A 72,089-nucleotide genomic window follows, 5' to 3' on the forward strand; every position below is an offset into this window, starting at 1 on the left:
TAAACACAAAAATGGGTAAAATAATTCCACACCATTGGTCCTTTACAGCAATCCTGCTTCAGATGATGAAAAACTACCTTCAGATTCATTTGTGTGCTTCTAAGTTTCCAGGATTGTTAGTATGATCGTGTTTTACTGCAACAAGTAATTGGAATAAAAGCCAAAGGGAGATTAATCCGAGGCCACCTATTCCCCCATCACATTCCCCTGCTTCAAAATGATTTTATCTTCCACAGTTGATAATAGTTTTTTGTAATATTAAAAAAAATTCCGTCAGATCCTAGTTTACTATGGGGAGAGGGACCTAGAATTCTAGGATGGCAGACAGCATAGGTATTACAGGTGTATCAAAGAGAAATGAAGTCCTTTGCGCTTGCTTCGTTTTTTGGATGTCAGACATTCAGCAGCCATGCCTGGTTTCATGTACTTTCTAAGCTAGCATTGTGTTGTCATCAAGCTCTAGTTATGTTAGATGGTGTTCCTTCTAATATATGGCCTGTCATTCTAAATGATGTCCCTTCTTATGGGAATCACATAGTAGTCGTGTACCATCCTTTAGACCTACATATTCCTGCATAAATTATGCACAGCACCACTACGAAACCCTCACCTTATATCCATATAAGAGTAAGAGCAATAAAACTTACTGATATCAAAAATAAGACCCGGATCTAGTGCTGCCGTTGCATTTACAAAACCACTTCCCATGTCAAAAGGTGTCGCTGGGGACTGATTCAGTTCTGGATTTGCATAAGCACGCTGTGCCATTATGGGTGCCTGATTTTTGTCAAGTTGAGAAGCTGTTGTTGAAAGTGCAGATCCAAGGGCTGAAGGACTGAATGTAGGATACTTCTGTTTAATCAAGGCTGCAAGTCCAGCAATATGAGGAGCAGCCATGCTCGTTCCAGACATCATTGCAAAGTTCTCACCTGCGAGTTTTTCACAATCAGATACCCCTTTTCGTTTTGCTTAATTAATGAGACATCAGAAAAGACATTTATTCGATTGAAAGACAAGTATTGTGAACACGATCATGTGATAATGGAGGCTCATGATTGCAAAAGTATACCTTGAAATTCAATTGAGTCAGTGCCACGGGAACTCCAAGCTGCCCATATAAAATTTCCAGGAGCAACAAGGTTTGGTTTCAAAATGTCAGCATCATCAAGGAAAGTGTCCTCTGGATCTGGTCCTCTAGCAGAGTAAAACATAATCTTTGGGGCTAAGTAGCTGAAATTAGCTTTTATTCCACCTGAAATACATGCAACTGCCCCGAACTTAACAATCTTCTTTGTAGTTCCATCTCTCTCCGAAGAAGAATTGTAATACCGCAGTAAGACCTGTCAAATAAACCTTAAATCAGCCAGATTTTATGTACATAAGCACACAGCTGTATCGCTTCACACCAGAAGCAGTTGAAACATGCCTTGCTACCCATTTCACCCGTAAAGAACTGAATAACAAATAATGAGCACTTGTAAACCCACGAACTCACCTTAGAATCCTCTGGAGTTGGAATTATAATCCCAGGCATACTTAGTGGAATAGGGTTAAGTTGAAAACCAATGACAAAAGGATCCATGTAAAACACAACGCCAGCTGCACTAAGATTTTTAGCTGTTTCCATAGCCTGTTTGATTGTTGACAGGCCAAGCACAAACCGAATTGAATAGCTGCAAATTAATAGGTTTCCTTGAACAAGATCCTGATTAAAATTGGTTGAATCTTGGCATTCACCAACATACATATCATTCCCAGCACTTGAATCACTCAGAGCATCAAGTGCAGAAACAAGCGTATACATCGTATTATTTGTTCCAGCTGGTGAAAGGAAAGAAATATCATCAGCATTAATGTAAGATTATATAATTAGACAGACAAGCAGTACAAAATATTTGATGGCAGCAAGCACAGTTTGGCTTGGTTGGGGGGGTGGGGGGGAATACAGGATTCTGCAACTTAAGCCTCTATTTGCATAGGAACCATGAGATTAACAGGTTGACAAAGTATTGACTGCATCTAACAAATCCCATGACATTCAAGTTTGAACGTAAGACATGCATATTAAAAAATTAAAAGGCTAGGATGTGATTATTGCAAATTCAAATGGGATAAAACAAGAAAATCCCACACCAATGGACAAGCGCAGAGCCGATTTTAATGAATCAATGCATGCCTTCATAAATCAGTAGAAACACTCCTCCCAACCATATCTCATTTTCTTATCAGGTTGACAAGGTAGATCATGTCCCCCTATCTTCAAATTGTACTTGTCGAATCAACTTTGATTTCCTGTAAGAGCTGATTTTAATGAATCTATTCATGCCTTCATAAACCAGTAGAAACACTCCTCCCAACCATATCTCATATTCTTATCAGGTTGACAAGGCAGATCATGTGCCCCTATTGCCTTCAAACTGTACTTGTCCAATCAACTTTGACTTCCAAATTTGTACCCTCACCAATCAAATGTAATGCACATTACTGGAATTCTACCTTGTTTGTCCAATTCCAGATATAGTATGGGTTTATTGTATCTGTTTGCTCACCACCTTTGTGTTTTGACACAAGAATGATTAAATAAAAAAAAACCAGAAAAGTCAAACTCAATAGTAAATTGCATCAGACAATCTCAGGGTTCTAACAATAAGCAACAGCATAGTTAAGACTGCGAAAAGGTAGGGCAAGCATTGAGCTGACAAGTGAAGATTAGTCCCATCCATGGTAATCTACTATGCACCATAATATTTTGAGTGTACAGTATGCCTAGAGTACCTCGTGACACTTAGAGATCACTGCATCAGACTTTTATGTGGAGCAGAATCTATTATGCTTAAGAAAAATGTATAGAGGTTTCAATCCTAAAGTAAATAGATAAATCAATATAAACAGTAATACCATCTATTAAACCTGTCTCAGTAAAGCAAATTATTTTGTTCTTTTCTTTTCTTTTTTTTTCGAAAAACCAAAAAGAAAGAAAAGTAACTTAATGTTGATTATATGTTGCACCTTATGCAAATACAGAAGAACATACTGCTCCTAAAAGCCAACTTACATGCGAGCCCAACTCCAGATATTGTGACATTGTTACCTAGAAGTATAGAGTTAGAATATATCCTATCATGGGCAGCAGCACCAACAGTGAATATCCATGGACTGAAGGAAGATATGCTTTTAGGTGATGGCCCAGTATTGCCTGCTGCTTGTATAACAAAAATTCCAGCCTTAAATGCAGATAGTAAGGCCATGTCTATGGGATTGAAGAATGTTGCGATGCCAGGAGGACGCCTGTTTGGAGTGATGGACAAGCTTATTATATCCACCCCATCTTGTGCAGCCTGAAAATTTAATGATAGTTGTATGGTAAATTCACTGTTCAATTTGAGCAATCATACATGGTTATAACTGTATGCTAAATGAAATGTGCAGTGCAACTACTTGGAAGCAAAAGATCTTATTTAGCCATGCATATGCATGCATTTTAGAAAACCGGTTGGCCTAAAAGTACTATCGTGCTAGGACCCAAAACAAAAATGACCTGCATCATAGTACCCTGCAATCAAATGAGAAATATTTAGTTATTTCATGCTTGAAGTTAATTAAGTCATCTGTGAATGCATGCCCATCAGATATAAGATACTCCTGTAGTTCCTTAAGTTTGGTATTGTAAGCAACAGCAGGAATATATATTTCAAAATTAGTTATTTTATAATCATACCTGGTCAATTGCAGCTACCACATCAGCAGCAAAACCTCCAAAACTTTTGTACAATGCTTTGTAAACAGCAATGCTGGAAATATTGGCATGTCATTAAGAAGTGAGCAAGTAAGTGCAAATGTTATCAAGGTAATTGGAACAAATGTATTTAAAGTAAATTGAGGACAAAAGAGTCTCAGAGAGTGCACAAATTTTCTGATGTTCTTAAAGAATTTCAAGGTGGAAGAGAGAAGCAAAAAATGGATGACATCAGCACAGTTGTCTGAAGCCAAAATGCTTGCTCATGCCAGTAGTCAGATAGGTACTTCTATACACTTCTTCATTGGAACAAGTTACTCCTAATGAGATCGTAGTAGCTTTTCCAATCCCATTTAAAGTATGTGCTTCTATAGGTTCCGTAACTTGAGATACAGGAACTAGCTCAGATGTGCTGGTTCATTTTAAGTTCATCTCTTGGATTTATTCTAACTTGAAAATGAGAATTTCCAGCTGCCTCCCTAGTGACCATCCTATGAATGGTTAGATCATCTGAGCCTACACACTTTATGTTTCAGCAGAAGAAGCACTAGGAACCTAAGGATGTACTCCAACTGCATTACTGATCTCGTTATTATCCTCTACTGCAGATAATCATCATTAGACAGACCAGATAATGAAATTGTCGTCCAAAGAATGTTCAAAAGCACGGGATCTGAGTCTTGCTAATCAACACTCAATTGCCTCACCATCCATTACAAGGACACAAACTTATTAGTAACTCTCGCTTCTACTGCTCAGGATGACCAACATGACGTAATTCAAATGGAGTAACTCCCAATGCTGCCTAACATAAACACAGGATGATCATGTATATGTTTTCAGTTTAAACATATAGTGTCTTCCTCCTCAAGTACCTCCTAAATCCATCAAATTTTGCACTTCCCAGGAGTATTAGAGGAATATACGATAACTCCAGAAAAGAAAACCTATGGGTGCACATGCAGAATTCTTTTTTTTTTTTAGTAATTGTGTTTTTTCCTTCCAAGAAAACATATTGAAGTCGGCCTCTCTTCAAATTTGAGCTCAAAGCTCTTCAAGTATATGCCTTCTCGCAAACAGTCCTCTGGTATAGGTGCTTCTTGCTTTTACTATCAGATAGTATAGCCAACCAGTTATCAGTTCACTATAAAACAATGCAGACCCCTGTTATATTTAAGGAAGCAAAAATGTTCATTCACTACCACAACACCATCACTCAGAGTTCTTTTTCAGATCTAGTATCCTGAAGCTCAGTAGACTGCTTATAATCACCTTAACACATAAAACTCCAGATTTAAATGCTAACAGGCTCTAGTCTGAATGTACTACTAGCATCAAGAAACATAGCATGTAAGAAAGAGAAGTTGGCAAAGGATACATATATGAATGTAATACATTCAAGATAACAGCATTTAAGCTATTAACACCATCCTTCTGAACCTCCTGCTGCACTTATCCTTAAATTCTCCTAGGAAATATGAATGACCTAAATTGCATTCTTCCAGCAACCAAAAGGACAAAGAAAAACCAGAATAGAACTGCACATAAAAGTGGATGTACAGACATCAAACCTCCAGATTTATAAGGTCCCATTATCATAAAAGCACCTTCACATAAGATTGTGCCTTAATGAGAAGTTATCCACCATGACAAGCAAGCATTTTAATTGCCATATAAACACATACAAAAGGATAGTCAATAAATGTAAATTTGATGGCTTACTGTGCACGAGGGGCCATTCCACTGGCATTTCCGAAGTGATGACCAGCTACTACCACAGGAACCCCGTGGTTCCCTGCTGCAACAGAAGCTGTGTGCCTGTGTAATTGTGAAATTTGAATCATTAACTACCTCTACCTATATATGCTCATGTAATCATGCAAAAGAATACAAAAATTACCTACTTGTGCACGTTCTCGTTAAATTACGATTTTGTTGTTCTTGATGTGTATTGCGTTGACAAGTTGATGCAAATTTAATGCTTAAAAAGGGAAGAAGGATCTGTCAACCTAACTAATGAATAAAGATCATATGATGATTATACTAGTAGCTGCAAGCCCACTCTCATGTCATACTCAGTATAGACTACCACTACTGAAAGACAAGCTTTATTTATGTTTCTGTTTCCTATACTTTCATATAATAACAAGGTCAGTCCATTAACTAGATACTTCTAACAGCTGTTCTGGCCAAAGTAGGGTACAGTGGATACTGTGGAGTGTGGAGAGGCTTGGAAACCATGGTATCATCGACTATCACCCCCCTTGACATAAGTCTATATTTGTAATTCTGATAATGGACACAACACAAGCATAATAATCCCTGTAAAACATTAATTATTTAGCATGAACTTTAGGAAAATTTAACTGAAACAAAAGCTGACATGGTTCATTTTGCATGCAAATAGCGAATGTGAAGCGCATACAGTAAACAAAGGTATAAAAACTTCCCCCTGAGAAAATACAGTCAACTCCTACATATTCTGTGCCATAAAACATAATTGACTTAGATGCTATGCTCTGACAAAGAACCAACAGGACAAAAATCACATACTGCTTTTCCGGGAAACTATCTATTTGAAAGGAAACACTTACGTCCCATGACCATCACCATCAAAAGGTGAAGCATAATCCTGGGAAGCATTAAATATCCCTCGAGTAATGGCAGAAGCAGCAAAATGGCGTGCACCTACAAGTTTTCTGTTGCATGACCCAGATGGAAAATCTGGAGTTACTTCACAAATGCCAGTAAAGTGCTGCGGTACTGGATATGAATTTTCAGATGTAGTATCTGAAAAACTGGGATGGGTTGGATCAATTCCTGTGTCGATGAATCCAATAACAATCCCTTCACCAGCAGTTTCAGATCCACCTTCTTTTGCCCATGCCCCTTGGGGTAGTCCAAGAAATTGTGGTGTATGAGTTGTTGCAGTTCTCACCGAGAAATCTAAAACCACATTTGACACTTCTTGCCTCCCTGAGAGCATCCCAGCCTTTAAATTTGATCAATACAAAAAAGCATTACTACTCGGGAACAATCATAAAGAACCAAAGCATCTATTGGTACGACCAACTTATCAACAAGCTCAATTATTAGAAAGAAAAGTGCTAATTAATAACAAATACACGAATAATACCCATAATACAACGAGAAACTCACGTAACATTTAGGTGAAAGAATATCGATACGAAAACAGATACCTGCTGCGGAGTGACGAGCACAGCAAATCCATTGATCAAATAGTGGTAGCTGTATAGCTTTAGGTACTTTTCCCCATGCAGTGCCTTCCTCAGCAGAGTATCATGGACACGAGAGATATAAGAACCATAGCCTCTATCACTTCTTGAAACATTACTGCTTCAAAAAGAGAAGATTCAAGAATATCATCCCAAACATTTTTTTGATTATTTACTCAAGACATGATAAAAGCATGAATTGATTAACTAAAAAATTATTTGAAATTTAACAATTAACCAGAGATCACATATTGAATTAACGATTTTGGGAAAAGTATATTTCAGTCATTCCACACACAAGAAGGGGCGTGCGAAGGAGTATACCAAAAGTCAAACTCTCAGCTCTCGGCTGCAAGCTTTTCAAACATATTAATACCAGACAATCCACAATCTAAACTCAATAGGCAAAGAGAACAACTAAAGAAAGAAAGAACTCTTCTTTGTTACTCAATTACTCAAAAGAGAGAACTAAATGAACTTTAACAAACACAATAGACCTTAGTTATACATATCTATCCTCACATTCCCCTATTATTCTCCAAACGAAACTTCACCAGAGGAAAACATGAAGCAAATGAACAGAGGACAATACTAACAAAAACCATCAAAAACCATCAACACATATAATGAGCTTCTTGTCTTTCTTTTTCTTTTTAATTAAAAGAAAATTCCTAAGTTCCCTAACCATCACTGCAGAATTGAGGAAAAGGCTAATGTGCAAGATAAACATCACTGTAGAATTGGAAAAAACTTACCTTGTTCTGTTCAGTCTATTCATTCTGCTAGGACCGGCACTACCAAAATGCTGGTCTTTTACTTTGACTTCTGCATTGGAACGAGTAGCTGGGGCTTGTCTGAGAGTCACAATATACACCGCAGCCTCTGCATTTCCATTATCCTGACACCAACTGCACCCAATAAACATCCCCAAAAACACCATTACTACGATTAACACTTTATTAACTCCGCCAGCAGGTCCAGCAGCCCCCATTATAACTAGCTACCTTCAACCCAATACACCTAGAATAGTTCCAAGAAAAGAAACTATGGAACTCGAATCAAGAGGCACTCCTCCATTAATGCCTCCAATGTAAGCTCAAGCCACAATTGATGCTGCCTTTTTCCAGCCGGTGCACCAAAACAAGTTCTAGCAACAAAAAACGGAAATATGGAGGAGAACCCACAAAGCAAAAGAGACCCTTTTGCTTATTCCAACCAAAAATGGCTAGCTGTAAAGATAAACTAGCATATCACTAAAGCCCATTAAGGCATTAAGCCTCCATTGTTAGGAAAAGCAAAATGTGGGCAGCAGCATTAAGGCTTTTCCTTTCTTTGTTTTGTTTAGGCAATTTAATTGTAGTATATAATAAGGTTGGAGAAAGAAAGAATGAGTGGAATCTGTAACTTTCTTGGGTGGTGTGCAGATGAACGTTTTGTTTATACAAAGTAATAATAGTAGTGTATTAGTGAAAAATAAAGAAATGGAGTAGTAAATTACTCTAGCACTGGTAGGACTAGATCAAGAATTGAACGTTGTCTTTTGTTGTTATTCATTTCTGACTAATGTTCGGTTCGCTAGTTTTATGTGGTGTCTTTTTGCTTTTGTAATATGCACTCTGCAGTGGTCCGTGCTTTGCCCATGACGAATTGGAAAATGGATTTATGACTTCTGACCATTTTCGTAGTTTTACTTTCAGATAGAGATTAAGATTAACTCTTGAAAACACTTGTGTTTTGGGATAAGAAACATATAGATGATGATATTGTGACATTTTCCTAACCTTTGAGTTTCAATAAATTGTCATGTGAAGCATATGAAGTGCAAGGTCCCCATCAACTCTGAATATGGCTGTAATTGTAAAGTTGCTCATAAGCATCATTGGCCCTCTTCAATTAATAATGATTTTAATTTTTGAATTGGGCATAGTCTATGGTAATTAAGTATATTCTTTCAGTCATATAAATCACTCTACAAAACTCGTATACTAAATTAGTTTGTTGATAGTATGGGATTGCACACTGTCGAAATCCAGTGACAAGACTCGGAAATTTTCTTGTGGAAATAATAAGACTTGAATTATAGGGAACAATGATCACCCCTTTTTTTAAGTATCATACTCATGATTGTAATTCAATGAATTCTTACCACATCATTTAATAATTTAAATTTCTAAGTTCATTTAAGGGTTGATATACCTTTTTATACATCCAACGATAAATTGATACTCAACGGTATAATAACCAAAAGGTACTAGATACTGTGAAACTCTCCTAAATTATAAGGTGGTAATAGATACTATTAAGTTGTGAGTTGATGGATAAGAAATAAAAGAAAAATTCCATGCGTTAGTTTTGCGCCAAACCTAAGGTTTGCATTAAGAAATGCATGGGGCAATAAATATAGAAAAATGTGCGTTAGATGCAATTTAGGTGTATTATAATTGCCGCTGATCACTCTTTAGAAAAATCTTAGCAACGCACCAGACAAAATAACTTCTACATTGAATCCCATTAAAGTTTTGGATTAATCTTCTAAACATTGACAGTTTATACACTTTCACCATTGGATACATGACACGTAATTCGAATTTAAATTTGAAATTCAAATTTTACAAATGTATCGTGCATTCGATCGTGATAGTGTATACACTATCAGTATATATAATATTTACTCTAAAGTTTTTGGCTCAATTTTTAGTTCCATTTCTGAAGTACTTGATTCTTTATTCACCGTGACCCGAAAATAAGGTATCGACTGAATTGATGGGAGGATAGTGGTAGTACAATAATAGTTAATCTAGCAAATACGAGGCTAGAATTTGGAACTTTTAATAGGTTAGGCCTTAGGATTGATAGATTATATAAATCTATCGGCATGAGAGATTGATGCGGTTAAGGACCTTAGGATCAAAAATCTAGTAGTGGTACTTTTTTTTTTTTTTTTTTTTTTTTTGTCGACGGAGTGGGGTGTCCGGGTCAAGTCCGTAAAGGCGGCCCGACTAATCCTCACTCCGGCCCGGTCTAGCGCCCCAACCAGACCTAGCACGTTAGATGCACGGCGAACTGATGTTGCTGCGGAAGTTCGACCCCAGGACCTAACGATCCCGAGGAAGAGGCGCCAACCACCAGCCCATTCCTATTCCTGGTACTAAAGTTTGACAAATATGTCAATTTCTGACTCCTGGTCAAAAGCCATACGCTGCTATCAAGGTACGCCCAAGCCACATGGCACAACTTTTATACCTAATGAGGCCACCCTTGTCTTCAAGACTCTTGGATCTAAATACAGATTTTTTGGGTAAAAAGAGGGAAATGGTTGTGTTAAGTTGATCACCAGCCACAAAAAGTTTTATAAGGTTTAGTGCTTTCCATCCTTCCAAAATTTGAGCAGAAAAAGGGGAAAACAATGTGTTTTTAGTTTACGAGAAAATATTTTTTTTATATATAAGTGTTTATAAAATTTACTCTTATAATTAATCCAGAATTGTGACTGAAATAAATGCGAATTGACTTGAGCATTACAACTAATAACCCTTAATTAGTGGAATGAAAACTAAACTCTAGTTAAAACATATTTACATTTATTGAAACTTAACTTGAGACTGCTAATTTATAGGCGTCAACTTTGACTACTAGACCAACTAGTTAATTTATGTGAATTTTTCTTGATAATATAACTCAAGATTGAAACTTTAAGTCCCATAGGATTAAAATATAAGTAAATCTTATATATACATTGCCAGTGCATACATTATCACGATTGGATGCACGATACATATACAAAATTTGGATTTCATATTTAAATTTGGATTATGTGTCATGTATTCAATGGTAAACGTGTATACACTATCAGTGTACATGAGATTAATCCTTAAAATATATAGCAATTGAGAATAGGTTACATTAGTTGATCCAACAAATATACTACTCTGTGGCTGAAACTATCATGGCCAATCAAAACGGTAAAACTGTACTGTTGTTTTTAATAGTTTCATCTAATTGCGTGTATGTCAAAATCCATTCTTTTGTGCAAACCCCATTTTTTGCTGTACATGATTAATGTAGCTAGGATTAATTTGAAACGTATTTGTAGATATTTTGAATTACGTTATGATTGATCACAAAATTTAAAAGGGACTTCTTAGGATCACGAAAAATGTCACTGCCTATGTGATTAATTCTTTCCTGTTAAAACATACAAAAAAAAAACATGCATATTGTGATTAGGGACATAATACAATAAACATTGTTGAGAAGGTTTTGATTCAGTAACTAAAGTTGAAATTTCAGAAATTAGAATTACTGTATTCAAATCTTTCTAACCGCTCCTTGCTTCTTAATTCTCGCTCCTCCCCTACTTCAAAAAAATAATAATAATAAAAGGTTTGTCAAAATCACGTATTTTGGCACAAATTACCTGGTGAGAAATGACATTAATTGGTAGTTAAAATTTCTCACATTGTGTATATGAATCTATCACTATATAGATATTCATACCCCGATATAAATATTTCATAAATTTACCGTAGGCATGTCATATCAAATAATGATGTAAAATCATTTAGGCAAACACTTTCATTTTTACTTGCCGGTAACTTTTAGTTATACCTAAAGTAGCTTTAAGTAGATATGTTGAAAGTTCATTCTTCACTTGTCACTTCCACCGTTCCACGTATAAAATTGGGCACACAAAAAAAAAAAAAAAAAAAAACCAATCATCTTATTTAAAGGTGACAAAGTAAAGAAAATAATGCAGACAATAAAGACGTTGGGTTACAGTCAAAGCGGGCCATATCCAGAAAATGATGATATAGGCCTTTTTGTCTAGATTTATGGTAGGCCCATTTGTTTCCAACGTTCCACTTCTTTATCCCCGTGGCGACCCAGTCCGGACAAAGGCTTCTAGACCTTAATCATACACTAGTAATTTATTTCTCTTTTTTTAAAATTTTTTTTTCAGCATTAGGATTTAAAAGGCAGGGATAGGGAAGAAAAATGTGGATTTGAACCGAAAAAGGTAGGATTTAAAAAGAAGGGAAAGGGAAGTAAAATGTGGATTTGAACCCAGAAAATGTAGGATTTAAAAATCAGGGTAAGGGAAGCAAAATGGCGATTTGAATCAGAACTTTTACGTGTTGAGACGTTAACCTACTAATTTATTTCTCATATTTTATTATTTTTGTATCAAAAAATAGATTTTAATCAAAAAAGGGAAAGTTATTGGAGCAGGTTTTTCTTTTCGGATACATGTGCAAGAAAGGTGGTTTACATAAGTGCTTGTAATATTTGCTATTTTGACTACAAGCAAATTCTTTATGACCTTATGACTAAAATGGCTAAACGGTCATAATCTTTTATTTTTTCTTTAAAAAAATTAGGCGCTTATATAAATGTGACAAACTTTAGGAATAAATATTTAACTTATAATCAAAGGCGCTTATATGTAAAGTATTTAAGATTCTTTGTTTCCATTCGACATTCCAATAAACGATTTTTTCCCAACACTTCAGACAATAGGTTCTTGTAATGGTGTTCCTTTTTTTCTTTTTCTTTTTTTTTAATGTCCGGGCATCTTTTGAGACTAATATTAAATACAATAAATCAACTCAAAACTCCCAGTGGCCAAAAAAAAACTTTTAGAGTCTTTCTTGCTGCGAAAAAATCAACTCAAAACTTAATTTAATACTTTATTTTATATATAGCTTAAAAAAAGTAACATAAACATTGAGTTCATATGTTAAAAGCAAATTTTTCAACTTTTTTTTATTACTATTTTTAGGGGTTTTTTGGTAAAAGAGAAATGTACTGTAACGATTTGATGTATGTAAAATAAAATAAAATAATTGAAAAATATATTTAGGAAAAACGTAAAAAAAATTTTTTGGCAAAAACCACCGTCCAAACAAGGAAGTTTTTCCCAATGTGGATTTAGATGCCAATCGTCATACTTGTGGTCCATGAAACTCAAGAGTTGGCATTCCTCCTTTGTCCTCCGGGAATCGTTTTCCATGATTGAATTCTTGTCACGAATTAATTAAAAAGTTTTTTCAGACAATGGAAAAGGGTGGAGGGCCAGTGATCATAATTCAAATGCACTTGCATGAGACTAAATGATGTATGAAAAAAGAGAACCATTATCATGAGAAATGCACATGGCCCTATCCTGGGAAAATGCTCATGTTCTTTAGAAAAAGATAAAGGATCAACCGATCCTAGTGTAATCATGAGAATCAGTTGAGATTAGATTCTTAATACGATAGTACTTAATTATCATTTTGGATTCCTATATATACCAAAAATTTCTTGGGATTTGATTTTTAGACATTAAATCTTATTAAGGATAAAACGCATTATTTTGTCGCGTATTTCTTTTCTCATTCTCTGCTTTTTCCTTTCCATTCCTCTTCCGAATAACTATTAAAAAGATTCATTTACAATAAATTCATCGAGTTATAGATTTTTTTCTTTTTTCTTTTACCCTTCTTACTCCTAACTGTCAGGCACAGGATTCAAATTCTAAATTTAACAGCAATAATGACTTTAAGAGTTCTCCTCTGACCACTAAACTTACTTCAATGATTCATTGAGTTATAATCTCATATCGATCGTTGTGGTAATTTATTGGCCAAGTAAAAATTTGACTACACCATCCATGAAGATTACATCACAAAAACCTAAAAAAGAACAAGTTTAATTCCCTTGACAAACTCATTGACCCTAATCTGATTTTAGAGACTGTTCTCAGTTTCTGTAGATTGTGTAAATAGCTAATTAATCAAAATCAACAAATGTGTCAAAATGGGGAATCTAAATACTAAAAATGTAAAGGACATGTACAATTGCCAATACAAATGTGTCAAAATAGTGATGTTCAAAACGTCCTTTGTTTATTTATTTAACCATGTATATCGCTTTAAATGCAAGGTAAGTTTACAATGTGGAAAGATGATTTACTAGGAAAAATTTTCTGTTGGGATTCTTTTAGCTCGAAGGCTTAGGAGCAAATATAGTAAAGCCCAGCATGGGACCAAACCAAATCCATGGGTCTAACTTTGGGGTATAATCCAGTCCCAAGCCCACTTTAAGGGATGGCAAGAGTCGTCTTTGCATTTGCTCCATTGTCCTTTTTGTCCTTCACACATTGTCCTTTTGGGACGTCAAAAGGCTGTCATTTGAAGAAGGGCTCAAATTTGCAGGACACTTGGCAGTAACATATTTTCTGATTAATCAATTAATAATGGATAATTAGAAGTAATCTACCCATCCAAGATAACAGTTGGTACAAATTAAACTTTGGAGAACTAACCCTTCGAAAAGTTTAATTTTGTCTAAACATGGTCTACTTACAATAATTACGTTACTATAGTGACACATGATTACAAGACCAAAATCACAAATTTCTTACAATAATTATGTTGCTACACTGACACGTGATTATTCAAAAAGTCTCCACAATTACATGAGTTTTGATTTTTCTTGCTCATATGCGACTTGAATACCTTGTCAAGTAGCTCATCTTGATCAAATTTGAGTCGAACTTTTGACTAAACTACTCATGCGTTTAAGTCGAATAATTTGTTTCAAATACATCACTATTTGAAAACCTTTACAAATTTTATTGAGTGTATGAGCTTACCAAAATATAATTAAACTTAGGGGAAAAAAATGACTACTAACATGTAAATTAAGGAGCGAAAAAAAGATCAATATATCAACATTTATATTGATTGAGGGCGCAATTAATAAAAAAAACTTTACACTTTTTAGGAAGATAAGTGACAGGTAAGAAGTTGCCAACGAAACTTTGGTTAAATAGCTAGGCTTGAGACCTCAAAAATCATAAATCTTGAGTTTAAATTGTCATTTCCTCTACTGCCTTTCTTAAATCTCACCCTTTTGCTAATGTTTTTGGATAGTTAAGTTATACCAAATAATATTTCGCTTGTATCATAAACACATTTTTCAATTCACCATTTTATATTTCTAATTGTCTTTTTATCTCACATACATTGTATCGCAAAAAGTGTTACAGTAGTTATTTTAAATAATATTCTATCCAAACATTTTTTTTTATTTATTGACCACAAATAGTAGATCTGAATTTAGTCCAACCCTTTTTTGGGATAATTGCAAAAACCTCCCTTGAGGTTTCTAATAGTTGCACTCACCTCCCAGAGGTTTTGAAAATAGCACTAACCTTCTCTAAACTTAAGATTTTGATGCAGATTCAGCACATGTTATAGAAAATGCCATTAAAAAAAATATTTTGAGAAGTGAGATAATAATTTTGTTCCATTTGTACCTTTTTTGTCACTTGTGAGGTTATATTAGTAAAAGAATGAAAAGCATTAAAATGTGGAAACAATTAGTAAAATGGAAGAGGATATAAGGGCAAAGAAAATAAGTGCAGTAACTACAACTAGAAGAAGCAACGAACGCACGTTCAGAAATCTAAGGTTTTAAAACATATAAAGTGTACAACTAACTCCAGAAACTCTTATTTACTAAAAGAAACTTTTTATATTAAGTTGAGATGAACAATTGCTTACCTATTGTCTTTTGATTGCCGCAAATTTTTAACAAAAAAAAATCGCTAGATTTTGCCTTGATTTCTACTTTCTTTCTTCTTTCATTTCATGAATGTTTAAAATAAAGTGAATTCAACCAAAAACACCAGAACTTATTCTCTTATGGAGCCTTGCATGAAGGTTTCTTTCCCTTACATTTTTCTTACTTTCGCTTCTCTTCTATGCAAATAATATATAATTTGGATTGTCCTCTCAAGTGCTATGAATCACAAAATAATGTCATATTAGAGCATCAATTGGTGCGATTTTGTAAGAGTACTTACAATGTCTAATCAGGTAAAAAATAACCATTAATCTCGTTTAATTAGTTATCCTGAACTTGTTTATTGTCCTAATTTTTTTTGCTCCAAATTTGTTTACTAACGACCTTAAACTCTAAGGGTATATAAGTAAATTTACCCTATCTTACATCAGTTATAGGGCCCAAATTCATGCTAGAGGAGATTAGTGCTATTTTAAAAACCTTAGGGGAGGTTTCTGTAATTATTCCTTTTTTTTTTTTTTTTTAATGGTGAAATCAGTTCAAAATTGCGAAAAGAAGGAAGAAGAGTAAAAAGGAAACGTGGGCGGTGAGATGAGATGAAGAGAGCGCCATTTTCTTATCCTTTCAAATCTATCCCAGGGAGTCAAATGACCCATCAAGAACAGCACTGTATATCAGAAAAACAAGCAGAAGCAAGAGAGGAAGATTTTTATTGACAGCCCAAGAATGGCATCATCCTCAGTTCTTCCATTTTCGTCATCATTCCGAAGTTGGTTCCATCCTTGTTTGGCATCAAAAATTACCTTCACCAGAAGAACAAATTCCTTATCCATTGTCACTCGCTCTAGTCTCTCCGACAACTCTGCTCTCCTCCAAGCAGCCAAGCACACCGTAACTCACTCTCGCACCCTACTATATTCTACTACCTTTTGAGCATATCATATCGCTAATTTTGTACTTTCTTGCATTTTCACTTTGTTTTTGTTTCTTGGTTATCTTCAAAGATTGTTGTTAATTGCAGGTTGTTTTGAAAAAATCTTTAATTAATTGGTTGAAAACCTTTCAAACACCGAACGTTCAGGTGTTTAAGACTAATTCTTTTGATATATTAAGGTGGTCTATAGAATTTTCAGCTGAACTAGTAGTCAGATTGCAACTTTGGTTGATCAATTTTGCTATTGGTTCTATAGGAATATTTTGTAAAGGAAGAATTGATGTTTTTACAGGCTATAAGGTTTTTCAATGCATTGAATGTTATGCATGAAGCTCATTCCGGTTGCAATTGCCGAGTGCAATGTTGCTGTATCGAAACTTCAAATGTATACATGAATGCAACAAATGTATGCACAAGCACAATAAGTGTAATTCAACAACAATTGTTGTGGGACGTTTTTCGAAGTTGTATTCACTGCCTTTAATTCAGAAAAGAAAACAAGAAAGGGTGTGTGTGTGAATACAATTTGGACTTATACTGATGAAATTATAACTCAGGCTGTAATTTTTGATGGTGTTGAAGAAGTAGACTAGCTCAGGAAGGATGTGGTATGGTCTTTGATGCAATTCAGTCCAATTTCTTCTGTCAAGCAACATGGAAAAGACTCAAATAAAGTGGACACATAGGAGGAAATGGTTTACGAGAACTGATGACAAATTCTCTCAATTACACTTGATTTGTGTAGTTAATACCAAGTTCTGTTTTATCTTCAGGTGGATTCTTATGTCAAAAGTGGTATGGTGGTTGGATTTGGAGCTGGTCATGCTTCTGATTTGGCCATACATTACTTGGGTCAGCAACTTAAGGCTGGTGCACTAAAAGATATAGTTGGCACACCCACGTAAATCAAATTCTTTAATTCTTTTAGTATCATCTTAGTGGTTAGTCATATGCATGAGCCTCTGTTTTGAATTTTGCACGATTGGGGGATCAGGGGGAGTTTTTTTTTTTTTTGGTTGTGGGGGGGGGGGGGGGGGGAGGTTGTCGGCAGCCGCCTCTACCAATATACATTTGAAAATTTTTGCTGTCAGAAAGTTTTACATTTTCCCTGCTTTAAGAATACCTTTGCATTTATTTTTCAATTAGCTTATCTTCATGGGTAGATCATATAGGTTTAACTATGTTTCCATTTGTTAAATAGGAGTGACTTTTGTACTCATTTCACTCCAATAAATTCAGTTATACTTCCTTTTAAATTCCAATTGCTCGCCTAATACAATAGACAAACAGTCAAACTACACAATTCTGATTAATTCCAGCAAACAAGTAAAAGAGCAAAATAAGCTTAGGACCCAAAAAAAAACAAAGAAACTTCTGAAATGGAAAATGTATCTTTTGCTCCCAATTAGGTTGCTAATCTTCAAATTCTGCCCAGTTGAAGCTTGAGCAGAGATATGATCTTTAATCTTATTTTTCCTTTTTTGCTAACTGTATTAGGCACTTGCTCAATATCTTTTTGTTCTTTACACAAGTCCGCCCTGCCCCTCGTCTCAAATCTTGGATTTGCCACTGGCTGATAGCATCTTTTCTTTGCAAAATTGCTTTAGAATTATCTAAAAAATTAATTGACAAGAACAATTGGTCCCCTTAAATTAAGTTGGTTTTGGAAACTCTTGCTTCTTCTAGCTGATTGTGTCTTGGAGCAAATAAGATCATATATATCCTGCAAATGTTGTATAAATGTTTTTAAACATGTTACTGTTATCAAAAGATGAGTTGTCATGGTAATTACAGTCTCTGTTTCCTTTCTTTTCAGTTCTAAGTTAACAACTTCAATTTCTTTAAAGTCACTCTGTCCACTGTAAAAGTGGGAACCTTTGATTGAGCAGATTTACTCTTCCCTTAGAATTAATCAGCAGCTTTGTGATGCAGATGTGTTGGTAGTGCAAGTGTGGCAGCCAAGGTAGGCATTCCCTTGGAACAATATGAGGGAAGCTCAAAAGTATGAACCATTTTCTTATCATTGATTCTGCATTTGTATTCTTTCTGGGGCTTGTGGATTTGTTACCGAGCTCTCTACTAATTGCATGGAAAAAAAAAAGCACCCTTAGATCTTTTTTAGTGGTTTTGTGAATCTGTTAAATCTTTTACCTTTTGAATTGATGAAATTATAGGATAGATAGGAAATTTTATGATTACTTTTGGACTGTGGAATAGAAAGGGAACAACATGTTAGGTTGCACTTTACAGTAATAATGAACTGTAGGCCCAAATTCTGCTTGTTTGTTGTTCCATACTATTTTGCGTTTTAATATATTAAATGTCGTGGGAAAAAAAATCTTAAATGATGTATAACAAAATTTTTGGCTTTCTGTATAGTAGATTGATGTAGCATTTAGTGATGCTGATGTTATAGAGGAGGTGACACTTTCTGCCATTATAGGGCGTCGGAAAATGATGGGAGAGGAGTCAATTATTCAAGAAAAGGTCAGTCAGTTTAAGTAAGTTTACTCATGTAAATATATAATACTAGTCTCAGTTTGAAAAGCATAGAAAAGAAAGAATGAAGCACAAATGCTGCGGTAAACCACGCATCAAATTTTGTTCTGGAAGTTTATCATTTCAACTCTATAGATCTCTCTTTGAGATTTCCTTCTTGCTAGATACTATCTTTGGCTTTCCAAGGCATCCAAGTTGGCTTGATTTTTCATTTAATGTGGTCTTTGTACAGCTTAATTTCTTGTGTCAGATGCAGTGGTTACCTTTCCTTGCAGACTATTCTTGGAGCTGCCGAAAAGCTTGTCTTCATTGTCACTGAGAAGCAGTATAGAAGTGATCTGGATGGATCAATCCCCGTTTTAATACAATCTGTAAGCTTAAATAGTGTGTATTTGATATTTTTAGGATGGAGATAAAGTCTAGAACCAGAAAGACAAGCAGCTTGACATTATAAATTTATGTTTTAGTTTAACTGGATGGAAACTGCTGAAGAGATTGATGATCTATTCCTTGGTGATGCTGAGGTATGCCTAGAAACAATAGTAATCCATCCTGTACTGCCTAAGTGTTTTAGGTAGTCTTTTTTTTTTTAAATCTTCGTGTGTTCTTTCAATATGGTATGTTTTCTGACTTTCATGGGATGGGAGGAAAGAAAATGATATCAAATAGCCAAGTATCTAGGCATCATTGAGACATCACGGTGCGAAAATTTTCCTGCCCCTTTTAGTCTTCATGCCAGCAAAAGAAGAAGGGAAAACAGTGAAAAGCTTCCTGGGGGTAAACAATCCCCTAAAATAGGAAAAAGATGTATTGGTCCAGTATGTTTGGTAGAAAGGAATGACAACTATCACCAACATGCTTTTTCCCCTGCAAAACCTTGTTTAAACTGAGTCAAGTTACTCTTGGGCTAGATAATTCACTGGTTGAAGATTATGTTTATGTCTCTTCCTACTATTGTCCAAATTTATACAAGTGGTGTTGTTGTAAGTGACTACCAATGTTTTTCCCTTTCTGATAGGAAGTCCCTAGCTAGGACTCTTTCCGAACAGCTGATTTTAAAAGGTTTTAATGTAAACAGTCTGGAAAAACTGCTGTCTGATACCTCCCAGTACCTTTTCTTCAGAGACCACAGGGACCTACTGACTTCAGAACTAAAATAATATACTGTATGGACCTACCGACTTCAGAACTAAAATAATCTACTTTTCCTGGTCTGAGCTCATTTCAACCGTATTCCAGAAAGCTGTGATTGTTCCTTTCGTTTTATGTAGTACGCATATCTGCTGTTATTGTTTTTTCTCCCTGTTTCCTTGTTTCTGTTTTGATTTAGTACCTCGCAATAATGGCTCTTCCTTCAGTTACATCTTTGTTTTTACATGGTTAGAAATGTTCTCAAATCTTCGGCACTGATCTTTTTATTTCGTGTAGGTCTGGAGGAGACCATCTGTAGGGTATGCTGGCCCCCTTGGTGGTGACTTCCCAATGGTGACAAAAGAAGGGCATAATGTGCTAGATGTAATATTTACATCCCCAATCATAAGCCTTGGTATCATCTAGACCATCATAATTAATTGTTTCCTTTCTCTTAAACCTATCTGCATTACTTTTGCTAGACAATCATCATTATTTTTTTTTGGCAGCTGATGTAGCCAATTGTCTTGAACAAGTTGATGGTGTTGTAGAGCATGGAATTATATGCAGGATTCCGTGAGTTTTCTTTTGCATATTGTCTGTAATATATGTGATTATCCTTTTTGCTTGCTGCATTGAGATTCAGTCTGCATGGTAAGCATTACACTTTCGCCTGTTTTTGTACTTCTAGTAATTAATCAATAGTCAATCTACTTCTAGTCAGTATTGAGTATATAGGATTTGAACTGTTATCTAATTGATATGAAACTTATTGAACCTATTTGAGTTTGATTCATCAGTAGGTAAAACATGATTATTCCCTTTAGTTAATTTCTCTTGAGAGTTCAATCTGTTTAATAGTTCTACAGCTTTGGTATACCCTGGATCAATTTTTTGATTTCCCCAGCTGTTTCCAATAGTTCAAAATTCAGCATATCTCAATTAAAAACAAAGGAAAAAACAAAAAAATATTCAAGTAATTTGAACTTAGAAGAACAGTCAACAGTTTTTGCTATATAATGTTATTAAACCACACCTCGAAAAGGAGTTATGCTTAACATCAATCTTCCACTGAGTTGATGAATTGAAGGTCAAAGGAGTTGTTCTGGGTGCCTGAACTGTAGAGGGAAAGATGAAATGTCCAATGTACCAAATAAAGCTGTCCAATTTAATGGAATTGGTGCTTACACGTTCTCCTTTTCACTGCCTGAATTTCCTTGTAAGTGGAATGAAAGTTTAGAATTAATGAGCTTTTGATGGATGGTTGCTCCACTGACCAAGGATAAATAGGACCAATGCATGTATATTAGAAGAGTATCTGATTAGCAGCTGTCTATGTTATCCAAACAAGATGCGCCATTGCCTAAGTCTGCCAAAAAATTTGATCATTAGTCTTTCATCGAAGAATAGTTTATGTTTGGTAGAAGGGGCTCCTCTGTGCACCATACACGCATCTCCAAGACTTGGTAATTCCACTTTGAGGTAATAGTCATTAATGATGATTAGGCTGATTAATTTCAATCTGTAGATTGGTTCAGTTTGTGGAATGTAAGACCAGCCAGTTGCATGGATATCCACCATACTGAGGAGAAAGAGATGAACTGAAGCTCTGAAAGTAGCTGATGGGATTTGGCTGGAAAGTGTTGGGTTACTCAACATGGTGGTTAGAGAGTTCTATAGCTCATTATGCGGAGATATGGACCAGGCCAGGAACCAGGATTTCTCACCAAGTGTACATTCTTCTCCTCTGAGGTCTAATATAGTTACTTCTCTTGGTGCTGCCATCTTGATTGATGAAGTTAAGGGAGCAATTTTCCGTTTCTGTTCATTCTCAAATTCGCCCACTGGATGGTGTTCACGCTATCTTCTACCCAAGTTACCGGGAGGTTCTACGTATGATGAGAGATTAAAAATTTGTTAGAGATGCATTTGATGGTCAACAGGTGGGAGCTTCAATTAATAGACTCCCCTCTTGTTAATATCTCAAAGTGATAATTATACAAGTTCCATGCATTCATTGGTCTCTTACAGAGTCATTACCATGATTAGTGCTAACTGGTTGAAAATCACATGGCTGATTCTCCTTTGACTCTTAAAGCTTCTTCAGTGAGAGAAGAGAGACTGACTGGTCAGCCAATTTTATGGGCGAGTAAGCTTCGGTATGCCCCCATTTCTAGTCCTAATGCAAGGACAAGAAAGAGAAGCGCCAAGTAAGCCACTCCAAAAGAATAAAGAAGAAAGACAAGGGGAACAAAGATCCTGTCGACAAAAAGGCATCCACTAGTTTAAGACACAAAAAACAATAAGCGAAATGCTTGGTCAAGTAGCTTAACTCTGACTAGCTTTCTTCATCAACTCAAGTTACTTTGCATAAGCCTCTTTAGTGATAGGACTGGCATCATGAATCACTAAAGGCACCATTTTTCACATAGTAATGATGATATCAATACATGCTTATAGAATATCTACTGTATTTGTTTAAATTGATTATAGAAGAAAATGCCTTCTGCTGTGATCATGCAGCTACTGACTACTGATCGCTTGTGCTTGTGAATTCTAGGACTTGTTACCCAGACATTGGCTTGTGCTTTAATCATATGTGGCTATCTTCATTTAATATCTCCACAGTTGACATCTTTCGCATAAAAAAGCTTGCACTTATTGTTGGCACTTATGTTGCTTACGTATGATGCCTTATGGTACATTTATGCACCTATGAAAAGTGAATACAATGTTTCCTTCTTCTCTTAACTTCTGATTGTCATACTTCCTTTACTGCTATATATTTTGGTTGATCTTGAAACATTCCATAAATTTCAGCTGTACTGCAGTCATTGCTTCTGAGAACGGGCTGCGCATTATCGACAACAATTTGATTCTTGAAGCAGGGAGAGCTTAACTGATATAGTAGCTTGCTCCACACTCTCTGGCCCTTTAATGAGAAATCTAATCAGAGTAATCTTACATTAGAAATGAACAACATTGGAATTGCTGATGAAACCTTAAAAACTCTACTAGAAGTTCTTCAAACCGTTGTCTGAATGGTAGATATTGTTGATGTAGTATCTCTGATTTTGTGGAATTCTGGTATAAAATCTTGGGACATGTTTGGCAGTTGCTAAGTTGCCGCTCTGACCACATCAGTCAGCTGCGTCATTGTCATGTAGTATATTACTATATTCTTCTTCTCCATTGATGCTTCTTTTTCAACCTTAACAAAACCTCGTACCAAACAGCCGGTCGCCAAACACTTGCACTTTTGCTGCAAATATTTTCTTGATTCTGGCCGAAACAGGGCTGCAAACGAATCGAGCCGCTCGCGAGCGGCTCGAGTCAAACTCGAGCTCGAACTCGAGCTCAGAATATTAAGTTTGTTCTTGAGTATATATATATATATATATATATATATATATATATATATATATATTATTTTTATTTAATAATAAAAATACGTATATTATATATTTATTTTTTATTTTTTATTTTCATAATAAAATTACGTATATATCCTTAATATTTTATTATTTATTAAGAAAAAATATTATATTATTTATTTTTTAAAAAATAAAATAATTATTTTTTATTTTTTTCGAGCTCGAGCTCGAGCTTGAAAATTGCCGGCTTGTCGAGCTAGAGCTCGAGTTCGAGCTTGGTAAAATTCAGTCGAGACTCGACTCGATTAGCTCAAAACTCGACTCGGCTCGGCTCGTTTGCAGCCCTAAACCGAAATAGCAAGCACCACGTTAACGTAGACATAGCTTCTCGATAATCAAGCATTAGAATAAAACTTTGGGTTTAGTGGTTATCCTACATTTACGGGACACAGTTTGTTAGCTGTTGGACCATAACAGGCATGTCAATAGGTAGGGTTTAGTTTGGATCATTTGATCCAAATTCAGATCCATTTAATTTAATTAGACTCAGATCCAAATCCAAACCCTTTTGGATCTGAAAAAGTAAGTTCATACCCAGACTCTTATGAATCTGTGTATCCAATGGACATTCATGGGTATTTTCTGAACATACTAATGTAAAAATGTATTTAAAATATATAGAGTTCATATATGATATAAATACCATCCAATTTTTGTTTTCAAATAATAAAATTAACATTCGACAAGTTGAATGTAATATTGTGAACTCAAAGAAAGAATCATTGTTGACTACTTGTATATATTTTCAAAGATTCAACTGCATCTATATCCAATATTTCATTTGTTTGCCTTTACCTTTTTTTCCTTTTCTTGAAAAGTTTGTACCAATTACAATGACAATTAGGATTAGTTTTCAAAAAGAAAACAACCATAACATATATAAATATTTAATCTTATTAAAAAAATGTAATTTTGTACCTCTTTTTCATATTTAAACCTCAATATTGGTAGATGTCTCGTAATTCAACACTTAAATAGTGAATGAGATAAAAGTCATTTGACTAAGGACCGATAACAAAAAAATAATAGAATAAGAAGATTTACAAACACTTATTCATTTTTTCTTTGATTCAATCCAATCATCATTAGTCACTAATGGAGAGTTCAATTATCTAATTGATATGAAACTTATTGAACCCATTTGAGTTTGATTCATCAGTAGGTAAAACATGATTATTCCCTTTAGTCAATTTCTCTGGAGAGTTCAATCTGTTTAATAGTTCTACAGCTTTGCTATACCCTGGGTCAAATTTTTTATTTCCCCACCTGTTTTCAATGTTGGTAGTTCAAAATTCAGCATATCTCAATTAAAAACAAAGAAAAAAAAATATTCAAGTAATTTGAATTTTGAAGAGCAGTCAACAGTTTTTGCTATATAATGTTATTAAACCACATCTCGAAAAGGAGTTATGCTTAACATCAATCTTCCACTGAGTTGATGAATTGAAGGTCAAAGAAGTTGTTCTGGGAAAGATGAAATGTCCAACGTACCAAATAAAGCTGTCCAATTTAATGGAATTGGAACTTACACGTTCTCCTTTTCACTGCCCGAATTTCCTTGTAAGTGGAATGAAAGTTTAGAATTGATGAGCTTTTGATGGATGGTTGCTTCACTGATCAAGGAATTGCTGGAAAATCGGACCAATTCTTGTATATTAGAGGAGTATCCAAACAAGATGCGCCATTGCCTAAGTCTGCCAAAAAAATTTGATCATTAGTCTTCCATCGAAGAATAGTTTATGTTTAGTAGAAGGGGCTCCTCTGTGCACCATACACGCATCTCAAAGACTTGGTACGTAATTCCACTTTGAGGTAATAGTCATTAATTCCACTTTGGTTGGTAATTGCACTCTGAGGTACTAGTCATTAATTAAATATATATGGGTCTGAATAAAGTTTGGTATGAATTTGGATTTGAACATGGATTATAGAAAATCAAACCCTATCTAGACCCACGCCACAGGGTCTGGATCTGGGTTGAGTCTGGATTTAATTTCGGGTCGGGTCTGGATTTGAGAAATTAAATCCAAACCCTATCCAAATATAGTGGATCTAGGTTGGATTTGGGTAAGATCCGACCCATTGACATGCCTAGACTATAAGTAAATTTTATATATACTAACAGTGTATACCTAAAATTCACTGAACTTATATGTGTCCTATTAGATTTTATTTGCTCTAATTTCTTCCACTGAGGGTTGCCGGCTAGCACCTTTTCCGTCTAAGAACCCTACTTCTTCATCAATATAGGCACAACCTCAATCTTTTATACATGATTTCTTGATTAGAGTAGAGATTCGAAGCATTGAGGCAAAAAAAGATAAAAATTTTGTTGCTGATTGAGCATTGTTTAGTAATTAAGGTTGAGACGTTAGGAATTAAAAGTTTGGATTCGATTCTTATTACACGTTCATCCTGGATAGGGTTAGTCCGACCTCAATACATGTGGACTACTTGCATTTTGCGAGTAAATTACATAATAGGCTTTTTGGTATTATATCTCTCCAAGAATACTTCCTTGAGAATAGTAATTTTAGAGTGTATTCGGATAAAGACGTCATTTGAGTTGTTAGCAAGATTACAAACACACATGTATTTTTATACAGACAAACTAACAATGGGATCAAGTTTCTAATCAAACTAATTTTCATACACAAGAATAAAAATCAAAATGATATTCGTGTAACCTTAAAAAAATTATTTTTGTGACATCATATTAATTTGAAAGCCATTGCAAATCAACCTGTACTTTTTTTCTTTTGATAACTAGGAGGTCTTGGCTACTTAAAATTCCTCCTACCTTACCATCCAACCCAACCCAACCCGCTCCCAACCTGTTGTTATAGTCCCATAACTTCCAAATAAATGATTCTTGTATGAATCTACATACGTAATTTTGCCGAACTCTTACTGCCCATTATTGTACATTTGAGTGCACGTATGATACTCCATTTTGTTATTGTCTTGATATATTTAGATCCTTCTCCCGTCTAAAAATCTAGCTGCCATGATATGATAGTCTCTCAACTTCGACCATTTCGTCTTTAGCAAAGGAAAAGATGATTTAAACAGAAATTTCATCAGGGCAGGGATCATAATGCTGGTAAACAAATTCGTTCTAACCTTTCCAAATACACAACAAGAGGGACAAGAAAAGAATATGATTGTTATATATGGCATTGATTAAGAGGAGTTCTACTGTACCTCTCTCTCGGGTACCATATCGATGAGCATCAATTCAACATTAATTGGATCTGCAAATAGAAACATCAATTGTTAGATGATTTTGTGAATTCAAATTATTAAATGATGCGGTAAGGGTTTATTGAATTACAATCATTTGTATGTATGGTGCCTAATAGAGACGGTAGAGTTTCCTTATATTAAACCATACCCCCTTTATTTTGCTGATGTCTCTATTAAGAGTATGAATGAAATTCTTACCGTGCATCCACATGTTTCACAAGCATGAATCGTATGAATGGCGTTTTAAATAGCTTCACGACTATGAGAATTAGTCATGTCCCATGAGTACCCTTCCTAAGAAACTTGTGAGAAATTTATCATGTAAAACAACCAAACAAAAAATAATCAGCCTATGGAACATTGAAGAATTAAAAAAAAAAAAAAATTATGTATTCGAGTTAGAGGTGGCAATTTGTCCCAAGTCCCAACGGGCTACCCATGCCCAAAAGGACTTTGGGCGGGATGGGTATTATAATTTGATATTGGGTTTAAAATGGGATGCATTCCAATTGTACCTATTATTTGATGGGAAATGTTGGGAAATACTTGGGTACCCATTGGGCCCAAATATCTTCCAAAAAATTTCATTTATCCAAAAATTTAACTTTGATTTTTTTTTTTCAAAAATCTGATTTTTTTTCACTTCCATTTTCTTTCTTTTCCTGTCTTCACATTCCTACAAAAGAAAACCAGTTAAGTAAAAATTATTTCATTTAAACAACTTTAAAAAAATAAAGATAACAATAAAAATAAAATGAATTGGTAAAATTTTGGTGTCTACAAGAATCAATGCTTTACTAACAACTGTTGACACCCTTTATGTTGATTTTATGCTAATTGTTGAACTATCTACATAGATTTCTATATGCAACCCTGTTATCAATTTTTAATCAACTTCTCCGTTTTGGTGCTAGCTTTATTCAGCATTTAATGTGAATTTCTTTTTTATCAAATTTTGAAAATTTTAAGAATGCCAGTAAGAATGAATTTGGTGTTAAAAAATCTTGTTTCTAGTCCTTGTGTCAGACAACATTATGGGTAAGGTTGGAATATGGTTGTATATCTATCTTTTCCTTTATTTGTTAATCCAATTTTTGGTTTAATTCAGGGAGAAAATATGTTCATTCTTACCAAAATGTAATGTCTTTTAAAAGTAACTGTTGATCGTTCTAGAGTGTAAATGAATTCAGGAAAATATAAATTCACAATAAGATCAAAAGAAATTTAATAAATAAAAATATTAAAGTTATATAAAAAATAAAAAGAATTAAAGGAAAAAAATATAAAAAATAGATTTGAGTATTGGGCAGAATCAATTTAAACCCATCCCAAAGTGATCCCGTCCAAATTAGTCCCAAAACACATATGAGTAAGGTTAGACCCATACCCATATGATTCGGTTTCATTCCGAACCCAAACAAATCCCGCCCATCCCGCCTATTTTGCCACCTCTAATTCGAGTCCTGCAACCAAAGTTAGGACTATGTTGGACGGCAATGGATAAATACCTTTATAATTGACTTTTGGTCCTAGAAATCGACAGTGATAACTGTACTCAAACATTATATTACTCCAGAATTTTTTTTCAAGAATCCAAATCTTTTTTTTTTTACTTTTTTTTTTTTTTGTAAAGAAAAGGTTTGGTGATATCAGCTCTGATCAATACTACAGGTCCAAACCCTTTTTTTTTTAAATCTTTTTTTACCATTTGATGCTGAATGGGCTGTAAAATGCGTCAGCACAACATTTGTAAGCATGCCACCATTTTCACTTTTCAGGCGATGTTTGCTGACCAAAACACAACACAATGGGCTAGCTCCTCAGTTCTGACCCCGGGTGGGTCATTTAGGTTGACCAAATTTTGTCCTTGTGGTATATAATTCATACTTTTTTTTGGGATATAATACACACACGCATACATACATAAATACATGTATATACACACACATACATATACATATGTATATACATACATATATATATATATACAAACACACACACACATATATATATATATATAGATACATACATGTGTGTGTGCTACATACATATGTGTGTGTACACACACACATATGTGTGTGTATATCCACAGACACATGTGAATCAAATAGTATATACATCACCATTGGATTCATAACACATGAAAAAGTTAGATTTCAAATTTAAATTTTTTATAGTTGGCATTCATTTAAGATTGATAGTATATATATTATCCGTGTAAGAAGGATTAATCCAAATAAAAAAAAACATATAGAGTCGGTATAAGAAAAAGTGAATTGCCAATATCGCATCGTTAGAATACTACAATGTTAGAAAAAATTTAATCCTTATCGAAGTATGCCAATCAATCAAGCTGCTACATACTACTTGATTCAAATCTGGTTAAGTGAAAACTCGTTTAACATCATTTCAACAATCATTTAAACCAACTGAAAATAATTATAGGGAAAAAATTCAACAGTTGTAAAAGAAAAAGATCAAGCTATTCAAGATTCATTAAAGAATAAAATAAATAAATAAAAAGAAGACCTATCTGAGCTAGGCTTGATAAACAAGCCAAACTCAAGCATTATAAATATTTAAGTTCATCAAGAAATCAAAACAATGTAGTTCAATACATTCTTGGCTCGGTTCCAATGTTTAGTTATTTTAGACCCCTAAACTTGTAACGTCAATATTGAATTTCATATAACCAATATTATATACTTAGGGGGACCTTAACATTAATAAGTAGATAAATAAAGGGTTAATTTCACTTTGTCCCCCCAAACTTTGGACGATTACCTACTTCAGTCCCTAAACTTCAAAATGGGACACTTAAGTCCCTAAAACTTATAAATTAGGACACTTAAATCCCTAAACTTATAAAATGGGACATTTTGACCACCAACGGCATTCGGGATTTTGTCAACAATTTTTCTTAATTGGGAGGTATTTATAAGTTTAGAGACTTAAGTGTCCCATTTTGAAGTTTAGGGATTGAAGTGGGTAATCGTGCAAAGTTTGGGGGGACAAAGTGGAATTAACCCATAAATAAATGCCATTAAGGGCATCTAATTTCTCAATAACTTTATAGCTTTGATACCACAAATCAAATATGTAAACAATTAGCAAATAAAACACATTAGGGCCCAAATTTGTTGATCATTCTAAAAAAGTGGGATTCTGTAATCTTCATTTACCTATTTTCGAAAGCTTAAGGACAAGGCATAGTATGTATGCTTGGACTAAACTTTTAGATGCCACGGATCTTTTGCTTTACTTTCTGTTTTACTTTTTATCCTACTTTTTATTACGTTACAACGTCTTCTTTATAAGCACTATATTTTAATTCCTTTTTGTTTCCTTAAGTTCAAATAACTCCTAAAAAGATAAAAAAAAAATAAAATACAATAGGATAAAAGATAATATATAATAGAAAATTCACAAATTTTTTTTATGAATTTTGATTTTTAGTTTGTTGAATTTCATGTATTACTCTATTAATAGTTATTGGGAATTAAAGGAAACAAAAAAGAAAGAATTAAAATATGATGTTTATATAAAAATCGTAATATAATAAAAAATAGAATAGAAAGTGGAACAGAAAGTGAGATAGAAAATTTGTTTCGGCTTTTAGACTACTTCCCAATTCTGCAAACTACTCCTGGCAACAGTAGTAATATGTTTAGAGTAAATCTTATATGTACTGACAGTGTATACACTATTACCGTTAGATTCATGACATATGTGCAAAAGTTGGGTTTCAAATTCAAAATTGGTTTGTTAAATATAAAGAAGTATAGTCTAGTCAATTTTGATGGGCCTATTGCCTTAGCACCTCGACTGGTACTACCTAGCAACTAGGGGTGCAAACGAGTCGAGCTCGAATCGAGCTTTGGCTAATCGAGCCGAGCTCGAGCTCGAGCTCGACGAGTTCAAAATATCAAGCTCGAGCTCGAGCTTAAAAAATAAAAAAAAATAATAATTATTTTATTTTTAAAAAATAAAAAATAATATTTATTTTTAAAAATGAATAAAACAATAATTTTTTAACAAATAATAAAATATTAGGGATATATATGTAATTTTACTATTAAAATAAAAAATAAAAAATAAAAAAAATATATAATTGAGCTCGCGAGAGACGAGTTTAATGTTTTTGAACTTGAGTTCGAGCTCGAGATCGACTTAATTAGTTCGAGCTCGACTCGAGCTCGTATTCGAGCCGAGCGGCTCGATTCGCGAAACACCCCTACTAGCAACTGTCAGTACCATGTTTTTTGGTTTCTTAAAGATAAAGAAATATTGTCTAATCAATTTTGGTAGGCCTATTGCGTTAGCACCTCTAATACGACCTGCTAGAAAATTTATCCACGAGCTAAAAATAGTTTGATCCCACCAGCCCTAATCAATCAAACCATTAGTACTTAAGATCCTCATCTATATAAATCTCCATTTCCAGTTCTACCTGACTCATCAGTTCAATTACTTGTGTCGAAAATCACTGTGATATTATCTAAAGAAAGAAAAATCATCATTGGCCATGGATATCCTTGTTCTATCACTGTCCTTGGTAATTGTATTTTTTTCCAGCTTTGTTGCTGTTGTCTTCAGATGGAAATATGATGATGATGGCAAGAGAAAACTCCCACCTGGAAGCTTTGGTTGGCCGATTATCGGCGAATCGATTGAGTTCTTGTTTTGTAAACCTGAGAAGTTTGTTGGAGATAGGATGAAGAAATACTCTCCTGACATCTTCAAGACTAAAATTCTTGGAGAGAAAACTGCAGTCATTTGCGGCCCTAATGGCCACAAATTCCTCTTTGCTAATGAGCAAAAACTCTTCACTGAATTTAGGCCACATCCCATGCAAAGGCTCTTCCGCTCATACGAATCCAAAGCTCCTCCTCCTCCTCCAGCAGCTGATCATATGCTGCGGGATGAAGTCAAGGCCATTAGACAGCCAGGTTTTCTAAAGCCAGAAGCATTGGCTAGATTCTTGTGAAAAATGGATTCCATTTCTCACCAACTTTTGGTGGATCATTGGGAAGGGAAGGAAGAAGTGGAGGCTTATCCTCTCGTGAAAATTATTACTCTGACGCTTTCTTGCAAGTTCATTTTGGGAACCGATAATCCTGAGAGAATTGCAAGGCTGGTGAGCGATTTTGATGATGCTACTCTAGGGATGCATTCAATTATGTTGAATGTTCCCGGGACGATCTTTTACAAGGCGAATAAAGCTGCAGCAGCTATCAGGAAGGAGCTGCTTCTTGTGATCAAGGAGAAGGAAGCTGCATTGGCTACTGGAGAACCATTGCATGATATCTTGTCTCACATGATTGTTATCACTGATCCTAGTGGAAAACATATGCCCGAAGCTGAGATTGCTGATAAGATGATGGGGTTGATTGTTGCAGGATATAGTACAGTTGCCACTGCTATTACTTTCATGATGAAATATGTTGGAGAAAGACCAGATATCTATGACAAAATTAGGGCAGGTAAATATTCTTCTTAATTTAAATCTTTCTCAACTTATAATTTAAGTTATGTTGTTTTTTTATTGGAAATTAATGGAGAAGGAAATCAAATGTCCTTCTAATATAAGGGCTAATTATTTCAAGAATTTTGATCATGTCCAATACGAGGCGAGCTTAATTTACTGAACCTTTCACCCTTTCCTAGCGAAATAGAAAAGATTTAAGGGCTTTTGACACTGTCATACGGCTAATAAGGGAAATTTGGTTGATCTTAACTATATTTTTCTAATTTTGACTAATACATTGATACCCAATTACCACTCGAAAATCAAGAAATCCTTCTTAAACAGGGAGTGATGGAAATAGAAAAGATTGGGTGTTTGTTTTTTTAAATTATGTTTCTAATTTTTATCTGTGCATAGGTGCCAATACAAAATATATGGCCTTCTACATATTATGGAAAGAGAATTGGTGTTGTAGATAAGCTTCTCAATTTAAGGTTTTGGAATGGAAAAAATTACACGATAGAACTAATCTTTTCATTTTCCACTTAGAAACTTTTAGTAGTACCTAGAACTCATCTTTCTGTTCTTTAGAACTTTTTACGATGGTTCTTTTACTTGAGGTTTACCAATTTTTTCAATTCCTTGTAGAGCATATGGAAATAGCAGCGTCCAAGAAGGAAGGAGAATTGCTGGAATGGGAAGACATGCACAAAATGAAGTACTCTTGGAATGTGATTTGTGAGACAATGAGACTTAATCCACCTTTTCAAGGAACTTTTAGAGAAGTCTTGACTGATTTCACCTATGCTGGTTACACTATTCCAAAGGGGTGGAAGGTATAAGCAATTTTCCTATTAACATACAAATACATTGTCCTTTATATTTATAGATTCATTTAGAATCTTAGGATAACAAAATTGTTAAAGTACATACGAAGGGGTGGAAGGTATAAGCAATTTTCCTGTCAACACACAAATACATAGTCATTTATATTTATAGATTCACTTAGAATATTAGGATAACAAAATTGTTGAAGTACCTACATAAATCCAAAATAACATTGCAAATTGTAATTCTTCAATTATAGATCATCTATGTTCTCATTTCTTTTATTGGTCTCTCTCTCTCTCTATCTCTTTTTTTTTTTTTTATATTTTTTATTGCTCTATAGTTATATTGGACAGTGAGACACAAACATGAATCCTGCATATTTCAAGAACCCTAGGGAATTTGATCCCCCAAGGTATGAAGAAGGGCCTGCTCCATACACAAATGTTCCATTTGGTGGTGGACCTAGAACGTGCCCTGGAAAAGAATATGCTCGTTTAGCAGTACTTGCTTTCCTCCACAATATGGTGAAGAAATATAAATGGGAAGTTTTATTCCCTGATGAGAGGGTTATTGGTGATATGATTCCTACCCCAGAAAGAGGACTCCCTCAGCGACAGTATCAACTCTAAAAATTTATTTCAAAAGTCCTCCATTTTGTCTAAGGAGATGATTTTTTTTCCTTGCTATCAGTTCAATAAGAATTTAATTAGATCTTACTCAGTCAATGTTCGATAATCATTTTTCTTGGATGCCATATGCCACAGAGGCAATGGAACATACTTGGTTGTAATTATTTGTAATTGAAGATCTTAATTAATACCTCGTTTTAAAGCATTCAAGATCCTGATTCATTTACTTTTTAATGGTAGTAGTAAAACATCTTTTGGAAATAACATGTAGAGCATGCAACATAATGTTGATAGATATTTATATTAGAAATTGTGATTTAGGGCTGACCAAATTGGAGTAAACCTTATTTAGTGAAGAGTGACCCTCTTTTATTTTTTTTAATAGCAAATCTGCTATACAGGGCTGGAATGCCAGTTCAAATTTTATTAATTGAATTAAAAATTATATATGGAGGAGGATATGAAGCCTTATCTCAAAGATTACAAAGAGTGATTGTCAATAACAACTGTTTTGTTAATATATATACCTTAGTTTTTGCAAAACTTCTCTTAGGGTTTGATATAGTTAATTAGTTCTTTTTTTCCTAGTTTAGTAGATGATATAAATCTTCCACAACTTTAATGTAATGCGACATCTAGTACTCTAAAACATTGATTATTAATAGCTAGAATGTATTAATATAATACTCTATGTTAAGACTCGATAATGGGCAGAAACCCTATATAAAAGCAGGTGAAAGAAGGGCTGCTTAATTTCACTGTTTCGTGTGAAGCAATTACACTGATATTTCAGAATCCATTTTTTATCATCTGTTTTTCAAGCTAAGTTCATCCTATATTTACTTCCTGCATGTCTTCTTGGTTTTCTCTATTTCCATTTCCCTGAGAATAAAATCTTAGTTTGTTTCTTGGAAACTCGTGGGTTTCTTTTCTTTTTAAGAGAACATAAGATTCTTGATTTTAGGATTGGTTGCATGGAAAATTAGGGCCTAATATTGTGGTTCGCATTAGAAGGGGATTGGCAACATCCAATTGCATGTGATGACCCTCGTTTTATTGGGAGAGTTGACAATCGTTGTAATTTTCCTTGTCAGGACATAGAATTTGGTGGTTTTCGAGGCTAATAATAAGCAAACCGTGAGCAAATTTCTGTCATCAGTTCCTCCCTTGTTCTAATGCATCGATAAAAGCATCCCTTTTTTAGATGAGGATTCGAAGCTACTGTATTTTTTAAAGAAATTGCATGTCGTTTAGAATTTGCTGTCTGTCAATATTTCTAGGTTTCTGCAAATAACGAAGTGTGTCATCATACACCATGGCTTTTCTCCAAACGCGTATTGATCAGAAATAAGACTATCGAAAGAAGACACAGAGATAAGAGATTTGAACCACGAAAAAAAAAAAACATAAATCCGCAGATGCCATTCAAGAAACAATAATACCTAGATGTGGGCACTGCCTTAGCGTGGAGTTCTAAAATTCTAGTCCTATTAAATCATAGACTCATCTTAATTAAAACCTCTGCTGTCGAGTTAGAAAATATACTTGCAGTGCATAAATAGGTACCGACCAAGAACGACCGAAAAGCAAAACACTAAATGAAAGAGTTGTATAGGGAGGAATAAATCTAAAGTTGGTAAACTAGACTGTCTCATTGGTGCCGTGGGACGACCTGTCAGCACCTGCAGATCTCTTTCTCCTCTTCAGGAACCATACAATTACTTCCAAGAGAAGGGCAAGGGATGCCAGGGTAACCAAGATGCCAATGTATGCTCTTTTCCATATCTTCGCCGGGCTCAGGATATCCAATCCTTTGAAAATGTTGGCAATGCTGATGCCGAGAATTCCGTATCCGACCAAGTAGTGGTAGTAATTCCAGTAGCTTCTCCACTTGTGATCCTTCTTCGGCCTTATAAACAAAGCACTCACCTGAACCAATGCCAGGGTAAAGACAGCAATGCCAAGGCCCCTGTGGACTGCGTACGCGACTCCTGGAGACTGGCTCCCCAGGTGGAGGCCAGTGCCAAATCCGGCCACGCCAAGGATAAAGGCCGATAATTGGCACGTAACATGAAGGTAAAACCAAGCAGGGTCCGCCAAAGGAAATTCCTTAACGTATCTTGCGATTATAGCCCCCAGAGGCATCAGAATTCCCCAACTAACCGCGTTTAGCACCCCATGAATCTGAACATATCAAAAAGTGGATTGGGTAAGCAATATCATGATTAACTTTTTCTTCACAAATAACATGCTAAATAGATTCAAGGAACATCTATCTATCTATGAGCCTTTTTTTTAGGGGAAAGAAAAGATATACAATCACAAACTCAAGAAAGAAAGGGAAAAAGATTAAAGGACTTACATTCTTAGACTTGAGTTTTGAACTTGAGGCTCCTGCTGTGGTCTTAGATTCTCCAGAAAGTAGGTTGAGAGTTCCCATGGATTGGACATTAGGACCAGTGGTGGGATGCATTCCAGGGCTGTCGTTTGAGAGTGGACCTTCTTGCCACACCTGGTTCAGGGTAGAGCTCGAATTCTGCAGCTTCAAGGTAGCAAAAATAATCATCTCATTATTCGAATAAATAGCAGATAAATCCGAAACTGGGAAGCTCAAATCTCCTTCTTGTAATCTCGTCTGGTAACCCTTTATAGGCGAAGTGTAGGCTCTCATGGTTCCATCAGATTTTTGGAAAGCCACGAGTGATTGTGATCCCACCATGCCTTGAGAAGTTGGATTGATAGCCCAAGAAACCCATCTTGATGATGATGTCCCCATGCACCTAAATGCAATCTCAAGACTCTGGGAAGATGGGCTGTACGTCCAATGAAGATAGGAGTTCAAATATGGAAGATCGCTGCAGGTACTGAAAACTTTATTGCCAGCAAATTTGTACTTAGAACATGATTGTGCAGAAGTTGACGACATAAAGAGAGCAAACAGGACGCCAACAATCACCATGCATCTTCTTGTTGCACCCATCTTTGTCAATTAGCCTGTTGATCAGAAAGATAATTAGCGGAAGAAATATAACTAGCGCTTGTGTTGGAGGGAAGGGAAGATTGAAGAGAAAGACTTCGAAGAGGGAGTCTTAATATCGGAGACTAGTGGGGCAAGAGTAATTAGTCAGTTTGGTTATAGGGGTTTGCAATTGAAAAGTAAAAAGGGTTCCAAGTTTTGTTGGAGATGAAGCACCTGTCAAAGATCATCAAAGTCATTCGTATTATATGCACTTCAACTAGTATACTTTGATTTATGTTTCAACAAACTACCCCTCTCAACCCTAAATATCCCTAACTTCAACTACAATCGTACTACAAATATATTAGTATAACTTAATGCTACAATATACTAATGATAAAATCCAAACTGAGAAGCAAGGCGGAAGAAGATTGAAGATTTGAAGAATAGAGAGATTACCTGAATGAATTTGTGGGTTAGAACTCTTCAAAAGTGCAGAGGCTCCCGTAGCTATAATCTTAGATGTCGAAGAGGGCCTCTTATATAGAGTGCCAAGTTCCTTGACCGTGTTGGAAAAGGAAATACCAATGTTTAGGAGTTTTATTATAAGTCTATAACGTTCTTAATTCGGATTATGGTTACATTTATTTTTTTTCCTCACCGAATCAGTCTAAGATTGGGAAATCGATCTAATGGTTTCCTTTTCCAAATGCAATTGATACACCTTTTGGTTAGAGATTTAGGTAACTACTTGTTATTGCAATAAAATTCTTGCAAGACCGTGCAATAAAATTCTTGTAGGACTAGGAAAAAACTAGGCAAAACACTAAACTTTCTTCTTTCCTAACCACTGGGATTATTTTCCTACACGTGGAAGAAAATTTACGTGCTTAATATTATTGAATAATAACAATAATAATGATTCACCTGCGGAAGCTAGAGTTGAGTTCAATTCCTGCATTTGGGGCATTGATTTCTCGACTGACTCACTAATTAAATTAATTCACTAGCAGAACGTGAAAGGCTTCATGGAATCCACCTCAAGTCTGATGCACTTCATCACAGCTTAATTGGACGTACACACAATATTATGCTTCTTTCTGCATAATGAGATTTGCATGAGGAAACCTCCCCCCCCCCCCCCCCCAACCATACAGTTCCGTGTATTTGCACCCCTCTTTTTTTTTTTTTTTGGAGGGGGGGGGACATGGAAGATTTACACATTTCCGGCCATGCTCTTGGACCAAAAGACTTTTTTTCCCTAAAATTTAAACCAAAGTCTTTAAAAACGGCTTGAGAAAAATACCAACAAAAAAGGAAAAAAAAAGGTTTTTTTTTTTGTCGAGAAATATAAGTATTTTATTAATTTTTAGAAAATTTTGACAGAGTATCCCCTTATAAATGGACTAAACTCCCTGCCAACAAACCCAAATTGAAGAAAAATATCACAAGGCAGGCAGGTTACATAATGATCCAGAATTATCCAATGAATTGATCTATGTTTTGAAACTTGGATCGGGCAATGACTCGGACAAAGTCAAGGGTCAGGGGTCAGTGAATTCGATCGGTGTGGGACCCATTTAAGAACTGGATGATGTCATAAATATATTTTATTTTAAAAATTAATATACTATGTAAAATTTTGAAAAGCACATTTGATGTTTCTAAAATATTTTATAAGAAAATATAAATAAAGCAATATAATATAGTAGCAATCTATACAATTTAATATATATTCAACAAGTTTGGAATTAAATTGGAGGGCCTATTTGAAAAATAATAGTAGAATTTAGGACAAAGTTATAAATTATAAAATGTTTCTAGGTGTATTAATAGTTTTCTAACACTAGAGGTCACATCATAAAATCAATAAAACTTTGAAACCCCAAAAGTGATTTGAATTCAATGGTGTGACCTGCGGGCCCTTAGAGTTGGACTACATATCAATATGGAAAAAAAGTTCCAGTAGCCCTCAAACTATTAATCGGGAGAATTTTTGGCTCCCAAAGAATTAAAAATGAACTTTTGGCTCCCGATCTATTCAAAGTACAAAAATTAGACCTTCTGTCAAATTTAGCAGTTAATACTGACGGAAACTACGACAACGTGAGACACACGCCGAAATACAAAGGGCATTTTTGTCCATGATGAACTGTGTTCCACTCGGTAAAATGGGACTTCTTCCTCAACAAAGAGTTGAACGAAGAAAAACTCCATTGCAGCCAAAGAGGTTGCCCAACTGGAAGCATGCGAGAAAGCAACAATCCGTCTTTCCCATTATGTAGGTGTGAGAAAGTGACGAGGGTCATAACTTCATGGACCTCAAGGAATCCTGGGCAGAGATTTGCGGTGTGCGCGGATGGTGACTGCAGATTTTGGCAGTGGATCGGCAAAGACATGTGCAGTCGGTCAACGAAGATCATACCTGGCCTTTTGAAAAGAATTAATGTAGCTGAACAACAAAGAGATAGGTACGAAGAAGATGTAAGAAGACAAGAAAGGAAAGTCGCAAAGTTGAAGGTCAAAGTGAAAGAACTAGAAAAAGAAATCCGTAGCAAGATATGGGTGAACAAGTGTCTAGTGAGATTGCTTTTGTTAACATGGATGCTTACAACTGTAATCTTAGTTAGTTGGGGAAAAAAAATGGAAATCCCATAGTTTTTAGGCAAATAGAAGGAGCAGTATGAAGATGAATCAAGTGGATCCATGTTATGATTTTTCTACTCTGTAATGATTGTATCCGTAGAAAGGCAATGAAATCTAAGTTTTTATTTGTTGAATCAAAAAATCAGGCATGCTTTGGTGGAAAAAATCAACCTATATTTGCAAAGGGCTTTATTGTTTGGTTGAGACTGTTGTAGTTTATTTCGTGTACATTTATTGTTGAAGTACAATTCCATTAACTAAATATTCTAACTAGACAAAGACATGGAAAAGTGCAAAAATGGGGTAAGCAAACATAAAGACCATTATATTCTACTGACCCTGTATACATAATACTGCTGTCAATGGTCTACAAAAAATAGCCAAAATACAAAACATAATCACAACTGACAAACAGTTGATTGGAATTCATCCACTAACATCCAACAAGATTGGAGATTGTAAGACAAAAAACAGTTGGCAAAAAATATGCTGTGGTCCCTCTTCCATCAGCTTTTGACTGTTGCCTCTCTTCCATCAGCTCTTTCCCATCCCATTTCTTTTTTAGTTTGTCTTTCTCTCCCTCTACCTCTTCCACTCCACTTCCCTCTCCAAGAACCAACTGTGAGAACGGTGGCTTCTTACCTAAACATGCATAGTTAGCATTTATGGCTCTCTTTTCTGCATCAGTGAGTGGCTTCCTAGTTGAAGTTTTCCTACTATGGGTTGTTAGACATGTTCACTCACTCGGGTGTAGAGTAGATGTTTGTTGCTGTTGTTGGGGTAGTTAAATGTCTCGCTGTGGTTGCTGGTGCCTGGATGAGCATGGACTTGATATGGCTGTTGCAGGCCTTGTTGTGGCTGCTGATGCACAGCTTCATGAACCTGCTGTTGGTGTATCCTTGTTGACTGTTCTACCTGCAAAGTTTCATAAACTATGTTAGCTGCTAATCAGGAAAAAGTAAAAGTCAACCTTGTTTGGTTGTACTTACTATTTGTCTCCTCTTTCTTGCACTTGATTGCTGCTTCACAGGTTCAGTTGAAGCTTTTTGCTGGCAATGTTCATTTGTTGGCTGCTTGCGTGTTGCTGCATTATGACCAACCTCCCCACATTTTCGACAATGAATGATGATCCTTCTTCTTAGTCTTCTATCGTGACTTTTGCCTTTAGTTGTGTCCCTTCTCCTAGCTTTTCTCGGCCTTCCAGGTTGAGCTTCTAATACCGGGGGCTCCAATTTAGGCATTGTTGATGGGGGCCAATGATCCTCACTACTAATTGGTTGCAACACATTTTGATAAAGCTTCAGGAATAGCCCCCTACTATAACAAACATTCAAGTACTCTCGTGGGTCTTCATTCCTCAAAAGAATGGCAGCAATGGCGTGACAACATGGAATGCCACTAACCTCTTATAACCTGCAAGTGCAATTCCTTTTCTCCATATCTACAGCAAATTGGGCCCTTCTCGATCCTTTTACCTAGTAGCCATGTAGTGCATTCCAGATAGACATCCACTGACTTGTAATTTTGACCCTATTTTCAATAATTTCGTTGATTAGAGGTCCAGTTGGGCTATTATATCTTTCCATTGCTGATTTTCTCTTCTGGATCCTGTCCATAACGTACTCCCTAATCATTTCCAGCATTGTTATAATAGGCTGGTCTCTAGCCTCAAGAATATGTGCATTAAAAGACTCACACAAGTTGTTGACCAGCATGTCACTCTTTGTATGACTTGGAAAGAAGGCCTTGCACCAATGCCGAGGAGCTGGAGTATTTTTCACCCACTGATATGCCTCATTATCAAAATCCTTGAGTTCAACCATTGCTTTATTGTAGAGTTCCTCTGTTGTATAATTGGTAATGTTCCATAGCCTATCCTTAAGTGCCAATCCTGGATGCTTCTTCTTGAAGTTTCGATACATGTGCTGGACACAATACCTATGCTCACAATTTGGAAAAACTTCAACTAATGCTCTATCCAACCGCTGTAAAGGAAGAAACAAAGTATCAGTGGTTGTTACTATGTATATATATACACACATATATGCATATGCATATATTATTTCAAGTGTATATGTATACACCTTTTGTTGGTCAAAAATAAAGGTATAATGAAATTAATTTTCAATTTCCAAATCATCACTAAGGTATTTCAAGAACCACGCCCATTGCTCTGTAACTTTCCTCTCTACAACTGCTTAGGCAATAGGCCACCATCCATTATTAGGGTCAGCAGCAATGGCAGTCAATAACTGCCCTTTATAAGTCCCCTTCAAATGGCACCTATCTAATCCTATTATTGGCCTACAATTATCCTTAAATCCTTTCTTCAATGGTCCTAAACAGCAGTATATTCTCATAAATTTTGGATTGTCCCCAGACCCTCTAAATAGAGTAAGCATCACCTCCATTGTGCTCCCATCATGAGTTTTTTTTTTTTTTAATCTTAGTACAGTACTCCCAAATTCTCTTATACGGATGCTCAACTGGTCCCTTTATCATTTCAAGTGCCAGTTTTCTTGCTTTGGCTGCTATCCATTTAGAAATTTGAGGTTGGTACTCCTCATTCACAGTTTGCCTGATCTCTCTAACTGGGATTCGAGAGTTCGACCGGATCCTCTCCATGTACCTGTCAGACAACCACTTAGCCTTTAGGTTTTTATTTTTCTAGGCGTGATTGCAATTTTCATGCTTGTCATGCATGCTCTTGACTACTAAATCATTCGTGCCAAGTGCTTTTTCAATTGAGGCAAACACAAACCATTGGCATGGGGCTTTGCACTTGGCTCTCACGCTTTTACTCTCATTCCTCTTGGTGTATACTGGCCTCCTTATTTTAATACCATATTCTTGAATAGCTGCCTTAAACTGGGCACTTGAGCCAAATTTCATACCCAACTCAAATATGGTATCAATCTTGAACTTCTCCCTCGAAAAATCTTTGTATCTCCTTTGAAATTGGTCACCATATTCTTGTTCTTCTGATGAGCCACCATCACTACTAAGGTGGGCTAGGATTATGTCTTCACCCAATAGATCCGATTCTGGTTGACTTTTAGTTGTTTGCTGCTGTGCTTGTACATTTTTCCTTCTCCTAACATGTTTTTTTTTTCTGTCCAAGTTGTTGTGCGTCATGATGTTGTGAAGAATATGTGCCTGTTGGTTCATCATTGGCTTGTGAATCAGGCTGCTGTGAAGCATTGATTATTGTTTCATGGTTGGAATGTATTTGTGTCTCATTAAACTACTGCTTTGAAGTTCCACCATCTGTTGTGTCTCATTAAATTAATTCACTAGCAGAACGTGAAAGGCTTCATGGAATCCACCTCAAGTCTGATGCACTTCATCACAGCTTAATTGGACGTACACACAATATTATGCTTCTTTCTGCATAATGAGATTTGCATGAGGAAACCTCCCCTCCCTCCCCCACCATGCATTTCCCGGTGTATTTGCACCCCTCTTTTTTTTTTTTGGGGGGGGGGAGACATGGAAGAGTTACACATTTCCGGCCATGCTCTTGGACAAAAAGACTTTTTTTTTTTTTCTGAAATTTAAACCAAAGTCTTTAAAAACAGCTTGAGAAAAAGACCAACAAAAAAGGAAAAAAAAGGTTGAATCATATATTGATCTATGTTTTGAAACTCAGATCGGGCAATGACTCAGACAAAGTCAGGGTTCAGGGATCAATGAATTCGACCAGTGCGAGACTCATTTAAGAACCGAATGATGTCATAAATATATTTTATTTTAAAAATTAATATACTATGTAAAATTTTGAAAAGCACATTTGATGTTTCTAAAATATTTTATAAGAAAATAAAAATAAAGCAATATAATCAAGTAGCAATCTATACAATTTAATATATATTCAACAAGTTTGGAATTAAATTGGAGGGCTTATTTGAAAAATAATAGTAGAATTTAGGACAAAAGTTATAAATTATAAAATGTTTCTAGGTGTATTAATAGTTTTCTAACACTAGAGGTCACATCATAAAATCAATAAAACTTTGAAACCCCAAAAGTGATTTGAATTCAATGGTGTGACCTGCGGGCCCTTAGAGTTGGACTACATATCAATATGGAAAAAAGTTTCAGTGACCCTCAAACTATTAATCGGGAGAACTTTTGGCTCCCAAAGAATTAAAAATGAACTTTTGACCCCCGATCTATTTAAAGTACAAAATATTAGACCTTCTATCAAATTTAGCAGTTAATACTGACGGAAACTACGACAACGTGAGACACACGCCGAAATACAAAGGGCATTTTTGTCCATGATGAACTGTGTTCCACTCGGTAAAATGGGACTTCTTCCTCAACAAAGAGTTGAACGAAGAAAAACTCCATTGCAGCCAAAGAGGTTGCCCAACTGGAAGCATGCGAGAAAGCAACAATCCGTCTTTCCCATTGTGTAGGTGTGAGAAAGTGACGAGGGTCATAACTTCATGGACCTCAAGGAATCCTGGGCAGAGATTTGCGGTGTGCGCGGATGGTAACTGCAGATTTTGGTAGTGGATCGACAAGGACATGTGCAGTCGGTCAACGGAGATCATACCTGGCCTTTTGAAAAGAATTAATGTAGCTGAACAACAAAGAGATAGGTACGAAGAAGATGTAAGAAGACAAGAAAGGAAAGTCGCAAAGTTGAAGGTCAAAGTGAAAGAACTAGAAAAAGAAATCCGTAGCAAGATGTGGGTGAACAAGTGTCTAGTGAGATTGCTTTTGTTAACATTGATGCTTACAACTGTAATCTTAGTTAGTTGGGGCAAAAAAAAAATGGAAATCCCATAGTTTTTAGGCAAATAGAAGGAGCAGTATGAAGATGAATCAAGTGGATCCATGTTATGATTTTTCTACTCTGTAATGATTGTATCCATAGAAAGGCAATGAAATCTAAGTTTTTATTTGTTGAATCAAAAAATCAGGCATGCTTTGGTGGAAAAAATCAGCCTATATTTGCAAAGGGCTTTATTGTTTGGTTGAGACTGTTGTAGTTTATTTCGTGTACATTTATTATTGATGTACAATTCCATTAACTAAATATTCTAACTAGACAAAGACATGGAAAAGTGCAAAAATGGGGTAAGCAAACATAAAGACCATTATACTCTACTGACCCTGTATACATAATACTGCTGTCAATGGTCTACAAAAAATAGCCAAAATACAAAACATAATCACCACTGACAAACAGTTGATTGGAATTCATCCACTAACATCCAACAAGATTGGAGATTGTAAGACAAAAAACAGTTGGCAAAAAATGTGCTGTGGTTCCTCTTCCATCAGCTTTTGACTGTTGCCCATCCTCCATCAGCTCTTGACTACTAAATCATTCGTGCCAAGTGCTTTTTCAATTGAGGCAAACACAAACCATTGGCATGGGGCTTTGCACTTGGCTCTCACCCTTTTACTCTCATTCCTCTTGATGTATACTGGCCTTCTTATTTTAATACCATATTCTTGAATAGCTGCCTTAAACTGGGCACTTGAGCCAAATTTCATACCCAACTCAAATATGGTATCAATCTTGAACTTCTCCATCGAAAAATCTTTGTATCTCCTTTGAAATTGGTCACCATCTTCTTGTTCTTCTGATGAGCCACCATCACTGCTAAGGTGGTCTAGGATTATGTCTTCATCTAATATATCCGATTCTGGTTGACTTTTGGTTGTTTGCTGCTGTGCTTGTACATTTCACCTTCTCCTAACATGTTTTTTTTTTCTGTCCAAGTTGATGTGCGTCATGATGTTGTGAAGAATATGTGCTTGTTGCTTCATCATTGGCTTGTGAATCAGGCTGCTGTGAAGCATTGATTATTGTTTCATGGTTGGAATGTATTTGTGTCTCATCAAACTACTGCTCTGAAGTTCCACCCTCTGTTGTCTCAAACATAAGACCATCCAGTAATGCCTCATCTCCATAGTAGTCACTAGTGCTAAACCTCTCAGAGTCATGGTCTAATTCTGATTCTTTAGCATCTTCCATATCTCCTTCCTCTTGAATAGGTTGTTGAGTGCTATGATGGCCAATAGGTTGCTGGATAGTAGAAGCTTCTACATTACTACGATGCTGGTCTGTTGGAGCAGAGGTAGTGGCCTGTTCTGGATCTAGTTCACCAGCAGGATGCTGGATGCTCTGCCCTTGTACACCACTATGAGGCTGTTTAGTTGAGACACTTTGATTCTGTTGCATATGCGGATTCTATTCATTGTGCTGAGTGTCTTTTGTACCACTACTTTCCTCAACAAACAGCCTCCTTTTGGAAACTTTGTCAGAATATGGTTCCCCTATTTCTCTTTAGGTTTAACGATCAACGGAGACCTAAAATGTTCAATTTCTTCAGGTGTCAGGTGGTTACAAAAGACCTCCATAACCTTAAACTTGTAAGCCCATTCCGAAAATTTATTAACATCCTCATCAGCGCATAACTCTCTTAAATTGTTGGATAGATCTTTGTTTGGTTCAAGATAGTAATACAGTATGGCAGCTCTACGATGTCCCAATTTTGCCACCATTTTATTCAGTTCAAGAATAGACATTCTCTTGGCGTCGCAAAGATCTATATGATCTACATCTCCATCAACATACCATACATATTGTCCCCAATTAATTCTCCCCCATGATGCAAATGAATAGTAAACCATTCAGAATCAGCCTCTGCAACAATAATTTTAGCCTCAGGTAAACACAATGCTTAAAATAGGAAGAATAAATTATCACACAAATTATGAGTCACGTAAATTATCACACAAATTAGGCCAAATAAATACTCCAAACCCATATACTTATCAAAGTTTCAACCATCAATAAACTACTATTTCAGCAGCCTCTTTTTGTTGGACATAGTCAATAGATAGAAAACAATGTAGGACCACACCTGCTTATATAAATTTCTACGGAAGATATCAACATATAGGACCACCAATCTTCCCGACAACACCATTTTTCAAATACCCTCTTTTTAAACATTATTGTCAGTGTTTTGACGCTTTCATATGCAAAGACATATTTTTAAAACGGAAATTGATCAAAAATAGGGCTGGACAACTTACCGAAAACAAGAAATGGATCGAAGTACACGTCTGGCTTTCTTATTTGCCACTCCATTTCGCATCAACGTCTACTTCCACGGTGTTGATAGTCGGGAAGTTACAACAGTCGCCGATAATGGTAGAGAGAGGGAGAGATAGTGGTAAAAGTAAACGATTTGGTCAAAATCATTTTTTACTCTATTTTACCGAGTGGAACACAGCTCCTCGTGGACAAAAATGCCCTTCGTATTTTGGCGTGCATCTCATGTGGTCGTAGTTTCCGTCGGTAGTAACTGTTGAATTTGACAGAAGGTCTAACATTTTGTACTTTGGATAGATTGGGGGCCAAAAGTTCACTTTTAATTGTTTGGGGACTAAAAGTTCACCCGACTAATAGTTTTAGGGCCACTGAGACTTTTTTCCCTATCAATATCATATGTACTGCAATCTTGCTCTGGTGAATAGTGATTGAATTCCTACATTTTCTCCTCGTTTCTCTCTTTATCTATCTACCTCCTTTCTGCCCTTATTTTTTTGTTTCTTTTGTTTTTTCCCCCTTTTTTACTTCTAAATCTTTGCATCTTGTTCTTGTTCATTATAAGAAATCATCAACTTTTATTCTTCCTCTTATCCTTTCTTCTCAAGCCACAATTTTCTTCTTCTGTTTCTTTCGTTTTCCCCTTTTTTTTACTCTAAATCTTTGCATCTTTTTCTCTATTCACTACAAGAAATCGTCAACTTTTATTCTTCATGTTCATTTTCCCTGTACTTCTCTTCTTTTTTTCCTCAATTCATTTAATCTTAATTTTAGATCATTCAATATTGTGTTGGAAGAGCCATATGTGGCAGTAGGAGTGGATCTGCACTCAAGCATTGAAGTCTATGCTAAAAATTTTGGGAGTAAAAATGTTTGAAATTGAATTTTGGAGAAAAAATCAAGTTTTCTCGATTGATCAGGGTTTTCAGTCAAACCCAATTTTTGATCGGGTCCTTGTCACCTGGGTTTTTGAACAAACTCAGACTGGACATGTATCCAGTTCCCGGTTCAATCGGTTGAACCAGCCAGTCTTGTCCGAGTTTAAAAACATGGATATTGATCATTGCCTGATGATTGGGGAGTAGATCAAACAATTCAACTGAAAGCTTAGAGAAGGTTAAACCAAGTAATGGGGGTTTAAACAGTTAAAAGGCACCATCATCTTCAAAGTCAATTCAGTAAACAAATAAATTTTTAAAAAATGTTAGCTTCTTCACTTTTCGTGTATTGCAAAGAAGAATTGGAACTGTAAAAGAACTTGGGAGAATACACGGATTACTTATTCCCAACAGTCCGAACCACCACACTTTGAAGATTGACTCAGGTGAATCTTTACACAATAACTGATGAACTGGTAACAACTCTTTCTTAAGATTACCTGGACAACTATAGGATTGTAGTGGTAGTAAATTGGATTAGGTTTCTTATGATAGAGTTCTGCTATAACACCCATGACCCACCCTGCCTAGTCAAACCAAACCCATCTCTTACCACGATGGCTCAAACGAGTCCCCCTCCTCCCTGTGTATTTTCAAAATCATATGGAGTACAAGAAAGACTATCCTAGCCCTGTTTGAATTTGATCAAATACCTCAGTTTTTTTGGCGGATCATAGCAATTTCTCTTAGGATTTGATATAGTTAATTAGTTCTTTTTTTTCCTAGTTTAGTGACAAATGTGTATTTTACCTAATAGTTTGTGTATATTTTAGTTCATTTGTAATTAATTTTGAACTCCTAAGACGATGTGAGTGACTATTTGGATAATATTTGATGTCCTTGAATAACTTTGAAAAGACTTATGAATTCGTCCCTTTTACTTGTTAATATTTATCATATTTTGGTAGGGATGAAGAAACAAGAACAATCCGGGGCCGTTTACAAAAATTCATCGCTGGATTGGATGAGAATATCTGGGGTTGGATGCTGAATTTCGATCTGGATACCAAACCAGATACTCGTCACAAGGTTTTGCAAGAGTAAGAGTATTGAATAGTATACGATGCTGGATAGATGGAGTAAAGCTGGATAAGTGCTAGATATTCGTCAGAGAGTTTTCAAAAATGGGCATTCAGAAGTATATGGTATCAGATAGTGAAATTCGTTTCAGATACTGCATTGGATATTTGAGTAGGAAAATTTTACAACATTTCAACTCTCTCTCCCATGACAGCTATGATGTTTTGGCAGCTACTTTTTGGGTCCAAAACATCCACTTTGTCATCTTTTTATCAACTTTATGTCATTCACTTGTAACTTTTTGTCTCTTCAAGACCAAAGGAAGATTTTTGTGAAAGATTCAAGAGATTTTAAGATTCTACATAGATGAGCTTTTAGTTTTAACAGGAAGCTTTTTAGTTTCTAGTTAGTTTAGAGAGAGAGCTTTGGAGAAAAAAAGAAAGACACAAACCCTCAATTAATATACCTTTCTCCATTTTTTTCTTGTTTTAGTGTAGGATATTCTAGTTTGTGTTCATCCATTCTTGTATTAGCTCAACATGGAGGCTGAAGGAAATGAAGATGGAGAGGTTTAAGAAACTCTAGTGATAAGGGTTTTTCTTATCTCCACCTTTTCATCTTTGTATTGGATGCTAAGTTTTGTTAATGTAAATTTTGGATATTATGTTTGTGATGTTGTTTTAAAGTTTTTGCCTTGGGTATTTGATTAAACTATCTATATTTGCCATGTGTTGATTTCTTGGCTATTTTGGACTATTATCTTGATTAAGTTATTTAGTAGTTTTGCTCTCATAATCATGATTAACTGGCCATTAATTGTGATAATCTCAAGGTGTTGGATTTGCAAGGAAAGTTGAAATTTGACACTAGTTCTTAGAAGTGATAAATCTTGAAAGTACACTCACAAAAATAGAGTTACACCTTTGTGACTTGTTTTCTAGTAATTTTATAGAAATAAATGAGTTTATAGTTAATTTTATAACCACGAAAGTAGGTATATAGATTAGCTATATATATAGTTGGTACACCAGCAAAAGTGGCTATCACGTACATAAAGAAATTACACCGTAACTTAGTCGAGATTTTAGTATTGATTTAGTCAAAAAATTGCGCGGCATGAGTATATTGGGTTTCCATTACTCTGGGAGCTTTCATTTGTATTTTTCTGCCAATTATAGTTTAGATTTATTAATTCTAATTTGTTGATAGTTTAAATAATAGAGAAGTTTTAGCTGTGCCAGTATTTGATCCCAATTATTTTATACTCACTCACGACCCGTATACTTGCGAAAATCGTGTGTGGGGTAATTTAGAAATTATAAACTTAAAATTTGATTGTGAATTTAGATTTATAATATTATATGCATACCCCGTCCACGTCAAGTAGATAACATTGATGTAATAGCTAGAATGTATTAATATAATACTCTATGTAATGCGACATTTAGTACTCTAAAACATTGATTATTAATAGCTAGAATGTATTAATATAATACTCTATGTTAAGACTCGATAATGGGCAGACTATTGAAAGTAAAACCCTATATACAAGCAGGTGAAAGAAGGGCTGCTTAATTTCATTGTTTCGTGTGAAGCAATTACACTGATATTTCAGAATCCATTTTTTATCATCTATTTTTGAAGCTAAGTTCATCCTATATTTACTTCCTGCATGTCTTCTTGGTTTTCTCTATTTTCATTTCCCTGAGAATAAAATCTTAGTTTGTTCCTTGGAAACTCTTGTGGGTTTCTTATCTTTTTAAGAGAACATAAGATTCTTGATTTTAGCATTGGCTGCATGGAAAATTAGGGCCTAATATTGTGGTTCGCATTAGAAGGTGATTGGCAACATCCAATTGCATGTGATGACCCTCGTTTTATTGGGAGAGTTGACAATCGTTGTTATTTTCCTTGTCCGGACATAGAATTTGGTGGTTTTCGAGGCTAATAATAAGCAAACCGTGAGCAAATTTCTGTCATCAGTTCCTCCCTTGTTCTAATGCATCGATAAAAGCATCCTTTTTTTAGATAAGGATTCGAAGCTACTGTACTTTTTAAGGAAATTGCATATCGATTAGAATTTGCTGTCTGTCAATATTTCTAGGTCTCTGCAAATAATGAAGTGTCATCATACACCATGGCTTTCGTCCAAACACCTATTGATCGGAAATAAGACTGACCATGGAAAGAAAACACAAAGACCAAAGATTTTAACCATGGGAAAAAAAAACATAAATCCCCAGATGCCATTCAAGAAACAATAGTACCTACATATGGGCACAGCATTAGCGTGGAGTTCTAAAATTTTAGTACTATTAAATCATAGACTCAGCTTAATTAAATCCTCTGCTGCTGAGTTGGAAAATATACTTGCAGTGCATAAATAGGTACGACCAAGAACGACCGAAAAGCAAAACACTACATGAAAGAGTTGTATAGGGAGGAATAAATCTAAAGTTGGTAAACTAGACTGTCTCATTGGTGCCGTGGGACGACCTGTCAGCACCTGCAGATCTCTTTCTCCTCTTCAGGAACCATACAATTACTTCCAAGAGAAGGGCAAGGGATGCCAGGGTAACCAAGATGCCAATGTATGCTCTTTTCCATATCTTCGCCGGGCTCAGGATATCCAATCCTTTGAAAATGTTGGCAATGCTGATGCCGAGAATTCCGTATCCGACCAAGTAGTGTTAGTAATTCCAGTAGCTTCTCCACTTGTGATCCTTCTTCGGCCTTATAAACAAAGCACTCACCTGAACCAATGCCAGGGTAAAGACAGCAATGCCAAGGCCCCTGTGGACTGCGTACGTGACTCCTGGAGACTGGCTCCCCAGGTGGAGGCCAGTGCCAAATCCGGCCACGCCAAGGATGAAGGCCGATAATTGGCACGTAACATGAAGGTAAAACCAAGCAGGGTCCGCCAAAGGAAATTCCTTAACGTATCTTGCGATTATAGCCCCCAGAGGCATCAGAATTCCCCAACTAACCGCGTTTAGCACCCCATGAATCTGAACATATCAAAAAGCGAATTGGGTAAGCAATATCATGATTAACTTTTTCTTTACAAATAACATGCTAAATAGATTCAAGGAACTTCTATCTATCTATGAGCCTTTTTTTTTAGGGGAAAGAAAAGATATACAATCACAAACTCAAGAAAGAAAGGGAAAAAGATTAAAGGACTTGCATTCTTAGACTTGAGTTTTGAACTTGAGGCTCCTGCTGTGGTCTTAGATTCTCCAGAAAGTAGGTTGAGAGTTCCCATGGATTGGACATTATGACCAGTGGTGGGATGCATTCCAGGGCTGTCGTATGAGAGTGGACCTTCTTGCCACACCTGGTTCAGAGTAGAGCTCGAATTCTGCAGCTTCAAGGTAGCAAAAATAATCATCTCATTATTCAAATAAATAGCAGATAAATCCGAAACTGGGAAGCTCAAATCTCCTTCTTGTAATCTCGTCTGGTAACCCTTTATAGGCGAAGTGTAGGCTCTCATGGTTCCATCAGATTTTTGGAAAGCCACGAGTGCTTGTGATCCCACCATGCCTTGAGAAGTTGGATTGATAGCCCAAGAAACCCATCTTGATGATGATGTCCCCATGCACCTAAATGCAATCTCAAGACTCTGGGAAGATGGGCTGTACATCCAATGAAGATTGGAGTTCAAATATGGAAGATCGCTGCAGGTACTGAAAACTTTATTGCCAGCAAATTTGTACTTAGAACATGATTGTGCAGAAGTTGACGACAAAAAGAGAGCAAACAGGACGCCAACAATCACCATGCATCTTCTTGTTGCACCCATCTTTGTCAATTAGCCTGTTGATCAGAAAGATAATTAGTGCAAGAAATATAACTAGTGCTTGTGTTGGAGAGAAGGGAAGATTGAAGAGAAAGACTTCGAAGAGGGAGTCTTGATATCGGAGACTAGTGGGGCAAGAGTAGTTAGTCAGTTTGGTTAGGGGTTTGCAATTGAAAAGTAAAAAGGGTTCCAAGTTTTGTTGGAGATGGAGCACCTGTCAAAGATCATCAAAGTCATTCGTATTATATGCACTTCAACTAGTATACTTTGATTTATGTTCAACAAACTGCCCCTTTCAACCCTAATTAACCTTAACTTCAGCTACAATCGTACTACAAATATATTAGTATAACTTAATGCTACATTATACTAATGATAAAATCCAAACTGAGAAGCTAGGCGGAAGAAGGTTGAAGATTTGAAGAATAGAGAGATTACCTGAATGAATTTGTGGGTTAGAACTCTTCTAAAGTGCAGAGGGCTCCCGTAGCTATAATCTTAGATGTCGAAGAGGGCCTCTTATATAGAGTGCCAAGTTCTTTGACCGTGTTGGAAAAGGTAATACCAATTTTTAGGAGTTTTACTATAAGTCTATAACTTTATTAATTCGGATTATGGTTACATTTATTTTTTTTCCTCACCGAATCAGTCTAAGATTGGGAAATCAATCTAATGGTTTCCTTTTCCCTTGCGTTAATATTGGAAATGCAATTAATACACCTTTTGGTTAGAGATTTAGGTAACTACTTGTTATTGCAATAAAATTCTTGTAAGACCGTGCAATAAAATTCTTGTAGGACTGGGAAAAATACTAGGCAAAGCACTAAACTTTATTCTTTCCTAACCACTGGGATTATTTTCCTACACGTGGAAGAAAATTTACGTGCTTAATATTATTGAATAATAACAATAATAATGATCCACCTGCGGAAGCTAGAGTTGAGTTCAATTCCTGCATTTGGGGCATTGATTTCTCGACTGACTCACTAATTAAATTAATTCACTAGCAGAACGTGAAAGGCTTCATGGAATCCACCTCAAGTCTGATGCACTTCATCACAGCTTAATTGGACGTACGCACAATATTATGCTTCTTTCTGCAGAATGAGATTTGCATGAGGAAACCTTCGCCCCCTCCTTTTTATACATTTCCCTTTGTATTTACACTCCTCTTTTTTTTTTTTTTTGGTGGGGGGGCGGGGGGCATGGAAAGCTTACACATTTCTGTCCATGCTCTTGGACAAAAAGACATATTTCTTTTTCTAAAATTTAAGCCGAAGTGTATAAAAAAAGCTTGAGGAAAAGATCAACAAAAAAGGAAAAAAAAAAGGGTTGAATCATATATTGATCATTGCCTGTTGATTGGGGAGTAGATCAAACAATTCAACTAAAAGCTTAGAGAAGGTCAAACCAAGTAATGGGGGTTTAAACAGTTTAAAGCCACCGTCATCTTCAAAGTCAATTTAGTAAATAAATAAATTAAAAAAAGTGTTAGCTCCTTTATTTTTCGTCCATTGCGAAGAAGAACTGGAACTGTAAAAGAACTTGGGAGAATACACAGATTACCTTATTCCCAACAGTTCGAACCACCACACTTTGAAGTTTGACTCAGGTGAATCTTTACACAATAACCGATGAACTAGTAACAACTCTTTCTTAAGATTACCTAGACAACTATAGGATTGTAGTGGCAGTAAATTGGATTAGGTTTCTTATGATAGAGTTCTGCTGTAACACCCATGACCTACCCTGCCTGGTCAAACCAAACCCATCTTTTACCACCCTGGCTCCATCGAGTCCCCCTAAGTGTATTTTCAAAATCATATGGAGCACAACAAAGACTATCGCAGCCCTATCCAAATTTGATCAAATACCTTAGTTTTTTTTTGGCGAATCATAGCAATTTGTCTTAGGGTTTGATATAGTTAATTAGTTCTTTTTTTCCCCTAGTTTAGTAGTGACAAGTGTCTATTTGACCTAATAGTTTGTTTATATTTTAGTTCATTTTGTTATTAATTTTGAATTCCTAAAACAACATGAGTGACTATTTTGACAATATTTGATGTCCTTGAATAACTTTGAAAAGACTTATGAATTCTTCCCTTTTTATTTGTTAATGTTTATCATATTTTGGTAGAGATGAAGGAGTAAGAACAATCCAAAGCTGTTTACAAAAAGTCATCACTGGATTGGATGAGAATATCCGGGGCTAGATGGTGAATTTCGAACCAGATATCAAACCAAATACTCGTCAAAAGATTTTGCAAGAATAAGAGTGTTAAACAGTATACAATGCCGGATTGATGGAGTCAAGCCAGATAAGCGCCAAATACTAGTTAGAGAGTTTTCAGAAATGGGCGTTTAGCAGTATATGGTACCAGATAGTGAAATTCGCTTCAAATACCGTGTTGGATACTTGAGCGGAAAAATTTTACATGTTACGCAACTTGCACAATTTGCAGCTAACTTTCAACTATCTCTCCCATGACAGCTATGACGTTTTGGCAATTACTTTTTGGGCCCAAAACATCAACTTTTATTATCTTTTTATCAATTTTATGTCATTCACTTGTAAATTTTTGTCTCTTCAAGACCAAATGAAGATTTTTGTGGAAGATTCAAGAGATTTTAAGCTAATAAATAGAGGAGCATTTAGTTTTAGCAGGAAGATTTTTAGTTTCTAGTTAGTTTAGAGAGAGAGAGAGCTTTAAAGAAAAGAAGGAAGACCAAGGGGATTGACAAACCATCAATTAATATAGCTTTCTTCAGTTTTTTCTTGTTTTAGTGTAGGATATTCTAGTTTGTATTCATCCACTCTTGTATTAGTTCAACAAGGAGGCCGAGAGAGATGAAAATGGAGAGGTTTAAGAAACTCTAGTGATAAGGGTTTTTCTTCTCTCTATGTTTTTATCTTTGTATTGGATTCTAAATTTTGTTAATATAAATTTTGGATATTATGGCTGTGATGTTGTTTTAAAATTTATGCTTTGGGTATTTGATTAAACTATCTATACTTGCTATGTGTTGATTTCTTAGTTATTTTGGACTGTTATCTTGATTAAGTTATTTAACAGTTTTGCTCTTATAATCATGATTAACTGGCCATTAATTGTGATAATCTCAAGGTGTTGGATTGAAATTTGACACTAGTTCTTAGAAGTGCTAAACCTAGGGAGTACACTCATAAAAGTAGAGGTGTACATTTGTGACTTGTTTTCTAATAATTTCATAGAAGTAAATGAGATTATAGTTGATTTTATAACCATGAAAGTATGTATAGATTAGTTATAGATATAGTTGGTAGACCAGCGAAAGTGGGTATCACGTACATAAAAAAATTACACCATAATTTAGTCGAGATTTTAATATTGATTTAGTCAGAAAGTTGTGCTAGCATGAGTACATAGGGTTTCCATTACTCGTGGAGCTTTCATTTGTATTTTTCTGCCCATTAGTAGTTTACTTTTATTAATTCTAATTTGTTGATAGTCCAAATAATAGAGAAGTTTTAGTAGTGTCGTTAGCTTTCTGTCTTCCCCATGGGTTTGACCCTAATTACCCTATATTTGCTCACAACCTGTATATTTGCGAAAAATCATGTGTGGTATAGTTTAGGAAATTATAAATTTAAAACTTGATTGTGTATTTTGATAAGTGAATATTTCATATATGTTTCATATGGTTACATGCAAGTTTTTGGCATGTTTTTAGAGGTTCATAGCCATGTTTAAGCCCTTTTTGGTGAAAATTTCTTCAAGTAGTACTTAGTGAATTAAATGTGCAAAATGAGTGGATTAATGCATAAATATGTGATATTTTGTAGGTTATTGGTGCATGAAACACTCGCTTAAGTTGAAGAAGATGCAATGCATTTCTTGGAGAATAACGTATAAGTGAAACAAGAAGAGAAAGTTGCACGAAACGGAAGAGAATTAAGGGTGGCAATGGGGTGGGTTGGGCCGGGGGACCCCTCCTCCACCCCCCGCCCAGTTGCCTATTAATTCCTCCCGCCCCGCCCTGTCCCCCGCTTCCCCCGCAGGGGCACTCGTGAGGTTAAAAAAATTTGTTATATAATTTCATTATGAGTAAATTTTGGCAAATAATCAAGTATTAAAATATCAACACATCACCAAATTATTATTTATTGTAACTTCACAATTGAAACTCATAAAAATAATTAAATAAAAGTTATTTGAATACAATCTAATATGATAAAACAAATATAACTAAAATAATCAAGTTTTCACTTTTGATACAAATACAATCTGTGACGCCCCGAAAAGTATGAGTGTGAGAACCCGAAAAGTTTCTAATTTTCTAGGGTTTATTTTATTTAAACGCCCGCCTTTTCTACATTTTCTTGATTAGAAAAATTCCCCAGATAAAGTTTATGAGCAAAAATAGTTTTAAAATGATTTTTCTAGTATTGGAGAGTTTTTGAGAAATTAAGAATAGATAATGGACGTGGGACCTACGAGTGCGAAAGTTCGGAAAAATTCGGCCAATAAGGTTAAGTTCCGGATATTGAGTGAAATTTATCGGGTGTTAAGAGATAAGTAGAGGAGGTGATTTGATTGATGTGAGAGAGACTTAAAGGATAGAAATGCATTTAATAGAGTGCCAAGTGGCACTTTCTCATTGGTTGGACTTTTTTTTTGACTTTTTACCCTTAAGTTAAATATCTCAAAATTGACTAAAAATCACCATTTTTCACTCCTTGGTGGCCGACTCTCTTAAGCTCAAGAAGGAAGAAGATTTCTCCAATTTTCAAGCTTCCATTTAGCTCAATCTTCCAAACCAATTGCATCAACTAGTTTCTACTCCATAAAATTCTTCCATTTGGTGCTAGTGAGTGTTTTGGTGAAGTTTTTTGGAGAAGCTAAGGTGTTCTACAACTTTCCCTCTCTTGTTTATTAGGTGAGTGGTCTATGAACCTTCCCCTACACTTAATGAAGCTTGAGTTGTGCTTAGTGGAAGCTAAAGTGTTGAATTTTGTGACTTAATTCTTGTTTTTGGATGAAATGGTGAAGTTTACAATTTATTGGTGATTTTTCTGGTTTCATATGATCATGTTGTTGTGGTTATTTATGATGGTTGGTATTGAGGGGTAATGACTCTAGTGGATGTAAATGATTGGTAATTGCAACCAATTTTGGGTTTGGAAGAAATCTGGAAAATTAGGGTTCTTGGTTCTTCATTCTGTCCGAAATTTTTGGTCCTAGATAGAGGCCGAATTAGCCTTGGCTCAAAACATGAAAGTTGTAGGTATTGATGTTTTAAAGGATCCTGTAAAATTTGAGGTCATTTGGAGTAGTGTAGAGTGAGATATGTCGTTTTTACTGTTGCTGTTCTGGGTCATCAGAATGTGCGAACTGCGATTGTAATCGTCTGTTTTGACTGGAATTGCTTTGGATTTGGGTGTTGAGGTCTTCTGATGAAATGTATCTTGATGTCCTAGCTACCATATGCCTTTGGAATTTCTGCATTTGGACCTGTTTAGACTGAGTTGTACTGATTACAGCCTAGTGTGATTTGTAAACCTGCAATTACGGTTCTGGTTTGGTATTCTGCATTTTTGACTTAGTTGTGCTGGGATTTGGACTGAGTGACCTTCTACATTGTTATAGCCCTGGTTCTTAGCTTCGAAATGGTGGGTCTTACACCCTAATCCGATAATCGTAGTGCAAGTTGTGCCATTACCGCAAAGTGACGTCCAAAACTGTTTTTCTGGTTTGTGCTAAACCTTCATTTTCGGACTTTTCCCTAGCTTGACTTGTACTAGTACTACTTGGAGCTTGCTGAATGGCTATGGGATGAACTTGTTGTTGTTGTGTGTGTACCTTTGCGACTGGCTGAGGATATAATGAAGCCATAATGGCTGGAAAAGTAAGGAAATTCAGGGGAAGTGCTGTCCGAACTTTTGAAGGAAGTTATTTGCATTGAGTTTGTGATCTAAGACTTGGGTTTGAGCAAGGCAATGTAATTTGATGGATGAGTTCTGAGCCATTGAGGTGAGTGACCTCAAACTGTTTCCAAATTTACTTTTGAACCGCTTTCCTGCATTATCTACTTTTGAACTGTTTTCAAAGTTACTTTTGGAACTGTTTTCTTACATATCATGCGTGCTTGCATCTTAGTGTCTTGTTATTATTGATTTTGCTTTCAATGATTGTTAAAACGAGTTTTCTAGGCGAGTGTGTACTTTATCGCACTCGATCTAAATAAATATGAAATTTTCAATGATTCATGATTAAATGCTACTTGCGCATGAATGTAAGCCTTTTGGGCTGAACTGGTCATTGCCCCTTGTTACCGGTCGTCTCGAGCCAGAAGCGGACTCGGTCGGGCGACTAGGAACTTGGGTGAACGTTTCGGTATACTCGAGTATTACCTTGTAGGTTGGTGGAGCCTGGCCAAAAGCCAGGGACGGGGTGAATGAATGCACGAATGAAAATAATGAAATGCAATGAAATGACAGGAGAACGAATGTATCCTTTGCACGAATGTTACTATCGCTTTCCATTGTACATGTTCCTTGAATGATTGATACTCCATATTTAATGTTTTGTAAATGTTGAAATTGTTTCTGGACTTATCATTTGATTTGAATTGAACATCATTGAAATGAACTATGGTTAAACCGATTTGATTACTGATTTTACTGGTTACTCGCTGAGCTTCTAGCTCACCCCAAAAATATTTTATTCCCCTCCACAGGGCTCGTGGCGAAGGAAGGACTTGTAGTACTTATTCAAGTGAATGGATGGCCTATATCTTGTACAGTTTGGATTTGAAATCATTTTATGTATAGTTGGGAATTGTTTTCGCTGCATTTGTGACATGTAATTATTGGAGACTTGGATGTATATTTGTGGACCATGTGATGTATATTTGAGATTTATCTCGTAATTCATTTGAGAACTGTAGTGAACGACTGAGTCCCGGCGAGAGTTGGGCAGGCGGCCCGTTGACCCCTCTGGTTCGCCTTAGGGGAAAATGGGGCCGTGACACAATCACTAAATTATTATTGTATTTTTTTAGAAAAAAGTGTTATTGTATTAAGTGTAGTTAGGAATTTAATATAAATTTAGTATAAATGATTAATAATTTTTATTAATGGACATGTATAATTAGTAGTATAATTGATAATATCAATTATATTATATATACTAATATACATTAAATGATACATATAACTAATAATATCATTATTATAAATTTATAACTAATTAAATTAAATATTATATATATAATTATGTACATATATATCTTTATTTTCTTAAAACGGGTGGCGGGGCAGGGGAGTATACATCCTTAAAGAGAATTGAAGTTGGAAATAGGGGAGATGCATCCGAGCTTGGATCCATTTCCAAACCCACAGATCCGAGATCTCGTCTGAGAATCTGAAAGAGTGAATTCGAGAGCAAACGATTCGAGCTCAGATCTACATGAATAGGCCTTGGATCTTGTTGCAAGACAAGTGAAGGAAAATGGAAGAAAGCTAGATCCAAGCTCGGATCTGTGTGATACCCCTCGGATCCAAGGGCTCGAATCTTTCTCTCTCCTCTGCAATTTGTAGAACAACTTGTGTATATTTTACACTTTCTTTTTGACTCTTGTTTCATAACAAATTTTGGTTAGAAAGCTGGCAAAGCATCTTGTACACTTGAAGAAGGAATATTGGAGATTCCAATTAAGGGCACTTTTGGGAAGAAAAAGAAAAGAAGCAACAAGTAACACATTATTGAAGAGAGAGAATAATCATAGAAGAGGAGTAGTAGAACTTTTCTTTCTCTCTCTCTAGCTTAGCTTAGTGATAGTTTTAGATCTATTTTTCATTTCTATTGAAGAACTTGAAAAACTCTTGATGTACCAATATATTATTGATGGCAATGAAGATGATGGAGCTCGAAAATCTTGTTTCTTCACTTTAATGAGCATTTCTTCCTCTTTATTCTCTTTATTGTTTCACTAATACTTAGTTACATTAAAGACATGAGCTTTATTGTTAAATCTACTATGTCTAGCTAAATCTTCTTGTTTTAGAGATAGATGAAACTATTTGTGCCTTGACTATGGTTGAATAAAGTTGATTATTACTATATTTTGTACTTGCTAGTTTATTTGTTCATGCTTTAACACTTGCAAATGCTTGATCAACATTTACAAGCCACTTTATTTGTAGTTAATATATGAAAATAGTTGAAAATAATGAAAAATGAATTATTGGAACCTAAGGAGTAGACACATGAAAGTAGTGGTGCACTTAGGTAGATGTGTATGACATTTGTTGTGCTTGATGTAGTTTATATTTGAGATTTCACCACGAAAGTAGGGAAACTCTAGTGTAGGCTAAGTTTGGTTCATTGACAAAAGCGAGTTTTGATGGTTTGAATGAAATGCATCCTTAGCAAGATAAGAGTATGAGTGATATTAGCTAACTCATCCATGATTTGGTACATTTAGTGGATTATATACCCTAGGATATTTGTATTTAGTTGACTTAGTTCAAGTTGTTAAATTGCATTGCATTACTTTAGCATTTTGGTTGTTTAAATTAGATAAAATTCTTGATAAGTTTAGATAATTGAGTAAGCTAGAAATCTTAGTAATTGATAGTGAATTCTCGTAGGTGACGGGATGTTTATATCAATACAAGTTTAAATCCGATTTTATACCCGTTAAACTGCAAGTATACAGGCCAAAATTGTAATATAGGGTATGTATCGAGTCGATCCCACAATGAGCAAATTAACCAATTACTAGGTCCTTGTTTTCTCTATTATTTAGACTTATGAATAAATTTGAGCAGAGAAAGTATATTGCTATTGTCTACAAATCTGATCTACAAATTTAATTTAACAAATGCTAAATGCAATTGGAGAAATTTTACTCGAGGATGAATCTAGGGATGTAGATTCCACTTATGGCATAAACAACACAAATGAACAGATTTACCTCTTTTTATTATTTTTGTTTTACCAAGGATTCATTTCCAATTTTACCAAGTCTCATTTTCATGATAAATGGCCTAAAGCAGTCCAGTTTTCCCTATTTTCATGGTGAAATACTAGTTCTACTCTGTTTTCCTTCATGAAATGCTAGATAATCCACTTAAGTATATCTCTATTTTCATGAACATACAACTCAAGCTCTACTCATGTTTTTCCATTGTTACTACCAATTCTCATTGAATAATAACAATTATAAACATGCTATTGGTGATCAAACAATAACAAGCAATTACAACAACACAAATAGACAAGTCAATACAAGATACAACAAGTGTAAATCACATTCAATTCATATCATTTAGCCATAAGTTTCATCTACTCCCTAGATAAAGAAGTTTAGCTACTCATGAATGATATAACAATCAAACTCATAAGTTTATTCATGCAAAATATCATAAAGTACAAGTATAAGAAAGATAAAAGAAAGCTTAGCCAATTGATGGTGAAGCCCTCAAATTTCTGCTATGTTCTTGTACAAAATGATTACAAGTGAAAACTCTAAATGCTTCCCCAAGAACTCTTAACTAGAGAGCAACTCGTTGCAAGAAGAAAAACTAGCTACATATGCTCTGCCCTGGCTTCTCCCTTGAGTTTCTGTATAAAAGGTGGTAGAAAGGCACTTTTTTTCTTCTTCATGATTTTAATCACTCAGATTTTGTAAAGGAAGTCAAAAGATATGTTGTTTTGACTTGTCAATAACTCATTTTGTCTTCCCTTTTGTTGAAGAAGCATGTGCCACCGAATTCTCTCTCCCAAGATAGCTGGAAAGTTGTGTAAAAGGTGAGAAAAAACGGTTGTGCCACTTACAGAAGAGAGAGGCAGATCCGAGCCTCGAATCCGAGGGGTGGAGAACGATCCGAGCTCGGATCAAGGCTGATCCGAGGTCTTTCTCTTATAGATCCGAGGTCGGATCTTTTGACCTCGGATTCATTGCTCCAGAAATACAGACGAGGGCTCGGATCTCCATCTGTTCACACGGATCCAAGCTCGGATCCGTGCTGGTTAATTTCCAGTTTTTTTACTTCTCTTCCTTTTTCTTCATTTTTGCTCCTAGTATCCTTGTACTTTATCCTCCAGATGATCCTTACATTTTTTTTCATCATCTCGTGCATGACTTCCATATATTAATATCCTTCACATTTTCACAAAATTAACAGTTAATCCACTTATTTATCAAATTTTGAACACTTAAACAATATTTAAGCAATTATCACCAAAAGAGTTCAAATATGGCTTTAATCTTCTCAAAATATACCAAAAGTTCATGCCAAACTTGTACAAAATATATGTTAAATATTCACTTATCAGTAGGATCGATCCTAATTTCCGAGTACTACGAACTACGACATGTATACTTCCAGTAAACAAGCAATTTAAGTTAAAATTTAGAGTGTAGGTTTGGACCTCGTCATATTTAGCTTTATTATTGTATGTGTATCTGTCCACGTCAAGTAGATGACATAAATGTTACACAACTTTTATGTAATGAGACATTTAGTACTCTAAAACATTGATTATTAATAGCTAGAATCTATGAATATAATACTCTATGTTATGACTCGATAATGGGCAGACTATTGAAAGTAAAACCCTATATAAAAGTAGGTGAAAGAAGGGCTGCTTTCATTTGACTGTTTCGTGTGAAGCAATCGCACTGATATTTCAGACTCCAATTTTTTATCATCTGTTTTTCTGGCTAAGTTCATCCTATATTTACTTCCGGCATGTGTTCTTGGTTTCTCTATTTTCATTTGAGAATAAAATCCTAGTTCTTGAAAAGGGATTGATGCCAAAGCTTAATGGATAAGTAGGTAAATTAACTATCATGGGAAGACAAAGCAACTTTTTTCAAAATTTTCTTAAAGTTTGTTTTTCCCTTGTCACTTTTCACACTTAGCTTCTTTGAATCAAGCGGTTTCTTGAGTTTATATTTCAAGGAAAATAAAATACAACTTTTTAAGATAGGTGATGTAGTCCTGAAATACGTACGAGTTATCATATAATAACCAGACTGGCGGTGAAAATATTAAAATAACTCTGCAATTATAATTGCCCACAAGTGCACTTCAATTATGTTGGAAGTAATTTCTTTCTTTGTGTTTCAGTCGCAAACTCCTCTTAATTTTTCGTTTAGTAGAGAATTGGAATTTTTATTTAGGGTAAATCATTCATTTGCGCAGTCCATGATCCCAAATAATTTTAGGCGCCATTTGGACTGCAAGTTTTTTGAATTTTTTACAGATACACACACACACACTATACCAACGTGATATATGTAACATAAAAAGGTGATTGAGAAATATGTCAAGAGAATTTTTCTATGAAAATTCACAATCCAAACAAGGGTTTAAGTTTTTTTTTTCCTTCTAAAAAGTGTCTGAAGTCTCTTTAACAAATTAAATTGGCAATTGTTCAAAAATTGAGTAGCATTTTCGTCTTTAAATCTTAAAATCACCATTATTGTAAATTATTGTAGTTACATTTTGTTTTCTTTGACAAACCAAAATATACCTCCTTTGCTGGCAGTCAAATAAGAATCCCAGTTATATTTATATATATATATATATATATATATATATATATATATATGTGTGTGTGTGTGTGTGTGTGTATGTGTGTGTGTGTGTTGTATGTATGTATTTATGTATGTACTGATTTTTTTACATCATTAGTCCTTTTTTTATACTAAATTCTTTTTAGTATAAATTTTAAATTCTTTTACATTGTCAATATAAATTTTAAATTCTTTTTTTCACATATATAAATGCATCGCGCCTGTTAGTATAAAAAAAATACGTATAGGATGTACAATACTTAGTTCACATATACATTGTATGGCCCAAAAGCAACAGAATTTATTGATTTTGCATGACCCCTTTCTCAAATGGTTGTACCACGAACTGTGATTAATAAAACAGAATTGAATAATAATTTTTTTTCCCTACTTTTTTGTGATTGCCAGATCATACAATTGTTCATGAACCACCTGGAAGACCAATTACTTTGTCTAGCCAGTTTAATACAATACAAAGAGATAGTTTCCAGATAAGACATTTGTACTTTAGAGATGACCCAAATTGGACCACAACTAGTTTGGAAAAAGATATATTTGCTTAATTCATTACTTCAGCATAATCTACGTTTGTTTTCTAGCACTGTTGTGAGACCAATTAGATACCTACTCGGATTAGGGCATCACAAGTTGAATATTGTCTAATTCAAATCGACTCGTATAATTCTTACAATTTTTTAAATATAAATTTATACAATTCGAGTGTAAATTTAAATTTATCAATCATACAAGTTGGGTGATTATACCAAATCTGCAGGAGTTTTCACTAAATATAGTAATATTATATGAATTGATTTGAATAGGACAGAACTCAACTTGTGAGCCCTTGATCCATACTTGCTAAAGTTCATGATGCAGCCACAAGACCACCACCGGTGATGTCGAGTTCATGACGCAGCCGCAAGACCAATTAATTAAGGTAGCCACCGGTTTCGTCGATGGCCCAAAAAAATTTGCTTCAGATTGTGATAGATATATGTGTGTGTGTGGGAAATTATTTTAAGAATTTGATAATGATTAGAATTACTTTTCTAGTTCATCAAACTAGAAAAATTTTGCTTCGGATTGAGATAGATTTTGGACATGTTACAATTTGTCCGTTTGGTCATGCTATGCTAATTCTAGAGAGTCTCAATCCTTTGCTTGTGCGGGAATAGAGTGAATATATATATATATATGTTTGTGTGTGAAATTATTTTAAGAACTTGATAATAATTAGAATTACTTTTCTGGTTCATCAAATTACATTAGTTTTCTATCCTTGTTTCTTGATTGCTTCTTAAATTCTATCCTTTTCTTATTATAAAAATAAATTTAAAAACTACATTAGCTTTCTTTTCAAATTTTGTACAATAAGAGGTGTGGTCATTCATTTCTTATTGACAAAAAAATTAAATTTTTATGCCGAAATACATGATAAAATTTTATGATAAATCCGCTCCCATTTTTGGTGTATTCATCCTACGCCTTTTGGGTGCTAATCGTTAAGAAACCAATATAAAATAGACCCCCATAAGTGGTGATTCTACAATAAAAAAAATAAAAATAAAATAAAATTCAATTCAACGTCACGACGCCTCTAGCAATAAAATTACCTTATTCTTTTTCACAAACTCGGGTCCATGAGGTCTAGTGAGGTCTACTTGATTTTTTTTTTTTAAAAGAAACATTATATAACTGTTAACCACAGATAATTAGGTAGCACTTTCCTAACACATTTTTCTACTTTTTGCTTTAAATCATTCATCAAGTCTATGCAATGACTTAAGCATCGGAACCTCTAAGGGGATCAAAACCCTGCCATTTTTTGAATTTAATCGTGGTTGGACAACATCCTTGATGATCTTCTTTGGCTGCAAGGTAAATTCAAACCAACCCCCACCCCCCCTCCCTCCCCAAACAAAAAAACCAAAAACTGCAAAAGATCTCCTATCCCATTTCCTATATCATTTACTGTCCTAACATCTATTAAATTGCCATATATCCTTCATAAGCATCATTTTTTAATTCTTTTTCTCGTCCCTTTAAGTTCCAACAATTACCTATAGGATCAAATACAAAAGCTAATAGACTAAATAATAATATCTAATAGAAAAATAAAAAAAATAGAAAATTCTGTCATCTTTTATATTCTACTCTGTTAGTAGTATTAGAGATTAAATGGACATGAAAACAATTAAAAAAACTGTGCTTATGAAGGATATATGGCAATTTAATAGATGTTAGGATAAGAAATGATATAGAAAGTGAGACAGAAGATCTATTGTTTCTCACTAGGGGTACAATCAAGTCAAGCTGCTCGCGAGTAGCTTGCGAGCGGCTTGGTAAAAAGCTTGGCTCGAGCTCGGTCAAATCGAGTTCGAACTCGAGCTCGAGCTACTCGTTACATTCAACGAGTCGAGTTCGAGCTCCAAAAATAAATACTTGAGTGCTCGACGAGTTTAATTGAGTTTTCATATTATATTTATATTATATATTTTGAGAAAAAATTTATAGGTTTATTTCAAAACTCGAGCTCGAGCTTGAGTAGATCGGACTTGATATTTACTCGAGCTTAATCGAGTTCAAACGAGTTGAGCTCGAGTTTAATTTTATTTTATCGAGTCAAAATCAAGTCCAAATTTATTTACTCATTCGAGCTCGAGTAGCACTGATTCTGATCGAGTTCGAGCTCGAGTATGGTGCTACTCGAGCTCGACTCGGCTCGATAGTACCTTTATTTCTCGGGTTAATTACATTTACCTCCCCTGAGGTTTGACCAAATAACGAATCGATCCCTGAGATTTGACCAAATAACAGATTCCTCCCTCACACTAACTTCTGTCACTTATAAGTAACGGAAATAGCCAAAAGTCTGAATAACCCTTATTAATTTCCATCAAACTTTTAAGACATAAAAATAAAAATATGTACTTACAATTTTACCCTTTAGGCGGGAAACAAGACAGATAGCGACTTTATCACTTCAACCCCTACAATCCCAACATCAGATTATCATACTACACTCTCACTTTTCTTGAACTCTCTTTCCATGAAACCCTATGTTTCTATCGTTGCTTAATCCTTAAATCACTAAGATAAAACTCAAAAACTACAGTGCGTTGTCTACATATCAACATATTGTGGCTGGAGAAATTTTTCACAACAAAGGTTGTAGGTTCGGAAAGCTATTGGAGGCCTAAGCATGGTACTATCTTTAACTGATCATTTCTTGCATGGGTATTATATACTATTTGAACCAAAAAAATGAGTTCTGCATGCACGGATCTAATATTTATATACATTAGATCCTTCTTAGTTTGATTTCTAGGACAGAAATATGCTTCAAATTTAGGGGTTTTTGATTGTGATGCATCAATACAACATTGCCAGCATTTTTGGTTGCTACTGCATGTATAATAGTTATATGGGTGGTGAACGTAGTCATAAATAACAAGAAATCCAGATTTAATAATGTAAATCTGGAGTTTTTGTGAAATTTTTTAATATATCACTTTTTTCTACATTGGCAACATACATATGTAATTTTTAGTTGTTTGAACCACAATAAGGTTGTATTAGTCGTTTATCAAAATAGTTTTACAATTTAGGGTTTAATAGGAAATCTTTATTTATTTCCTGTTATGTCAGATTCCACGTTGATTCATATCTTCAAACTTAGTTGCATGCAAATCAGTTTTTTCTCATCATATTAATGCTATTTGTTAATGAAACGCATGATAAACTTTGTTGTTTTTGTGGTTTTAGGCTGGACTTGCAAGTGTCTACGACATTACTCTTCATTGTGAAAGCATGAAGTTTGAACTAAGGAATATTGATCCCGATCGCTATTCTTACATTGACTTGTTATCTGATGTTTGTGAGAATGTTTTGAATCGTATTTCTAGTCGACAAAATATCATGATTGCTTTATGTTGTGATATCCCTGGTACTGTGGAAACAATGAACATTGAAACTGATTCGGATGTGCTGGAAATGTTTGGTTTACATAGGAGGAATGGACGTATCAATGTTTATGTTAGGCAGGTTTGTGATGATGTTCAAGAGAACTTGAATGAAAATGCTGGTAATGGGAACAATATTGATGGAAATGGAAATATTATGGGGCTGAATTTTAATAATATTAGTGCCAATGTTAATAATGATAATGAAAACAACACGGGAATAGATGGTAACACTGTTGATATTGCTATGAACTTTGAAGTGGTGGGTGTTAACTTCCATGGGGCAGAGAGTAGCAATACCAAAAGGGCTGGTAAGAAGAATTCAAAAGGTTGGGCAAAAGGAAATGCTAGACAAAATACTATAACTAGCAAAAGGTTGGGTAAAAGAAAGGAATTCGAAAATGTTTTGAATGGTGTTGATGCAGGGATCCAGGATGAAGTGGAAACTGATGATGAGCTATATGTTTATAGTGACAATGATGAGATGAGTGTTGACTTAGATGATGAACTATTTAGTACATTTGTACAAGAGGGATTGGAAAATGAGTTAGATTCTGGTGGAGACTTGTCTGATTATGAGTCCAATGATGAAGTTGAAGCTGAAAATGAGTCCGACAGTGACTTGGAGGATGATTTAATGGGTGCATGCCTAAATATTGCTGAGTTTTCCATGCCTGAGGGAGAGAAATTTAGGCTCTTAAAGGGAATGATATTTGCAAATATTGATACTTTTAGAAGGGTGCTATATGAATATAAAATTCAGTGGGGTTTTCCTCTAATTTTTGATAAAAATGAAAAGTCTAGAGTTACGGCGCATTGTGGCAATCAAGGTTGTGATTGGAGAGTACATGCTTCTCCAGCACCTGATAAGATGACATATATGGTAAAAACATGCACACCTGATCATACTTGTGTCATGAGTGAAAAAATTGTTGCTTCTGCCAAGTGGATTGCAAGAAAAATAATTGACCTATTGAGGGCAGATTCCACTGTTAAACCTGAGCTATTAAGGCATGAATTGGCTAAGTATGGTGTTTTTCCTACTGATATGCAGCTTTATAGAGCAAAGCAAAAGGCACAGGACATTATTGATGGTAGCCATGGTGATAGCTATAGCTTGCTGCCAAAGTATTGTGTCATGATTATGAATACAAATCCTGGTAGTATAGCTAAGATTCAATTTGAAATGGCTTTGGAATCGGCTGTTCCTTCAGTTAAAAGAATGTTTGTGGGGTTAGATGCACTAAAGAAAGGATTTCTTGGTGGCTGCCTTCCTTTCATAGGATTTGATGGATGTCACTTGAAAGGGCCGTATGGAGGGGTTTTACTTTCTGCAATTGGTCTAGATGGAAATAATGGATTGTATCCTATTGCTTATGCCATTGTTGAGAGTGAGAATAAAGAAAGCTGGATGTTTTTCTTTGAATGGTTAGCTGCAATGCTTGATGACTTTCCAAGGGATAGGCCTTGGACTTTCATGACTGATAGGCAAAAGGTAAGATCTTAACAACTCATTCAATTAATCAATCACTGATTTTGGGATTTTAACACATGTATTTTTTGACGTTTGTAGGGACTGATTGAAGCCATTAACTCTAAGGTACCATGGGCAGTGAACAGAAAGTGTTGCAGGCATATATATAGCAATTTTAGAGGCCGTTTTCCAGGAGTTATGCTTAGGCAATTATTTTGGCAAGCTTCCAGGGCTTACACTGAAGTAAACTTTAAGGAGGCTATGGCCAAAATTAAGGATTTAAAACCTGCAGCCCACGAGTGGCTGGAGAAAATTCCTTATCACCAGTGGTCTAGGCATGCTTTCCCCACAGATTTGAAGAATGATCACATCACAAACAACATTGCTGAATCTTTCAATCATTGGATAGGAGATCTAAGGGGTAAGAATGTGTTAACATTGCTGGACAATATTCGATCTAAGTTGGTGAGTAGGCTGCTAAAAAGATTTGAAAAAGGCTGTCTTTATAAGAATAATGTGGTTTCAAATGTGAAAAACAGACTTAATGTACTTGCTAATGAATGTAGAAAGTGCACTATACTGCTTGCAAGTGGTAACGAATTCCAAGTGAAGGATTGTAATGTTTCTTACATTGTGAACATCAATGAGAGAACATGTGATTGCAAGGTATGGAACTTGTCTGGAATACCATGCAAGCATGCAACAGCTGTTCTTATTAACAAGAGAGCAGATTTGGAAAGTTATTGTGATTTTAGCAAGACAAAAGAATTTTGCATCAGAGCATACAATGAAGTCATTCATCCAATCCCAGATGTAAAGTTTTGGCCACCTATTGAAGTGAATCCTTCAAAAGTACTACCACCAGTACTTAGAAGAAAAGCTGGCAGGCCAAGAAAGGCCCGGAGAAGGGAGCAAGGAGAAGCACCAGCTGTAGGCCAAGGAAAAAGATCATCCACGCTGAAGTGTAGTTTGTGTCAACAATTTGGGCACAATAAAAGAGCTTGTGAAGGTGGTCCAAAGAGGGATAGAAAAGGCAATTTCAAGAGAAGAAAGGTGGAGTGCACTATTCAAACTCTTACATTCTTACGTACCATGGACTGTAATCTTAAGCATTTTCTAACCTTGTTTTCATTCTTACTGAAGTTACTTGGTCAGACCAGTGGAATGGAACCTCGTGTATCTACTGGAACTAGCAGACCAACATCTACTTATTGTCCCACACAAGAATCAGTTACTCTACCTGCTGGAAGTACACAACCTCCCATTGAAGTCTCTCAGGTGACTTCTAATGTCATGTACTCAAATTCTCATATTTGTAGATTTTGCTAACTATAAACATGCATGAAATTGTAGGGAGAAAGCAATACTAGACATGTTGCTTTATCTCAAACACCTGAAGAAATGTTTGGGAGTTCAAGAGCTTCAAATCTACTGGGCAAAAATCTTGCTGCTATGGTCATTGGAAGAAGATCAGTTGCTGGCAACAACAATGGAGGGTCAATATCAGGATCTATTCCTACTTCAGCACAACCAGGGCCTATATCAACATTGCCAGCAACTTCTGAAAAAAATTCTCAATCTAAATATGCAATGTTCTAGCCTTCAGGCTTTGTTTACATATGCTTTTTGTTGACATGGTTGCAAATGAAGATAATTAGGATTCTCAGTCTATTGTGCTTGTACTTATTAGACTTTATGGCCATGTTATGGTCTTGTTGTTCTGTTGACGGTTCATAGCACATATGTGGTGCTGATACTGATAAAACTCTGTGACCAGTGTATGGTCTTTTTGTTCTTTTGATGATTCATAGCACAATGGAACTAAGGTTTGCTTGTTTCTCTGTTTGTTTTCACTAGCTCTTTTCAAGTGCTTGGGATGAGATATTTTAGATTTTATGCAAACTGTTGAGTGCAGCTGAGTGGTCACATATTGCATGATTTTCCAGCCGGATTAGATACAATTTGGGTTACCATTGAAATAGGAGAAATATTTTAGGAGAAAGCCAGAGTGAGTCGAGAGGCAGCAGCCAGGGTTATGCGGAAGAGACTCAGGGGGTGCTTGTTTCACATATTGGAATCGGAAATGGAAATGGAATCATTGACTCTGGTTTTGGAATTAAACTTTTCATTCCAATTTCTGATGCTTGGTTTGACGAGTGTTTCAGAATTAAATGCGATTAAATTCCAAATTTACCCCTGATATAACAATTCTTATAAAACAAAGGGATAATTCCAAAAACTGGTAGGTTTTGTATTTAACAAAAATATGAGATTTTGAAGTTTAAGGAAGGAATATTTGAAGTTTAACGACCGTTATACAACTTTCAAAACAAACAAATTCATTCTGCTATTTTTTTGGAATAATTTCATAAACCAAATCGCGGTCACTTTCACAATAGTCATATTTTTTCATAAAAGACCAGCTCTTTATGACTTTCCTCCTTTATAAGAACAGAGTACCTATTTTCCCATAAAACACCAGCTCTTTATGACTTTAGAATGAAGGGTTAAAATGTCGCTGTCTCTATTTTCCCAATTTCCTTTTCATAGGTGCTCTTTTTTTTTTTTTTTTTTTTTACTTTTTCCAAGTAGTATTATTTGTACAACAACTGAGCTATTGATATTTGCTCTGCTCTCTATTTTGTTTCACGTTCCTGTAAACTACGAGGAGATGGGCTGCCGTTGAAGAATAACTGAACAGGCAATATCATCGCTTGCAATTAAATGTAGTGAGAGACTCCATAATTATGGTGACACGTGAATTTTCTACCGAATGAAGAATATGCCATTGTAGTATTGCGAGAATTCAACTTGAACTGGGGAACTCAAATGTTGTTCTCTTGAAGTTTTTGCTCGTTAAACTTGGGGAAAATGGGCTCTCTTTTTGTCCAGATAAAGGTAGGCAATGGGGATGTGTTTTTCTTCTCA

General features: G+C 35.3%; 3 protein-coding genes and 1 pseudogene across 10 annotated transcripts in view; 2 read left to right on the plus strand and 2 right to left on the minus strand.

Annotated features, from left to right (window-relative positions):
* LOC113710340 (subtilisin-like protease SBT2.2) overlaps positions 1–8,357 on the minus strand; it is a 9,196-nt gene extending 839 nt beyond the window's left edge. Inside the window, exons 1-9 of one of the 3 annotated variants that reach the window (XM_072066472.1) lie at positions 7,728–8,357; positions 6,937–7,093; positions 6,331–6,728; positions 5,459–5,554; positions 3,719–3,791; positions 3,092–3,338; positions 1,496–1,821; positions 1,070–1,340; positions 648–929 (exon numbers count right to left, since the gene is read on the minus strand). In XM_072066472.1, the coding sequence (XP_071922573.1) occupies positions 648–929; positions 1,070–1,340; positions 1,496–1,821; positions 3,092–3,338; positions 3,719–3,791; positions 5,459–5,554; positions 6,331–6,728; positions 6,937–7,093; positions 7,728–7,963 (2,086 nt within the window). In that variant the 5' untranslated portion in view covers positions 7,964–8,357. Of the gene's footprint in view, positions 1–647; positions 930–1,069; positions 1,341–1,495; positions 1,822–3,055; positions 3,339–3,718; positions 3,792–5,458; positions 5,555–6,330; positions 6,729–6,936; positions 7,094–7,727 lie in introns of all 3 variants that reach the window. The other 2 variants (XM_072066471.1, XM_027233289.2) reach the window with 2 other exon arrangements.
* Positions 8,358–16,126: 7,769 nt separating this feature from the next.
* LOC113709411 (probable ribose-5-phosphate isomerase 4, chloroplastic) lies at positions 16,127–23,221 on the plus strand. 6 transcript variants are annotated; one of them, XR_003452686.2, is made up of 10 exons: positions 16,127–16,434; positions 17,251–17,378; positions 18,410–18,479; positions 18,860–18,978; positions 19,209–19,347; positions 19,444–19,500; positions 20,405–20,522; positions 20,617–20,683; positions 21,636–22,050; positions 22,928–23,221. XR_003452686.2 is itself a non-coding variant. In XM_072066531.1 (9 exons), the coding sequence occupies exons 1-9, from the start codon at positions 16,270–16,272 to the stop codon at positions 23,004–23,006; spliced, it is 903 nt and encodes a 300-aa protein (XP_071922632.1). In that variant the 5' UTR covers positions 16,127–16,269; the 3' UTR covers positions 23,007–23,221. The 6 variants fall into 6 exon arrangements, 5 of the variants coding, with proteins under 5 accessions (XP_071922632.1, XP_027087969.2, XP_027087973.2 ...); XM_072066531.1 differs by lacking the exon at positions 21,636–22,050 and having other exon boundaries at positions 18,410–18,440; XM_027232168.2 differs by lacking the exon at positions 21,636–22,050 and having other exon boundaries at positions 16,129–16,434.
* Positions 23,222–31,312: 8,091 nt separating this feature from the next.
* Positions 31,313–33,714, plus strand: LOC113709852 (beta-amyrin 28-monooxygenase-like; annotated as a pseudogene).
* A 1,641-nt stretch (positions 33,715–35,355) lies between these two features.
* On the minus strand, positions 35,356–52,160 carry LOC113709851 (cytochrome b561 and DOMON domain-containing protein At4g17280-like). The gene is made up of 4 exons (XM_027232704.2): positions 51,553–52,160; positions 47,770–47,783; positions 36,077–36,636; positions 35,356–35,898 (listed from the first exon to the last, which is right to left on the minus strand). The coding sequence occupies exons 1-4, from the start codon at positions 52,158–52,160 to the stop codon at positions 35,356–35,358; spliced, it is 1,725 nt and encodes a 574-aa protein (XP_027088505.2).
* Positions 52,161–72,089: the final 19,929 nt, after the last annotated feature.

The sequence above is a fragment of the Coffea arabica genome, chromosome 9e, assembly GCF_036785885.1.
Source record: "Coffea arabica cultivar ET-39 chromosome 9e, Coffea Arabica ET-39 HiFi, whole genome shotgun sequence".
Lineage (NCBI taxonomy): Eukaryota > Viridiplantae > Streptophyta > Magnoliopsida > Gentianales > Rubiaceae > Coffea > Coffea arabica.

Coding starts and splice junctions, on each gene's coding strand:
- LOC113709851 (XM_027232704.2), bottom strand. CDS start 52,160: ATGGGTGCAACAAGAAGATGCATGGTGATTGTTGGCGTCCTGTTTGCT. Junction 35,899..36,076: donor CAAAACTCAAGTCTAAGAAT/GTAAGTCCTTTA, acceptor TGATATGTTCAG/ATTCATGGGGTGCTAAACGC.
- LOC113709411 (XM_027232168.2), top strand. CDS start 16,270: ATGGCATCATCCTCAGTTCTTCCATTTTCGTCATCATTCCGAAGTTGG. Junction 16,435..17,250: donor TCCAAGCAGCCAAGCACACC/GTAACTCACTCT, acceptor TTTTATCTTCAG/GTGGATTCTTATGTCAAAAG. Junction 20,523..20,616: donor ATCCCCAATCATAAGCCTTG/GTATCATCTAGA, acceptor TTTTTTTGGCAG/CTGATGTAGCCAATTGTCTT.